General features: G+C 50.2%; 2 protein-coding genes across 2 annotated transcripts in view; both read right to left on the minus strand.

Moving 5' to 3' along the window:
- Positions 1-3,974: 3,974 nt before the first annotated feature.
- Positions 3,975-47,585, minus strand: CPSF1 (cleavage and polyadenylation specific factor 1). Its single transcript, XM_032223049.1, is given in 50 exon segments — positions 3,975-4,112; positions 4,272-4,363; positions 4,366-4,409; positions 4,521-4,530; positions 4,533-4,649; positions 5,993-6,142; positions 7,649-7,693; positions 8,469-8,817; positions 10,891-10,949; positions 10,952-11,017; positions 11,020-11,040; positions 11,735-11,876; positions 12,243-12,326; positions 13,045-13,065; positions 13,067-13,137; positions 13,465-13,512; positions 13,515-13,600; positions 13,827-13,851; positions 13,854-13,877; positions 13,880-13,933; positions 13,936-13,975; position 14,139; positions 14,198-14,225; positions 14,228-14,305; positions 14,308-14,333; positions 14,765-14,856; positions 16,979-17,185; positions 18,896-19,005; positions 19,008-19,069; positions 19,911-20,047; positions 21,841-22,019; positions 22,936-23,077; positions 23,769-23,879; positions 25,036-25,131; positions 25,594-25,674; positions 27,013-27,087; positions 27,460-27,554; positions 28,865-28,916; positions 29,667-29,789; positions 31,319-31,406; positions 32,401-32,494; positions 34,497-34,607; positions 35,572-35,711; positions 36,285-36,431; positions 37,289-37,440; positions 37,918-37,998; positions 39,293-39,426; positions 41,243-41,270; positions 43,186-43,342; positions 47,483-47,585. Coding segments are annotated over 49 exon segments (4,410 nt in total). The 5' UTR covers positions 43,330-43,342; positions 47,483-47,585; the 3' UTR covers positions 3,975-4,064.
- A 5,027-nt stretch (positions 47,586-52,612) lies between these two features.
- SLC39A4 (solute carrier family 39 member 4) overlaps positions 52,613-60,000 on the minus strand; it is a 23,019-nt gene continuing 15,631 nt past the window's right edge. Inside the window, exons 7-12 of the mRNA XM_032223496.1 lie at positions 58,332-58,496; positions 56,502-56,615; positions 55,822-55,879; positions 55,523-55,675; positions 54,332-54,519; positions 52,613-53,215 (exon numbers count right to left, since the gene is read on the minus strand). Coding sequence (XP_032079387.1) covers positions 53,087-53,215; positions 54,332-54,519; positions 55,523-55,675; positions 55,822-55,879; positions 56,502-56,615; positions 58,332-58,496 — 807 coding nt within the window. The 3' untranslated portion in view covers positions 52,613-53,086. The remainder of the gene's footprint in view (positions 53,216-54,331; positions 54,520-55,522; positions 55,676-55,821; positions 55,880-56,501; positions 56,616-58,331; positions 58,497-60,000) is intronic.

Below are 60,000 nucleotides of genomic sequence, written 5' to 3' on the forward strand. Positions count from 1 at the left end.
GACAGCCTCATGTTCGAGATGACTCTCAGGTAAGGGCAAAACTAAAGGTAACCCTGCCGACTTACCAGGTGTAACCATGGCTGTCCAGAGGAGGGGTTGTCCAAGCGTGGCCCCTTTAAGACAGGTGGACTTCAACTCCCAGAATTCCCATGTGATGGCTGGGGAATTTGGGAGTTGAAGTCCACCTGTCTAAAGGGCCACGTTTGGGCACCCCTCCTAGAATCACCCCAGACAGTGAGTTGGGTGGTATGTATGTTAAATAAATTAAAAATAAATTAAATAAAAATGAGGATGGTTGAAAGTCCCGTCGTGTTACCGTAGTGGGAGGAGGAAAATTGAGCCTTGCAGTACAGTTAGGCCTTAACTTACGACCACAATTGAGCCCAAGATTTCTGTGGCTAAGTGGAACATGGGCCAAGTGACTTTTGCCCCATGTTACGGCCTTTCTTGCCACTGTTGTTAAGTGAATCACGCATTAGTCACACTGTTGTTAAGTGAATCGGCTTCCGCCGTGGGCTTTGCTCGTCAAAGGTCGCAAAGGGGATCACATCGCACACACACACACACGGGACGCTGCAACCATCATAAATGAGTCAGTTCCCGATCGTCTCTGACTTCTGATCATGTGACGATGCAACGGTCGTAAGTGAACACGGTCGTAAGCTTTTCCAGTAACAACGTAACTTTGAACGGTCCCTATTCAAACTCTTGTAAGTCGAGGGCTACTTATCCTAGGTTGTAAGCAGTTTTCCGTTGAGTCATAACTTTGAAGTCAGTAAGTGAGTGGTCGTAAGTCAAGGACTATTCTGCATGTGCCTGTTCTGACCTAGGCTTCCGAGGCAGTAAAAAGCACACGCTTGGCCCCAAAACCCTCTTCTGATTTCAACGGCTTTGAATTGTGTTCACTCACAGCCCGTAATGAGTCCCAAATAGTTTGAAAGAGTCCTACAGTATTCTGCCAAAGTCTTTCGGGATAAGGCTGATAAGCACCCACCTTTACTCCCTTGAAACGCGGCCAAAGACCTAATTGCTCCCCTTTATGTCCTATGGGGGGGGCAAAGGGGGGGTGGTTCGCCTGCCCTTAACATCCCTCTTCCCTCCCAAAGCATAAGTGGCCTATACTGAAGCCCTCACACTCACCCGATGCTCTCGTTGTGTCGTCCCCCCCCCCCTCCAGGGTCCAGGTGGCCTCCGTGAGTGACCACGTCCTTGCTGAAAATTCTGCTTTACGTCGGCTTCCTGAAGCCCAGCGAAGATCAGGGGGGCATCTACGAGCTCCTGCACGCCTGAGCGAAGGGCCGGAAGACGGCCGGGTGCCCAGGCGGGCAAGCACAGAGGGGCCACTCTGCCCGAACGGTGGGGGCATCGCAAAGCGCAACGTTCGAGGAAAGCCCCCTCCTCTTTCTGGAGCGGAAGCCAGACCCGACGGGTGCTTTTTTAATTAGTTCAGAAAAACTGAATAAGTGGCAACTCGCCATATTTGACCTAAAATAACTCGAGCCAGAAATGCTGCTGCTCTTGAGCAGTTTTTGGGGGGGTCTTTTTCTTTCCTCGTCGCCCAATTTCTCTCGGGCCCACTCCCCATTTTCTTCTGCATTTAAAGGATGGCGGGAGGCAGTGGGTGGGCTAAGCGTGGATCCTTTGGGGGGGAGCACAGGGAAAAAGGCATCCAGCAAGGCCCTCGGGGGGGGGGGGATGTTGGGGGATAAAATGTTGCCCCATGGGTGTCGGAGGGGAAACGCCGGATCAACTCCGTACCTAGCTAGCTTTCCGGACTCCCGCCGGCCAGGAAAGTTTCCTCTGGAGCTGGGTTTAAAAAAAAGCTTGAAGCTCTTCCTTGCCTGCCGTTCTGCAGCGACCAATAAAGGAGAATATTATAGCTGGGGGTTGAACTGTGGGGTCCTTGGGGGTCTCCTTGCAGGCGTTTTCGTTCCCCAAGTAGGTAGAGCATCATCAATACTAGAAGGGAGGAGGAGGAGGAGGAGGAGGGAGGAGGGAAGAGAAGAAGGAAGAGGAGAAGAAGGAAGAGAAAGAAAGAGAGAGAAGGAAGAATGGGAGGAAGAGGAAAGGAAATGGGAAGGAGGAAGAAAGGAGAGGAAGAGGAGAAAGAGAAGGGAGTGGGAAAAAGTGAGAAGGAAACAGAAGGAAGAATGGGAGGAGGAGAAGAGGTGGAGAGGAGGAGTGGGAGAAGGAAGAAGAGAGAGAGGAGAGAAGAGAGAGAAGAAGACTGGGGAGGAGAAAAGGAAGAGTGGGAGAAGGAGAAGAAGAAGATGAGAAGAGAAGGAAGAGTGAGAAGAGAAGGAAGAGTGGGAAGAAGATGAGAAGGAAACAGAGAAGGAAGAATGGGAGGAGGAGGAGAACGAAGGGAGCAGAAGAAGAGGGGGAGGAGGAGGCCTGTGGGGTCCTTGGGCTCTCTGCTTGGGGGCCTCTTGCAAGCGTTTCATTACCCAACTAGGTAGCATCATCAGTGCTGGAGGGGGGCGTTTGCAGGGAGGAGGAGAATTGGGGGGTCCTGGTGCTCTCTAAGCTGGAATGTTTTCTTGCAGACGTTTCATCCCAACTAGGTAATGTCATCAGTGCTAGAAGGGAGAAGGGTTTGCAGGGAGGAGGACAGGTTCTTGCTGCTCTCTGAGCTTGGTGATCGCCTTACAGACGTTTCATTACCCACTAGGCAACGTCAGCAGGGCTACTAAGGAGCGTGGGTTGCACTTCTAGCCCGTGATGTTACCTAATTTGCTCGCTGCAAGAAAACCGCCAGGCTCAGAGAGAACCAAGGACCCCCGTCCTCCTCCTCCTCCTCTCCTCCTGCAAACGCCATTCCTTCTCACACTGATGATGTTACCTAGTTGGGTCATAAAATCTGCAAGGAAAACCAACCTGAGGCCTCTCACGCCCTCCAACCTTTTGCCATTGTACCCATCGGAACGGTTTTTTTGCACAAATGATGGGAGCCAAAGCACACACTGTCTCCCCCCCTGAGCCCCCCCCCCCGCACAGAGGAACCTGCAACATTGCCCCCTGGCCATTACCACCTCACCCCGGTGCATTGCACCAGCTTCAGCTCGCCCAAGGTCCCCGTCGCCGTTTCTGCAGGGGGCCAGATTCTTTTTTTGGGGGTGGTGGTAGGCTGGTGGGTCATGATGTAGCTGCCCCCAGCCCCCCCCCCTCCTTGTCCAAGACAAGCCCTCGAGAAATCTGCTCCATCACGACAGCCGCTTTTGGGGAAAAAAGAGATGGAAGCCCAGCGCCTGGTTAAAAAAAAGGCAGCGTGCCAGGCGCTGGCTGCATCCTTGCTCGCTTGCAGGCGTTCTCTTGGCACCTGGCAGAACTTTCTGGAACAAAAGGGGCAGCCTGTTCCTCATCCGGTCCCCTTCCGTGTGGTAAGGGTTTGGCCCCTTTAAGACCTGTAGACTTCAATTGCGGACTGGGAATTCTGGGAGTTGAAGTCCAGGTCTTAAAGGGGCCGAAGTTGGCTACCTCTCCTTTCGAGGTTATTGACTACACCCGCAGTCTTGGGGCACCCTGGGAAGCTTCGCCTACCCATCATCCCCTTGGGACGATCGGCTGCCTCCCAAAGCTGTTTTTTTTTTCCCCCCTTGAAGAGGTTTCGCTTCTTATCCCAGAAGCTTCTTCGATTCTGGTGAATAGAAAAGATAAATTCCTACTATTCAGTCAGAAGCAGGGAAGCTTCCCGGACAAGGATGAACTCTTCAAGGAAAAACAAAGCTTCTTTGGGAAAAAAAGCACTTTTGGGGGACAGAATTGAGATCGTTTCTCCCTCAGGGCAGATTTAGGTCTGGGGGCCCCACTTACTCCTCCCCACCCACCAGCCACAAACAGATATTATGTCCCCGCAGCATAAACCAGGATTCCTCCGCCACTTGGTTCACAGCACACAGTCAACCCACTTGGTCGTTTCTGTACAAATCCGGAACATTTTATACAAAGATTTCATTTATCGCTTTTTTTTTTAAACAAAACAAACACCACACAACAGGCAACTTGGGGAGGAGAGGGGGGGGGCACGTCCAACTGCTTCCATTGCAGCAAAGACCCCTCCCACCCTAGAAATGGGCAGTCACGCGATCGATCTCCAGGAGGTCCTCCAGGATCTGTGGGAAGGAGGGAGGAAGAAAAGAAGGAGAATTCTCCGTTCAAGAATCCTTATTGTGGTGGTGGTCTCTTGCGTTGATTTATCCTGCAGCGATTTGGCTGCATTCCTTCCCTCCCTCCCTCCCCTCCCTCCCTCCCCCCCCTCCCCGGCTGCTCACAATGTCCGGCGTGGTGCCGATTTTCTTGGCCAGCTCGCTGCGCTCCATGGTGCTCAGGTAGAGGTAGCGGTTGAGCAGCTCCCCGTCCAGATGTTACGGACGGCGTTCTGCAGGATGCGCCGGTCCACGTGCAGCATCCTAGCGGAGGAGGGAGAGCGCGGGAAGTGAGGTGGCCCGAGATCCGAGGGTGCCCCCCCCTCCCCGCTCCCTTCGGGGCCTGCGCCCGCCCCTCTGTGCCCCGGGCGGTACCTGAAGGCCCGGGGTTGAGGCCGGCGTGGTGGGGCAGCATGGAGGTCAGGGCGTTCTGCAGCATCAGGAGCCGCCGGTACGTCTTCTCCTGCATGGGCAGCAGCAGCCCCATCCCTCCGTCCAGCGTGGCTGCACGAGGAAGAGCACACGGCCTCTGGGTCACCCTTGATTGACGGCCTGTCGCTTAGCGACCGCTTGGAGTTTCAGGGATCCCAAAACTGGGGCTCTTGACCCTCCTCAACGCCCTCATCCATGGGGGCTCAGCACCCAGACGGCATTTCCCCATTTCCAGGTCCTTCAGTCAGGGACTCCCCCAACTCTCTCTCTTATTTCTATTGTGGCTCTTATTTCCTCTTTCTCTCTTCTCTTCTTATTCTTATTCCATTTCATCTCTCTATTCCATTCTATTCCATTTCATTCTTTCATATTCTTTTCTATTCTCTTCTTTCGTATTCTACTTATATAGAGCCGAGGTGGCGCAGTGGTTAGGGTGCAGCCTGCAGGCCACTTCAGCTGACTGTTCTCTGCAGTTCGGCGGTTCAAATCTCACCGGCTCAGGGTTGACTCAGCCTTCCATCCTTCCGAGGTGGGTGAAATGAGGACCCAGATTGTTGTTGGGGGGCATATGCTGACTCTGTAAACCGCTTAGAGAGGCTGAAAGCCCTATGAAGCGGTAGATAAGTCTAACTGCTATTGCTATTACTTTACCCTATTCCTGTTCTATTTATTTCCTATTCCTATCCTATTCATTATTATTTTTTATCTCAATGTTTTCCCTAGAACTGGCGTTTATTCCTGTTTCTGGCCCAACACCCACCCACACCCACCCATAATTAACAATGGGTCCGCCTTGGCTTTGCGACATTCACTTAACCACTGCACACAATGTTATAAAATCAGGTCCCTTGGTGACCCGTTTTACAATTGCCATGACTTAATACCAAAAGTGCAGCCTAAACCAGAGTCCTTAAGTAGAGGACTTAATCTGGGCCACAACATCTACCTACCTACCCTCTCTCTCTATCTACTGTATTTCTCTCTCTCTCTCCCTCTACCTACCTACCTACTCTCTCCCTACCTACTGTATTTCTCTATATTTCTCTCTCTCTATCCCTCTACCTACAAACCTACCTACTCTCTTTCCCTACCTCCCTACTGTATTTCTCTTTCTCTCCCTCTCTGTCCCTTTATCTACTACCTACTTTTTAAAATTTGCCTCTTCAAAACCTTGGTGCTCTTATACTCTGGTGCGTCTTATACTCTGAAAACACAGTACTTGGGTAATGAAACTCTGCAAGAAAACCCCATATTCTAATCTGGAAACCTCAACAGAACTAACAAAAGACAGCCAGCGCTCCCAAACATGCAAGATTTTCCCCGTGCTAACACAGGAAGGTTGTGTGAATGGACTAGAGCATCACCCAACCTGGTCTCCAGAATCCCCTGCCCCACCCCCCTCACCACTCGCTCACCAAACCAGGTGATGCTTGTTCTCCCAGGCTTGGTCTTCTTAGCCGGCCCTTCCAGGCTCCCCGCACGGCTCCTCCAGAAAGCGTTGACGTGGGCGCCCACGTGGAAGTCCGCTCGGCGGAGGAGCCGCATCCCGCCAAAGCTCTCCTTCGCTGCAGAGGAAGCAAAAGGCCCGGGGGGGCTGGGAGGGCGGGAACCAGAGGTGTCAAGAGTGAAACATGGGCACTACTTTCAACTTGCATTAAAGGTGTGTGTGTGTTAAATGTTGAGTACAAACCGGGTTTAATTTTGGAGAAATGAAACTTCTGCAGTTAAATGGGAACTTGGGAGACTCTGGAAACTGTCAAGGTCAGGTCAACAGGTGTGCAGGAGGAGGCAGATGGTTCCCATAGCAAAAAGAAATTGTTTATATGATCTATCGTATTTTTCGGAGTATAAGACGCACCTTCCCCCCCCCCAAAAAAAGAGGGTGAAAATCATTTTTGGCCACCTGAAACCACCCCCCCTTCAGAAAAATGGACGTGCAGAGGGTTTGGGAGGCCTGCAAAGTGCTCCTGGGGGTTGGGGAGGGCAAAAACGAGCAAAAAACAGGCTGCTTTTTGCTCGTTTTTTTGGGGCCCTCCCCCCCAGCCCCCAGGAGCCCTCTACAAACCTCCTAAAGACTATGCATGCCCCCTTTTTGGCAAACTCCGTTTTCCCCCCGAAAAATGGCTGTTTTTTGCTCCTTCCTCCCCCCCCCCCCAGCCCCCAGGAGCATTTTGCAGGCCTCTGCATGCCCTATTTTTCACAAGAACGAGGCGTGTTGAGGGTTTGGGAGCCTGCAGAGTGCAAAAACTTTTTTAAAAATTTACCTCTTCAAAATCTTGGTGCGTCTTATACTCTGAAAAATACAGTAGTAGAAGCCTGAGGGTCAGGCTGGAACTTCATCGTTTAATATTGTGACCTGGTGCCACGGGTTGGGCTCATCTCAGCCGAGGTGGCGCAGTGGTTGAGTGCAGCACTGCAGGCTACTTCACTAACTTCCGTTCTGCAGTTCGCGTTTCAAGTCTCACCGGCTCAGGGTTGACTCAGCCTTCCATCCTTCCGAGGGGTGAAATGAGGACCCGGATTGTTGGGGCGATATGCTGACTCTGTAAACCGCTTAGAGAGGGCTGAAAGCCCTATGAAGCGGTATAAGTCTAACTGCTAACTGCTATTGCTATCTCCTGTTCTTATTTAGGATTCCATTTATTGGCTGCCCATGTTACCATCAAGGGACCCAAAGGTGCTTTTTTCCAAAAACGTTTTCTTTGAAACGTTTCGCTTCTCCTCCAAGACTCTTCTTCAGTTCTGACTGGGCGGGAACGAAGAGGTTTACGTTCTTTCTTTGTTATATTCTCCTCAACCCAGAGGACTGTCAAGAATATAAATCCTTCCACTCTCCACTGGTCAGTTAGAACTGAGAAGCTTCTTGGGACGAAGAGCAAGAAGTTTTCAAGGGGAGAAAAAAATTATGAAGGAGCCCAGCTGTGCTTTTGCAAAAAGATCCTTTGGGACAGACAGAAGTGAAACTGGATCCGAATCTCCCAGAGAAAGAGATGGATCTCTCAGCCCGTCCCTCTTCCCCAGAGCCAAGAAGATACGTTTAATGAACCGTAAATTCCTCTGCTTCTTCTCACCTTCAGGCAGGTACATATACCCAGAGTTCCGGTCCCTGTCGGACACTGCAAAAGAAAGTCACTCTTTTTCAGCGGTCGTAACTCTAATGAACCGTTATAAGTCGAGGACACCATATTTTTTGGAGTATAATGCATTGCGCCCCCCCCTTAAAATGGGTGAAAATTTGGGTGCGTCTTATCACCAAATGCAGTCCCGCCCACCCCACCAGCCTCCACCCTTTTGTCTCTGTCTCTCTGCAATTTGCCTCCTTGCAGCAAACAGTAAACGGCCTGTTTCAGTACAGTTTGATTAGCACAAGCAACTGCCTCCTGACCACCAGCTGTTTCAGGCTGCAGGGACTGCCCGAAATGGGCACAAAACGGGGCACATGGAGACTGAAAACGGGGTGCCTGGAGGCGGCAATAGGCAATGCCAATTCCTGCAGCCTGAAGAGATGACTTAGGAGCCGATCCAACCGACTATCAGCTGCTGGTGCTAATCCGCTGTGCTGAAATTGAAACTGAAACTGGCTGTTCACTGTTTGTTGCAAGGAGGCAAAAAATTTTTTTCTTGTTTTCCTCCTTAAAAGCTAAGTGTGTCCTATACTTCGGAGCGTCTTACGCTCCTAAAAATACGAGTGCGCGTTATCTTCCTGGGATCACACAGTTCCCTGGTGAATCCAGTTATTCTTTACAGATCAATCCCTGCTCCAAAGCCCCTTCTTCATTCCCTGCCACCCCAATACGCATTGTGCAGCATTGGGGTGCACAGAGAACCCCGCCCCCTAGCCTCGGCCACCCCCATCCTTTCCCAAGTCCCCCCACCCCCCCCCAGACGCACCAAGGAACCCCAGCTGGGCGTTATCCACCATGAATCCACGCTGTAGACCTCCAGGGCTTGGCGTCCTGCGGGCGAGAGAGAGAGAGAAGCGGGAGGTCAGCAGAGGCCCAGGAGGTGGCCTGGAGGGGTGTGTGTGTGTCAGTGTATGGGCAGCCCTCCCCACCCTGCTTGGGGTCCCCACCCGGACGAGTGAGAGGGTCTTGCTCTCCTCCTGGTAGCGCACAGCGAGATGCTCTTCATGACATCCGGCCAGGATGAAGTTCTTGACGCTGATCATCTGGTGGATGTAGCTGGGTGTCGATGAAGGCCATGCCGTCAAGTCGTTGTCCTTCAGGCTCCAGAGGAAAATCTGCACCGGGGGACAAGCAGGAGGGTGGCAGGTTGCGTTGTGACCCGCCAGCAGCCAGTGAAGCTGGCAGCAGATTCGGACAGTGAGGAGGGTTGGGGAGGAAGATGGCCAGTCCTGGAGTCTGGGGAAGGCTCTGAGGAGGGCTCTGTGTCGGAGGCAGAGAGGGGCCAGGGCCGTCTGACAGTTATCAGCTGCCTTCGGAGTCGGACATCAGTGGGGCAGAAGAACAGCTGGAGCCTGTTCCCAGTGTGCGCATGCGCAGAGTTTGCCAACAGGAACAGCTAAAGAACAGGGGTCGACTTGGAGTAAGGCCACAGGTGGATGGTGAATGGCCCCTCCCAGAGAAAATAAAAGGGGAGCGAAAGGGGAGTGGATTTGCAGGAGGCACTTAGTTCATTCCACGTATTCCGGCGTCTGAGAGATCTCGGCATGGCCAGTCTCCATGCCTGATAAAAGGCCAGGAATTGTGAGCTATCTTGAAAGACTGTGGGAGAGTAAAGACTTTCCTGCAGAGGAATTCACTGTCAATTTAATAAAAGGGGTTTATTGGGACGAGGACTCAGCTTCGTGCTGCTGGGAAGCCTTGGTCAGAACACCCTGGCTCTCTAGAATTCACCCCCGCCTCCCCCAGCCCCCTGTTCCCTAAACCTTGGCCCCGGGAATCAACATCTGGAGCAAGAGCCGGCTCTTCTCTTATGGCCCCACACGGAAGGGCTCACCTCCTGTTCTTATTTAGGATTACGTTTATCGGCTTCCCATTTTACCATCAACTGACTCTGGATGGTTAACATACAGGGAATCCTTGACTTACAACGGTCTTTTAGTGTCCAATATTACAACAGCTGGAAAAAAAGGGACTTGTGACGGTTTTTTTCACACTTTATGACTGTTGCGAACGGTCGCATGATCAAAATTCAGCAACTGGTGTGCTCATGGCGGTTGCAGTGGCCGGGGGGGGGGGGGGGGAGACCGTGATCCCCTTTTGCAAACTTCTGGTACCCAAGTCAACGGGGAAGACAGAGTCCCACTTAACATTGTGTGACTAACTTAACACTGTGGTGATTCGCTTAACATCTTTGGCTAGAAAGGTCGTAAAATGAGGGAAAACCTCACTTAACAACTTCCTTGGTTATCCATGGAAACTTTGGGGCTCTATTGTGGCTGTGATTCAATTTTACCAAGCTTGGACACAATGGAAACTGGATACAAAAAAAAAAATACTCAATCCTAATCTCTCTGGTCTGCTTGCACCCCCCCCCCACCAACCTCCGTCACAGCCCCCCCCCACCACAATTCATTTGTCACCCCAATTCCCAAAGTCCCAGGGCTCCTTGGTGGGCCCAGAGCTTGGTGCTTTGATTGCAGACATTTCATGACCCAACTAGCGAACATCTGTGCTAGAGGGAGTGGGTGTGCAGAAAGGAAGAGGAAAGGAGAGAAGGAGGGAGAAGAGGAGGAGGAGTTTGTGGAGAGGAGGGGACTGTAGGGCCCTTGGTGTTCTCTGAGCTGGGTGGTTTCCTTGCAGACGTTTCGTGACCCAACTAGGGAACAGCATCAGTGCTAGAAGGAGGAGGGGTTTGTGGAGAGGAGGAGGAGGACGACGACGACGACGACGACAACGACTGTGGGTCCTTGGTGCTCTCTGAACTTGGTGCTTTCTTGCAGACATTTCATGACCCAAGTAGGGAACACATCAGTGCTGAAGGAAGGGGGGGTTGTAGAGAGGAGAGGAGGAGTATGAGAAGAGAGATAGGGACTGTGGGGTCCTTGGTGCTCTCTGAGCTTGGTGGTTTTCTTAACCCAATTGGTAAAGACCCCTTTCTTCCAGCCCTGATGAGGATACTTAGTCAAGTCATGAAACGTCTGCAAGGAAACCACCAGGCTCACAGTTCTCCTCCTCCGCCTCTTCTTTCCTCTTCCTCTCTTCCTCCTCCTCTCCACAATCCCCACTCCCTTCTAGCACTGTTGATGTTCCCTAGTTGGTAACGAAACCGCCATCAGGGAGGCACCAGCCGTAGCTGGAAGAGAAGGAGTGCCGCCTGGCCGCTGGCCCTTTCGGGGTCCCTGAGCGACTCCCTTCTGGCCGATGGCCGACACCAGGTAGCCGTTGCAGTGGCAGAGGGCAGTCACCGCCCCTTCTGCTCCTTCTCGTACAGCACCTTGAACTTGTTCTTGGTGAGGGGCTGGCCCTGCTCAGGACCACCTCGATGATGTCCATGATCGGATCTGCACCAAGAAGGACAACGGGGAGAATCAGAAGACAAGCTGGAAGGGACCTCCGAGGCCTTCTAGTCCAACCCTGTTCAAACAGGAGACCCTAAATCAACCTTTCAGTAGTGAAAACTGGAGTGCGTGCCAGCTTCCGAGTTCTGTCGTGCGCATGCGCACCGGCCAGCTGCTTTCTTGGGGTTCCCACGCGCATGTGTGCGCCGGAACCCGGAAGAGCAGCTGGCCGCCGCGAGAAAGCCTTTTATTTCAGAGCTGGTAGCATCGTCAGTTACAAGCTGATTAATACTGAAGTCTAAATTACATTCAGGCACTTCTTCTTGAGCACATAATGCTCTGAATGCCCTCCACATTATTGCCAGTGGAAGGAAATGAAAGGGGCCGATTATGGAAGGAGAAGTAGCGAGACCAGCTGTCCGGCACGCATGCAGGTGACGGAGCCCGGAAGAGCAGCTGGCGTCGGTGCCCGTACTCACTCACGAGAGGCTCTGTGTTCCACCTCTGGCACGCCTCCCCTAGATTCGCCATCCCGGCCCTTTATGGTGCCCTCTGCAAACTCCGTCATTCAGTGGCCGAACCTCTGGAATGTGTGGGACTGACACGCATTGGGAATTGGGAGTTGCAACAGGGGGAAAAGCTTCACCGGGGAGGGGGGAGGGGGTTGTGCTGTGTGTCTGTGTGTCTGTCTGTCTCACCCGTCCCCTGCAGGTGACTTCTTCTCCCTGCATCAGGCAAGTCCCGACGGCAATGTAGCCCTTGAGGCCGGAGACCGTTTCCTCGCTCTTCAGAGCGACCGTCTTCATGCAGGTCACGTGCCCCACTCCTCCTCGATCCTGCAGAGCAGAGGAGGGGGAAGAGGATGGGATGGGGGGGAGGGGGCTTTTAACCACCATAACAGAACCCCAAATGTCTGTTTTGCTGAGCGAGGCATTCGTTAAGCCCGTTTTGCTCCCTTTCTTGCCATAGTCGCTAAGCGAATCGCTGCAGCTGTTAGTCATTATTGTATTGAGGGCTTGCTTGCTATGGAGTTATTACTTGACCATGAGCATCTGATCTCCACGCCCCCCCCCCAAAAGGATGGGGGGGCATGGATCACAACGCCCGATCCTACCTTTGGGGCTCTGCATGAATGCACCCCTCCCCGTGAAAGCCTCCCACATTTTAACCCCCCCAAGGATCCCCGTCTCCCCTCTTCTCACCTGGTGTTTGGGGATGGTCTCCCAGCTGACCGGAGAGATCATCTGGATAGAAAAGGCTTTCCTGCAGGAAGCATGTAGCGTCATCTGCAGAAGAGAGAGGGCTCTCAGAGAGGCGAGGGGTCGGGGTGGGGGGGAGACTGAGCTCCAGAGTGAGTAACCAATAAAAGGAGGGGGAGGGAAACGTAGCTCAGGGTTGAAATGAGGCTCTCGCTGAGCTTGGAGGTTTTCTTGCAGGCCTTTCACTAACCACTAGGGAACATCAACAGCGGACGAAGGGAATGGTGTGTGTGTGGAGAGGAGAGGACTGTGGGTCCTTGAATGCTCTCAAAGCTTTGAGGTTTTCTTGCAGACGTTACATGACCCATCTAGGGAACCTCATCATTGCTAGAAGGGAGTGGGGGTGTGGGTGGGGAGCAGGAAGAGATGGGGGAGGAAGAAGAGGAGGAAGCAGGGCGGAAGAGGAGGAGAGAACTGTGGGGTCCTTGGTGTTCTCACAGCTTGGTGGCTTTCTGCAGACCAGTTCATTGCCCTACTAGGGAACACCATCAAGAGAAGAGGAGGAAGAGGTGCTGCTGTTATTCTGTTATTAATATACAAGCCCAGAAAGTCCCTGTATTGAAATCCAGCCATTCCTGCCTCATTTAAGGGCCCATCCCCCACTTCTCCTTCCCTGCCCCTGGCCCCAAAGACCCTCCCCCGGCAGGACCACGGGAGAAGGGCTTCAGGGGTCACCTTCTCTCGGGCGAGCTGTCCTCTCTGGACGCCCCTGGTGGAGTATCTCGCCCGTTCTCCCCCAGCGCACCACCCTCTCAATGGTCTCGAACCTCCTTCTCCTCTCCCGTCATGTGGGGGATTCGGGTGCAATGGTTGTTGATGCTGTGGACACGGCGTACACCTAGGGCTATGAGGAGTTTCGTTCCGGCCTCAGGGGAAGAGACCGGATATGTGGCGCGAAAGGAGGGAGGGATCCCTCTCAAAACCGTTGAACCGCGAAGCGCAGCCGTTATGCAAGCTGAGATCCGAAATCCACAACCTTAACACGCGGTCACTCAGAGCGACGAACTTCTTTTGATACCGAAGAAGCCTTTTAAGGGCGTAATCTGAAGCCGCGTGACGACAAATGCAGGAAGGAAGCAGAGGGAAGGGAACAAGGCTGTCTTGTGTTCCCGGTGCAATTCAATTTCCAAGCCGCTTTAGCATTCCCCCGAGCACCCAGCCCTACCTTGACTCCACTGATACGCTACGTAGTGGGCGGTGCAACGCAGCGGATCTTCCGGACAGGCCACGGCGTGTCGTAAGAAAGATAGGCGGGCAAGACGCTGATGGCCAGCTCCCCCTGCAAGGCAGGACACAGTCACCTCCCCTCTACCACCGGGGCTCCAAACTTGGCAACTTTTAGAGTGGTGGACTTCGGTTCCCAGAATTCCTCAGCCGCCGCGATGATGTTGACGCCCACAAGTCTTAAAGTCACCGGGTTTGGAGACCCCCTGCTCGACCAAGTTGTGGGTCAGCTCTAAGGATCGCAGCAGGGCAGTGTTCTAAGCGGGGGGGGGGCTTCCTCGCTCTGACCCTGGGCAGGCTTACCTGGCGTTGAAGTAGAGGAAGCCCTTGGGCAGTTGACGTTGTGGAAGGGGCAAAGGACTCATGGGGCCGTCTATTGGTCATGGGGTGCAAGCGCAGGGCTCCCCGGGAGTCACCAGCAGCCAATGGGGCGAGGGCCCACAGATGAACACCTGAGAAGGAACACAGCGGCTTCTGGTGCAAGGAATTGTGTTCTCCAGATGGGCCTTCCCGACTCCTTCGGAGGTAATAAGCCCCACCCCCCACCCCCAGATTTTGGGTCCTATTCATCAGATGCCCCAAAGCGGCTCTTCCCCGACCGTCCCACCAGGAGACCCTCCTGGCCTGTGCCTGTGTCCCCCCCCCCCCCGCCCTCCAGGAATTATTCTCCTAACCCCCGATAGCCGTAGATGTCTTCAAAGTACGGAAGCGAGCGCCGCGTCCTCGGGGGCTCCCGCTTCCTCGCCCCCCACGTCTCTCGGACTTCTTTTTGGACGGCCTGATTTCTTCTCCCGGAAGTTGATGTGTGGGGAACCTGGTTGGAGAGAAGCAGGTGAGAAAGAAAGAAAGAAAGAAGAAAAGAGAGAAGAGAGAGAGAGAGAGAAGAAAGAAAGAAAGAAAGAAAGAAAAGAGAGAAAGAAAGAAAAAAGAAAGAAAGAAAAGAGGAGGGAGGGAGGGGAGGTAAGGAGACAGAGAGAAAGAAAGGAAAGAAAGAAGAAAGAAAGAAAGAAAGAAGAAGAAAAAGAGGAGAGAGAAAGAGAAAGAAAGAAGAGAAGAGAAAGAAGAAGAGAAGAAGAAAGAGGGAGGGAGAGGAGGGGGAGGTAAAGAAAGAGAGAAGAAAGGAAAAGAAAGGAAAGAAAGAAAGAAGAAAGAAAGAAAGAAAGAAAGAAAGAAAGAAAGAAAGAAAGAGGACGGAAAGGAAAGGAAGGCTGAGGGGGAAGCTCACAGCCGCGAAGGGGGCTACCTTTTTGAAGCGCACTTTGAGGTTGGTCTGGGCCAGCGGGGAGTCGTGGTTGAAGGCCTCGTAGATGAGTAGCTCTTGCTCCACGTGAACCTGGCAGGAGAAATGGGGAGCCGGGTGAGGGATGCTCCATCCCGGGGGCTCCCAACGCGCAGGTTTAAAGACCTTAAATCAGTGTTTCTCAACCTTGCCCCCTTGAAGATGTCCGGACTTCAACTCCCAGAATTCCCCAGCCAGCGAATGCTGGCTGGGGAATTCTGGGAATTGAAGTCCAGACATCTTCAAGTTGACAAGGTTGAGAAACACTGTCCTAACCCACTGCGCCACCTCGGCTCTTGAAGCGCAGCATTCTGTCTCTATAGGACAGTGTTTCTCAACCTTGGCAACTTGAAAATGTGCGGACTTCAACTCCCAGAATCCCCCAGCCAGCATTCGCTGGCTGGGGAACTCTGGGAGTTGAAGTCCGGACATCTTCAAGTGGCCAAGGTTGAGAAACACTGCCTTAAATAAAGGGAACAGGTTCCCCAGTGAGCGATGTGTTGTTGGGAGAAGAAATCCGACCCAAAGGAAGAGATCTCCACAGATCCCGGATCCTTCTCCACTGGCTCTCTGCAGGAGGAGCCTTCCCAGTTTCCCTTTCTAAAAGCCTTCTTAGGTTTAAAAGAAAATAGAGCTTTAGGCAAGCTTTAAAGGCCAGTTGGTGCCATAACGGGATCCTTGAACAAAAACAAGTTTAATTTCTGTGCAATCAGAAGTCACGACTCTCTGATCTCCTGTCTTAAGATGTCCCAAAGATGCTTTTCCAAAGGCAATTACTGGACTTCCTTCGTTTCTTTTTCCTTGAAAAGGTTTCGCTTCTCACCCCAGAAGCTTCTTCTGTTCTCCAGAAGTACTTCTTCAGTCGCTCAGAACTGAAGAGCTTCTGGGGTGAGAAGCGGAAGGTCTTCAAGGGGGGGAAAACCCCAAGAAAGTCCAAGAATGACCTGGAGGAGGTGGACATCCTGTCTGAAATGTTTTGGTGACACACACACCCCAAGCTGCTGCAAAGTTTATCTCCTTATCTCCGCCAAGGTGCACATTCTTTCGCGATAACCACTCTGTCATGGAAGGGGTCTTTGGCACCTACCATATTTTTCAGAGTATAAGACGCTCCGAAGTATAAGACTCACTTAGCTTTTGGGAATGAAAACAAGGGGGGGGAAAAAATCTGCTTCTGCCTCCCAGCAATTTGCCTCCTTGCAACAAACAGCAAATAATACAGACAATATACGCTGTTTGTAGTGTTAACATTTCAAATTATCCTTGTACAGATGCTGTTAAAATTGATGTGGCTTTCTGGAAGTATACATTATTCTCTGCTATTTAAAAGGAGATACAATAGCACTGGGCATCTCTACAGATCAAGCATTTGTTTTAAAAAGCTTCTTCATTTTGTTAAGCTGTCTGAACAATAATAAAGCAGTCTTTAAAAAATAAGTCTAATCATTTGAGCATTCTACAGGCATTTACAGTTATTGACTTACCTCCTTGCAGCAAACAGCAAACAGCCTGATTAGCACAAGGAAAAAAAAATCTGCCTCTACCTCCCAACAATTTGTGGAGCAAACAGCAAGTTTCACTTTCAGTTTAAGCGCCTCCGATCATCAGCTGTTTCAGGCTGCCGGGATTGCTATAGCCTATTGCAGCCTCCACAAGTCCCATTTTCCCCGTTTGCTGCAAGGAGGCAAATTGCTGGGAGGCAGAGGCCAAAGGGTGGAGGATGGTGAGTGGGGCTATATTCAGTGTATAAGACGCACTCAAATTTTCACCCTCTTTTGGGGGGGAAAGGTGTGTCTTATACTCCGAAAAATATGGTATCTTTAATAATTTGGATTTCTGATTGTAAATATGTTTTTTTTTATTTTCCATTTTCATTTTCGTACAGTCACATATATACTGTGCATAACCGGGGTCATATAACGTTAAACAATAAACACAGCCATTCCTCTTGTCAACAAAACCCCCCAAAATAGAGACCCAATGTACCTCTTCGACCCTCCATACACCCTTTCTTTCGCCCCCTCCAACTTTCCATCTTCCCTCCATCATTCCCCTCTACCCTACTTCCCCTCCCCTCTACCACTCTGTAATTTGGATTTCTATAGGAGAACCGAAACCTCACTTGGTCCTGACCGCTGCCAGGATCCCTCGGTGCAGGTGACCCCTCAACACTCACCAAGAGGTACGGCCGGCTTTGCCGATTCCCCAGGGCCACCAGCAGGACTTCCTTGACCAGGGGCATCTCCGTCTGGCGCATGACCTCCTCCTTCTTGGTCTCCCCCTGGCTGGCGGGCTGCCCAAAGGAGCTGTCCACCAGCACCCGCTGACCCATGGGGAAATTCTTCACCAGGAAGACCAGGCGCCAGTCGGGCAGCTGGTAGATCTGTGGGAAAGATGAGGCGACACTGGGAGGAATCACAGATATGCCTGATGGGAGTTACCAAAAAAAGTCCACGCACTCCTGGGATGCATCAACAGAGGGACAGCATCAAAGTCACAAGAAGTGTTAATGCCACTTTATAAGGCCCTGGGAAGGCCACCCTTGGAATATCTGCATCCAGTTTTGGTCGCCACGATGTAGAAAAGATGTGGAGACTCTAGAAAGAGTGCAGAGAAGAGCAACAAAGAGGATGAGGGGACTGGAGGCTAAAACATATGAAGAATGTGTTTTTTCAAGAGGCAGCTGGAATTTGTGGTGCAGAAAGTCCAGTTACTTCTTGAAAAAGCATCTTTAGCACAACTATAACCTGGACGACTGAGAATCTCCATAGGCCTATGAAGAATGGTGGCAGGAACTGGGTATATCTAGTCAAGAGAAAAGAAGGGCTGGGGGTGGGGGGGACGACATGATAGCAATCTTCCAATATTTGGGGGCTGCCATAAAGACGAGGGAGTCAGCCTATTTTCCAACGCTCCTAAAGGCAGGAGAAGGAACAATGGGTGGAAACTAACCAAGGAGAGAAGCAACCTGGAATTAAGGAGAAAACTTCCTGACAGTGAGGACAATTAACCAGTGGAACAGCCTGCCACTTGGACTTGGACTTAATCTACGTAAATGTCAACGTCCATAAGGCAGTGACCGTTGCATTGTGAAGGCCAGGGGCAGGACGTCACGGATTACAGCACGCCATTGATCCCGATTTAGGGCGGCTTGTTGGGCATCGGTTATCGAAAAATGGAATTTTTCTGCCACCAGAAGTTGTGGGTGCTTTGGACTTTGAAAATGAAGGATAAAGGAGGAATCGGTGTACTTCAAGACATGGGGAGGGTTTTATGAATGGTTTCAGAAAGACGTGCAGAAAAGAAATTCAGGAGAAGATATGGAACCCAGACGATACACCATTAAGTAGAAAAGGGGGGGAAGAGGGGGGAAAATAGGGAAGAAAATAATAATATACAAGTATATATTCAAAAGAAAAATATAAAGGGGGGGAAACCTAATCAGGATAGATTTGAGAAGGAAAGGGAACAAGAAATGATATTCAACCATTTTTGGATTGGCGGAAACATCACCCCAAGAAAATAAAAAATAAGTGCTTGGAAGAGAATAGAGAAAGGAAGAGAGGAGGGGAGAGGAGGAGAGGAAGAGGAGGGAAGGAAGATAGAGGTGAGGAGAGGAGATGGAAGGGAGGATAGGAAGGGGAAGAGGAAGAGGAAGAGAGGAGTAGGGGAAGAAGGAAGGGAAAAGAGAGAGGAAGGAAGAAAGCAGAGAAGGGAGGAAGAAAAGAAAGGGAAAATAAAGTGGTGTCAAACAGGAGGAAGGGATGGTAAACAAAGCAACCCAAACGGCATGTTATAACCTATTAAATGGAACGACAAATGTATAAGACGAATGTAAAAAAGAATAATCACTATGTGACTGTATGCCTATAATTGTATATATCAAACAAAAATAAAACTTTTAAAAAGAGGAAGTTGTGGGTGCTTCCATCACTGGAGGTTTTCAAAGAAAAGAATGGGCTGAAATGAAATGGTACAGGGTCCTCTGTGGCTTGAGCAGGAGGGGGGATGGACTAGAAGACCCCCGAAGGTCCCTTTCCACCTCCGTTATGCTGCTGGAGCTGCTCGCTTCTGGCCCGAGGGGCAGCCTTACCTCCATGGTGCCGTTCTCCCGGACCAGCATACACCAGTGGGTTGGCTCGGCCTTGTACTGGTGGGAGTCCTTGTCGGCCGAGGGGAGGCTGCTGCGCCGTGGCTCCTCCTGGTGGGGCTGAAGAGGGCGCCGGATTCCCCGTACAGCATCTCCTCTTCATCGTCCACCGTGTTGCTGCAGGGGGTGGACAGGAGGTATTCATAACATTCAGAGGCATCAACTCTCCAGTGGACGAAGGAGGAGGAGGAGGAGGAGGAGGAGGAGAGGAGGAGGAAGCTCATTTGGGGAGGGAGGGGGGAGTTTGACCCTTGACACCCCCCCCCCACCCAAGATCCACTCTCTCTCCAAGTCTCAAGGCTGTTACGTTTCTCGACTCTATAAAACAGGGGTCTCCAACCTTGTCAACTTTAAGCCTGGAGGACTTCAACTCTCAGAATTCCCCAGCCAGCAAAGCTGGCTGGGGAATTCTGGGGAGTTGAAGTCCTCCAGGCTTAAAGTTGACAAGGTTGGAGACCCCTGCCATGGAAGATAAGGGAGGGCCCTGAATACAGATAGTCCTCAACTTACAACCACAATCGAGCCCAGCCATTTCAGTTGCCAAGCAAGACAGCCGCTTAAGCGAGCGGCTGAATCATGGAAATTATTAAATTTTGACTACTAACACAGTCGTAATAGGAATCGGGCTTCCCCTTCGACTTTGGCTTGTTGGACGGTCGTAAAAGTGGATCACATCACACACACACACACACACACACACACACACACACACACACACACACGGGACCCTGCAGCCGTCATAAATATGAGTTTGAATTTTGACTGTGGAGATCATGGTGGCAAGTGGGGAAAATGTTCCAAGGTCACTTTCTCAATGCCTTTGTAACTTTGGACGGACGTTAAGCGGGTCGTTGTAACTCAAGGACTACCTGGGAGGGACGCAAGCCCAAGAGGGGCTTTTAAGAGAGTGGGTGTCTCCTTGCCCCCCAACTCCCCCGTCCTGCCAAAGATTCCCCACCTGAGATCCTGGATGGGCACCTCCGATTCCGACTGGCTCCTGAGGGAGAGCTCATCGCGGGAGCTGGACGAATGGCTCTCGGTGGTGAACATCCCGCTAACGTCCCGGTAGACGCAGAGGGCGATGACCCGCGATTGCTGGGAAGGGAGACCAGAGGAGGGCAGGAGGGTCAGAGCCAGGAATGGCCAACCCCAAGCAGGAAGACGGGGTGAAGCTCCGTCTCCCTCCCTCTGTGAGGGAGGCCGGCAAACACAATCACTAAACTAAACTGGAAACCAAACTAAACAAAATAAAAATAATATTTTTTTTTAATTTCTTATTTTAGTTTGTTAGAGTTTAGTTTCCGGTTTAGATAAGTTTACTTTAGTGATTGTATTTGCCAGTCTCCCTTACAGAAGAAATACAATAAGAATAAATAAACTAAAATAAATAAAATTTAGAATAGAAATAGAAATAAAAATAGGATTAGAACGGAATGGAATAGAATTAGAATAAAATTACGAGCCAAGGTGGCGCAGTGGTTAGGGTGCAGCACTGCAGGCCACTTCAGCTGACTGTTATCTGCAGTTCAGCGGTTCTAATCTCACCGGCTCAGGGTTGACTCAGCCTTCCATCCATCCGAGGTGGGTGAAATGTGGACCTGGATTGTTGTTGGGGGCAATATGCTGACTCTGTAAACCACTTAGAGAGGGCTGAAAGCCCTATGAAGCGGTATATAAGTCTAACTGCTATTGCTATTGCTAAAATAACATAAAAGGGATAAAAGACAAAGAGGAATCACACTCAGTATGGGACTTATAAATACAATTGGCTAGAGGAAAGAGGGAAAAAAATAGGAAAGTAATAAAGGGAAGAAAAAAAGATAAAGAAATCACTAAATAAATACAAAACCGCAGGATTAACAAGAGGGGAAAATATGAGATTGATTGTAGATAAAAATAGTACAAAAAAAGAAATATAAGAGAATCAAATGTATATAAAAGATGTAATGTATGAATTAGAAAAAAGACGTGTAAAAATGTACAGAGAGATAAGAGAAACACAATGGATATGTAAAAGATGGAGAAGTGCTGCAAAGACGGTATAAATAAAATAAAATAATAATAAAAAAATAGAATGAAATAACATGATATGACATGAAATAAAAGACAAGAGCCTTCTCTTTCTTCCTCTGCTTCTTAAAACACCAGCCTCTTCCCAATTGGGAATCTGCACCTGCCTTGGCTACCTTAATCCAAACCACGCTAAGACCCCGCGGCCCACCTCCTAAGGTGAGTCACCTCAGAGCCAAACAAGCTGCCCGCCTTGTGTGCTTCAGCATCCACCCTGATGCCTAAATAAGGAAATTGTTGGGAAGGTGCCAGAGAGGCTGGAAGGAGGCGTCAAGTAGGGACTTAGCTTAGAATCTCTACGCAGCCGCTTAAAGAGGCTTAAACTTGATCTCCCGCTAGAGCAGGACTGTCCAAACTTAGTTACTTTAGGACTTCAACTCCCAGAATTCCCTGGGCAGCCAAGCATTCTGGGTCCACAAGTCTTAAAGTGGCCAAGTTTGAAGACCCCCTGCTCTAGACCCGTGAGGCCTTCTCTGCTCATTCCCAAGGGAAGGCAAGCAGATTCTTGCAACTTAGGCAGAAAACAATAAAGTTGCTTGCTCTGGCTATTTACAAGGGGCTCCGGTTGCTGGCACCCGATAGGAACCAAGCCAATGGGATTGAGCTGCACCCCAATTTATGTGGCTTCTGCCAGCCAAGGGGGACTCAAGAGGTCCCTCAAAACCCAGGTGCTCTTCAGCGTGTCCAAGCCAATCTGTCACTTGGCCGGAAGCGGCTGCTTTGGCGACTTCTTCCCAACCATTTTGGAATGACTGATTTCGTGGCCCGAGGCCGGACGGAAGAACGCTTCCCGGGAGGCCGATCCGGGTCCCACTCACGTGATGCAGCTGAGGTTTCTGTAAGGTCAGGCGGTGCGTCCGGCCTCCGTAGGTGTCGCTCTTTAGCACGAACATGGTCACCTGCCCTTCGGAACTCATGATCACCACGTAGGGATCAGCCACGGCGCAGTGCACGATGGGGGAGCCGAGGTCCACCGGGATGAAATGTAGCTGGTTCACTGGGGAAAAGAGGCACGGAGGAGGAGGAAGGAGTTTGTGGGCTGTGACGTTTCAGCCTGAGGGGAACATGTCACACTCCTAAGGGGCTCTGGATTGTCCCATGCCAACGTCATGCAAACTTTGTGGTGCTATCCAAAGCAGGGCATGGAACTCTCTACACCAGGGGTGTCAAACTCAATTGCATTGGGACCCATCAGGGCTCTAGTTGACCTTTGGGGACCCAGCCAGGCGAGTGTGGCCGACTGGGTGGGCGTGGTCAGCTTAATGCCACTCACTGGGCATGGCGACTGGGTGGCAGTGGTCAGCTTAATGCTACTCACTGGGCATGGCTGACTGGGTGGCCGTGGACAGCTTAATGCCACTCACTGGGCATGGCTGACTGGGTGGCCGTGGACAGCTTAATAATACTCACTGGGCATGGCTGACTGGGTGGGCGTGGCCAGCTTAATGCCACTCACTGGGCATGGCTAACTGAGTGGGTGTGGCCAGCTTAATGCCACTCACTGGGCATGGCTGACTGGGTGGGCATGATCAGCTTGATGCCACTCCCCAAACTGCTGGCATGTTTCCTCTTCGCATTGGGTAGACTGGGCCGAAGCAACATGCGTCTGCCCCTTACAATTTCCAGGAAGGCCACACGGACTGGATTCGATCAGATCGCGGGCCTTGTGTTTGTCACCTCAGGTCTACACCATGTTCTCAATTACAGCAACATTAAGATGCCTGGACTTCAACTCCCAGAATTCCCCAGCCAGCATGAATGGATGGGGAATTCTGGGAGTTGAAGTCCAGAGATCTTAATGTTGCTAAGATTGGGAACCCCGGGTGTAGACAATTCCTCCTCTACCACCGAATTACTGAATTTCCAAAGTGGGACACCTGGGAAGGTGAGCCAGGTAGCATTTCTGCACTCACCTCCTTCCAGCAGCCGGATACCCAGAGGGGACACTTGGACAATGTAGCGGTTCTCGCCAATGTTTCCGGAATATACGGTGGGGCCCTGAGTGGCAAAGCCACTGGTGTCCAGCTCCATGATCTCCTGGCCAGTCTGCAAGATCTGAGGGAGAGAAGAATCCCAGAGGGCAAATCCTCCTAGCTGAGAACCAGATGAGGAAGGCATTGGTTTTGCTGAGAAGGGACATGGTCAGTGGCAGGGATGGCTTCTCCACAAAAGGACCAAGAATCACCTCATGCGCTCCCAACTCAACTCTCTGATTGTTATTTCTGCTGACATCCTTAAGTCACCCACCACTTGCCCAAGGTGGATCTTTGGACTGCCAAGGACCTCTTGAGGAAGGGAAATGCTCAGTGTGTCAGTGACATCTGAGAGAGTTCATGTCCAAGGCAAGGCAAGCCATCCAAACTCAACCCAACCCAACCTATTCTAGGCCAAGCCAACTCAACTCAGCTCAAGTCAACCCAAGCCACTATAACCTAACTCAAGCCAAGCCAAGTCAACTCAACCCAATTCAAGTCAAACTAAGCCACTCCAACTCAACCCAAGCCATTCCAACCCAACTCAACCCCAACCCAACCCAACTCCAGCCAAGCCAAGCCATTCCAAGCCAAGTGAACATAGCTCAAGTCAAATGAAGTCATTCCAAACTCAACTCAACCCAACCTAACTCAAGTCAAGTCAAGTCAACTCAGCTCAAGTCAAACAAAGCCACTCCAACTCAACCCATCCAAACCCAATTTAATCTAATCTTATCCAATCCAACCCAAGCAAGCCACAGAGAAGCACCCACCATGGTGGAGTCTTCACGGCTCAGGATGAGGAACCCATGTCGCTTCCCATCATCCACTGGCTCAGGTGGAGAAGGCTCCTTCTCAGCACCTTCTTCCTGAGTATCTTCTTCCTGCTAGGAAAGACATGGAGGACTCTTTCAGGGTGCACACTCCACCCCTAAGATCAATAAGGAGCCCCATACTGTGAGGATCAGAGGGGACAACCCGCCCAGGTCACTGTATAACAAGACCCCACAAAAACCATCAGGGCCCCAATCTTTGTGCCTAACAGAGACCACTGAGGACAGGAGAGGCATGTGGGAATTCCAAACCACAGATCTCTGGAGGCCTCGTGGAGGTGAATGGACACTAGCTGGGCCCAACAGAGGTCTGGACTTATTCTGACCAACCAAGCAGTCAAAGAGAGCTAAAATGCCTCTCTGCCCAGCTTCTCCCATCCTTTAGACTTCAACAACACACAATAGGTGTAGGTATTAATATACAAATATACGTTTATAGGATGATGTATGTGTGACTATCAAAATAAATTAAGGAAGAGGGAATTTAAGATTGTTATGTAAATACAGAACTGGGTTTGCACAAACGCCATCCCGAAAACACACCAGATTGAAGAGGAAATATGTAAACACAACGGAAAGAGGGAATGGAGAGAGTAGTAGAGGGAAAGGTAGGAAGAGGAGAGAAGAAAGGAGGAAGGGAGAAGGAGAGGAAGAAATGGAGGGGAGTAAGAGTAGGAGAGAGGGTAGGAGAGGGAAGAAGGGAGAATGTGGGAGAGGAAGGGGAAGTAGAGGAGGAAAGAAGGAGAGGAGAGAAGAAGGAGGGAAGGAGAAAAGGGGAAGGAGGAAGAAGTAGGGTTGTTGTAAAACAAGAAGGGTGTATCTGGGATGGCAGGAAAGCAATCCTGATTATATTTTTAATTTTAGGAGGAGGAATGAATTGTTATAAATGGCAAAAGATATTATTGATAATAGCTATGAGATTGTATATTTGTGAATGTATTTATGAGAAATAAAAATCAAAAGCTTTTAAAAAACAACAACAACAGATAATAGGTGTGTTGGCTGTGAATATTCTCCGAGGCTTGAAGGATGAGCTGCCTACAGCCCAAAACTCCGGGACAGACCAAGGTTGGGCCAGCAAGTCACCACCCCGTCCCGGGAAGCCTGCATTTAGCCAGGGCCACCCTGTCCTCAGCTGGCAGCGGGAAGGAGAGCCAACCGACTTCATGCCCATCTCAAAGCCTCCAAAAGCAAAGGCTGGACCTACGGTGGCTTCCTCCGTCTTCTGGGGCGAGATCACGGTCCACATGTCGTAGCAGCCGGGCAGTTCAAAGGTCGTAACCACCTGAGGACGGATGCTTTTCTGCAAGGAAGGGAGAGGGAGACGTCGGCGTCCGGCATCTCCAGAATATAACATTCACAAAAGCTTCCCGCACAGGAGCGAGGCTTCTGAAATGTTTGTTTCAGGATTAAGCAATGAGGTTCACACCCCTTAGCCCTGATGATGTTGCCTAGCTGGGCAAGAAGACGTCTGCAAGAAAACCACAAAGCTCAGAGAGACCCTGTCTTGCTCCTCCTCCTCTGAAAACCCTGCTTCCTTCTAACACTGATGATGCTATGTAGTTGGGTAATGAGACTTCAGCAAGAAAACCACAGAGCACCAAGGACCCCACAGATCAACCCCCAAGCTCTAAATATTCCATCAGTGCCCCAATGGTCTCTGGGGCAACCCTAGATTGTGCCGCTAACGGGGCTCGACCCGTGACTCTCCTCCCTGGGACAGGGCTGCAAGGACTCCCCAGGTGTATCCCCCCCCGCCCCTCACCTGTAACACTGAGAGGGCACCGTTCTTGCCGTAGCCCGAGCACACCACAATTTCTAGATCAGGTTCAGGGCTATTCTGGAACTGGAAAAAGAAAGCTGTATTAAGCAGGCTGCTTCCCTTGTAGCTTTCGCACAGCAAACCCCTGTCAGGCCCGCAGCCCTCTTTTCTTGTGGGTCTTTGGCCAGCCACACTTTCTATTATTCTACTATGCATTTTCCATGGTGGGGAAATGGGAGGGGGGATTGTACAGAGTGAGATGCTATGTAGCCATAACAACATTCTTTCTAGAAAGCCAAGGTCGTCCTTTGTCTCTGCACCTGACCGGAACTGGATATGTGGAACTGCCAGCATGGCAGTGGGAGATTGGACCAAGGGATGGGCTTGTGGGTGGGTGTGGGGGCAAGATCTTGAACTTTCAACTGGGTGGGGAAAACCGGGAAGCTTTCAGATTTGGGTTTTCCCAAATATGCCAACATGGCTCTCTTCAACAATTGGAACTTTGAAGAATCCTTTGCCTCGGATTCTGATTTACTTTTGGATGCTATTTGGAACCCTGATCATCCCCTCATTTCTCCAAGAATCCCCCCGCAATTTTCTCAAGGACATTTTATCTTAAGGACATTTAATGTTCTGCAAATTTAATCTTTTTTTTTACATGTATCATTGTATTTATATCTATTTTTCAATGTAAGCCTCCCAGAATCTCCTTGAACCATGCGATGGGCAGCATATAAATGTAATAAATAAGAACACCATCGAATATCCAATTTGCTTATCCTGGGTCCTTGGAAGGGCTCAACAGGCAGACCAAAATGCCAAATCCAGACCGAACATCTGGCTGATTGTGCAAGGAACTTTTTTTTTTCATATTTCTTTTCTTTTTTCCAAAAGAATTTCTAAAGAATGCAGAGAAGAGCAACCAGCTGATTAGGGGACTGGAGACTGCAGGAACTGGCTGTGTCTAGTCTTATGAAAAGAAGGACCAGGGGAGACATGATAGCAGCCTTCCAATATTTGAGGGGCTGCCACAAAGAAGAGGGGGGGGGGTCAAGCTATTTTCCAAGGCACCTGAAGGGATGGAAACTGACCAAGGAGAGAAGCAACTTAGAACTAAGGAGAAACTTCCTGACAGTGAGAACAATTAACCAGTGGAACAGCTTGCCACCAGAAGTTGTGGGTGTTGCAATCACAGAAGGCTTTTAAGAAGAGACTGAACAGCTATTCTTCTGAAATGGTATATCTCCTGTTTCAGCAGGGGGTTGGACTAGAAGACCTCTAAGGTCCCTTCCAAATCTGTTTTCTTCTTTTTTTCTTCCCCAAACAACCTTTTCTTCTGAGGACAGATGGTGTCCCCCTCTCCCTCCCAAGGAAATTGCCGGCATCCATGTGAGGCTGGGGGCAGCAAACCGGAGCTCTCACCTCCTCTGAGAGAAAGGCCGGTTCCCCCATGGCTGCGTTGGCGCAGGGCCCAATATTCAGGATGCTGTCACAGACCTTAAGGAAGAGAAGAGAGATGCATCAGATCGTCTGGAAATGTCTGATTCACCAAGAAAAGCGGCATTTTTTTCTTACGAAGGAAAGCAGGATAAGACCCCCAATGCAGAGAAAATCTCCAGCACACGTCAGAGGAAAAGGACTTTTGGGAATCAAATTGCAAGATGCCGCGATGGACAGGAATTGGGGAGCGCTCAGGTTGTGACCAGATGGCGAGGCTGCGATGGCCGGAACTCAGAGGACTGGTTCGAAGCAATCCTTGGCGGCTTCAACAGGAAGCTCTGGGCTGAAACGCCAGCCTGGTTTTGGGAGGGTTGGGGGGGGGGGGCTTCGGGTACAAAAAGAGTCCTGGGGAAGCCGAGGCAGACCTACCTCAAAAGAGTAGGTGGTCAGCTGGGTGCCGGATTGGGCCTCGCTGCCGTACACCTCGATCTCATCCACTTCGTCCTGCGGAGCCGACTTCCCCCCTGCAGGCAACAGGTGGGGAAATAAGGGGCTGGTCCTCTTGTCATTGTCCCGTCAAGGCCCCGCCCCTCTTCTCCCCAAGCCCTCCTCCATTGTTCGACTTGCTTCCCACCCAAATAAGGATGGATTGGATGTTTACTGGGGCTTGGGGGTGTTTTGGTGGTTATTACTGTTTTTATGGTTTTAAAATGTTTTTAAGATTTCAATTGTAATATGTGTTTTGAATTGTGAGCTGCCCAGAGTCATTTGCTGAGATGGGTGGTTAAAGAAATCAGATAAATGGATAGATGGGTGGATGGATATGCATAGCTAGATAGATGGATAGATAGACAGATGATAGAGATGATAGAGATAGAGATGATAGGTAGGTGAGTAGATATAGATGATAGATAGATAGATAGAAAGAAAGAAAGAAAGATAGATAATGAATGTAGAGAAAGAGAGAGAGAGAGACAGACAGACAGACACATGATAGAGATGATAGAGATGGGTAGATAGATATGGATGTAGAGAGAGAAGTAGGTAGGTAGGTAGACAGACAGACAGACAGACAGACAGATAGACAGACAGATGATAGAAATGATAGATAGAGATAGGTAGATAGATATGAATGTAGAGAGGGAGGGAGCGGTAGGTAGATAGGTAAGTAGGTAGGTAGGTAGGTAGGTAGGTAGGTAGGTAGGTAGGTAGGTAGGTAGGTAGGTAGATAGATAGATAGATAGATAGATAGATAGATAGATAGATAGATAGATAGATAGATAGATAGATAGATAGATGATAGATAGATAGATGATAGATAATGATGGATAGATAGATAGATAGATAGATAGATAGATAGATAGATAGATAGATAGATGATAGATGATAGATAGATAGATAGATAGATAGATAGATAGATAGATAGATAGATAGATAGATAGATAGATAGATAGAGATAAATATGGAAGGAAGGACGGACGGACGGACGGAGGGACAATGCAGTGCAGATGGCCTTCAGGCTAGAGAACCAGAGGACAGGGAGTTCTTACGAAGCTCTCAGATTTAGGCACCGTGGGCTGATCAAGGACCCCCACCCCAAATCCACCTTATGTGTCAACAGGAGGACTCAGGAGACCCACTGGAGATGGGAAAGGGGAGAGGCTGCCCCCTCACACTAGAAAACTAGTTAAGGGAAACAAAAGAACTCTTATGCCGAGTGCATCGGCTCATTTGCAGCATACACACAAGGCAGGACTCTTCCCACCCCCACCCCCAGACCCTGCAGAGTGTGGGGGCCTGGCTCCGCCCCTTGGCTGCAAATCAGGACACCCACCGGACCAGTTGGCGGACTGCTCCACGCGCTTCTTCTTCAGGGGGGGCTCTTCCTGTGAACCAAACAGAGCAGTCCATTGGCAAGGAGACGCAGGAGACCCCCAAACTCCCCTTCTGTTGCTGCTGGTAGAAGCCCCCGTCTGTCTCAGCGGGAAAGGCCTCCACTCTGGAAAGTGGACTCCCCTCAACTTTGGCCACTTGAAGACCGGTGGACTTCAATTCCCAGAATTCCCCAGCTGGCATGTGGCTAAGGAATGGGGGGCAAGCAAGGACTGCGTGTGGAGGGGACCCTCGACTTTACGACCACGATTTGAGCCCCAAATTCATGTTGCTAACTAAGCGAGACGTTGGCTAAGCGAGTTTTGCCCCATTGCACCACCTTTCTTGCCACCATCGTTAAGCGACTCACTCCAGTTGTTCAGTCAGCAACATGGTCGTTGAGTGAATATGGCTCCCACACTGACTTTGCTGATCAGAAAAAGGCGCAAAAGGGGAATCGCGTGACTGTCATAAATATGAGCTAGTTAAAACGTGTTGGGCCTCATTTTACAACTCCCCCCCCCCCCGGTTACTAAGCGAACCACTGAAGCTGTTAAGGCAGTGTTTCTCAACCCTGGCAACTTGAAGATGTCCGGACTTCAACTCCCAGAGTTCCCCAGCCAGCATTCGCTGGCTGGGGAATTCTGGGAGTTGAAGTCCGGACATCTTCAAGTTGCCAAGGTTGAGAAACACTGTGTTAAGGGAATCGTGATGTTGTGAAGGGAACGTCGTGTGTGTGGAGGAGGATGGAGAGGCTTGCTCACCTTCTCGGCAGAGTCCTTGGCGATGCTCATCGGAGCGTCCTGGAGCTTTTCCGTGTATTTCAGTAGAAGGGAGTTCCCCAGACGAGAGCCCAGGAACAGGTAACCGGGCTCCAAGGTGATCATCTGAGATCCAAAGGGGAGGGAGGGGGAGAGAGAGAGAGAGGAGAAAAAGTCAGACCGGCCTAGAACGGGAGAGATGACCGACACGGGTCCAGGCTGCTGAATAGACTTAGAATAACTTTAGGGTCACTCGGAATGTACACGGATCGGCCTAAGTCAAAATGAAATTTCGCTGCATGCAGCTCTCAAAGGGTCACACCACCTCCTCTAGACCCTCCATAAACAGGACAGAATAAATAAATACAAAATTATGCATATACAATATAATACAATAGCAGAGTTGGAAGGGTCCTTGGAGGTCTTCTAGTCCAACCCCCTGCCTAGGCAGGAAACCCTACATCATTCCAGACAAATGGTTATCCAGCATCTTCTTAAAGGCTTCCAGTGTTGGGGCATTCACAACTTTTGGAGGCAACTTCTGTTCCACTGATTAATTGTTCTGACTGACAGGAAATTCCTCCTCAGTTCTAAGTTGCTTCTTTCCTAGATTAATTTCCACCCATTGCTTCTTGTTTTACCCTCAGGTGCCTTGGAGAATAGTTTGACTCCCTCTTCTTTGTGGCAGCCCGAGATATTGGAAGACTGCTATCATGTCTCCCCTGGTCCTTCTTTCTCTTAAACTAGACATACCCAGTTCTTCACATGGTTTAGTCTCCAGTCCCCTAATCCTCTTTGTTGCTCTTCTCTGCACTCTTCTAGAGTCTCCACATCCTTTCTACATCGTGGAGACCAAAACTGAATGCAGGATTCCAAGTGTGGCCTTACCAAGGCTTTGTAAAGTAGTATTAACCTTCACGTGACCTTGATTCTCTCCCTCTGTTGATGCAGCCTAGAACTGTGTTGGCTTTTTTGGCAGCTGCTGCACACGGCTGGCTCCTATTTAAATGGTTGTCCACTAGGACTCCAAGATCCCTCTCTCAGTTACTACTGTTGAGCAAGGTACCACCTATACTGTACCTGTGCATTTCGTTTTTCTTGCCTAAATGTAGAACCTGACTCTTTTCACCGTTGAATTTCATTTTATTATATAGTGCCCGATGTTCAAGTTTGTCAAGATCCTTCTGTATCTTGAGCCTGTCTTCTGGAGTGTTGGCTGTTCCTGCCAGCTTGGTGTCATCTGCAAATTTGATGAGTTCCCCATTTATTCCCTCATCCAAATCATTGATGAAGATGTTGAAGAGTCCTGGGCCCAAAACAGAGCCTTGGGGTCCCCCACTGCATACTTTCCTCCATGTAGATGCAGTTCCATTGAGAACTACACGTTGAGTGCGGTTGGTCAGCCAGTTACCAACATATATGACTGTGAACAAGTTGGGGAAGGAAGGAAAAAAGGAAGGAAGGAGAAGGGAGGGAGGAAAAAAGAGGAAGAGAAAAAGAAAAAAGAGAAAAAGAGGGAAAGGAAAGAAAAAGAAAGGGGGAAAAATCTAACTGACCTTCTGGCATCTCAGGAGAATGATCAACCCTATCAATCAATCAATCAATTAATCACCCTCCCAGCCTAAACAGCCACGGCTGGGCTGAATGGCACTTACACAAGTGGTGAGGACGCTGGCTGCCGCCTTGTCGAAATGGAAGGAGCGCACGCTGCGCATGCCATCCGTGATGAGGGTCAGCACGTAGCTGGGGGAACAAATGGGAAACGACGATGGGAGAGGCAGTGGTTAGGAGTGCAGTACTGCAGGCCACTTCAGCTGACTGTTATCTGCAGTTCAGCTGTTCAAATCTCACCGGCTCAAGGTTGACTCAGCCTTCCATCCTTCCGAGGTGGGTGAAATGAGGACCCGGATTGTTGCTGGGGGCGATATGCTGACTCTGTAAACCGCTTAGAGAGGGCTGAAAGCCCTATGAAGCAGTATATAAGTCTAACTGCTATTGCTATTGAACCACGAGCAGAATGCAAAACGGACCATTTCTGCTTCACCACTCCACAAGGACAGTGTGGCCAGCAGAAATACAGAGAGGACTGACGTTATTGGGGGTGGGGGGGGGCGAGGAGGCTGAGTTATGGGGTCCTTGGTGCTCTCTGAGCGAGGTAACTTCATCAATGGGGCAGTGGGGTTTGCAAGGAAGAGCGGGAGGAGGAGGAGGCTGTCCAAAGGGTCCTTGATGCTTTCTAAGCTTACTTGTTTCCTTCCAGACGTTTCGTTACCCAACTAGCCAACACTATCAGAGCTGGAAGGGGAGGGAGGGAGGGAGGGAGGGAGGGAGGGAGGGAGGGAGGGAGGGAGGGAGGAGGAGGAGGAGGAGGAGGAGGAGGAGGGGAAGGACATTGTCCTCCGGGATTGGGCGGCCTATAAATTTAATAAATAATAAAAATAAATAATAATAATAATTGTGGAGTCCTTGGGGCTCTCTATCCTTGGATGTTTTCTTGCAGACGTTTCATTACCCAACTAGGTAACATTATCAGAGTTAGAAGGGAAGTGGGGAGGAGGGCTGTGGGGGCCTTCGTGCTCTCTGAGCTGGGATGTTACTCAAACAGGCAACCCCATCACCATCAGTAGCACCAGCAGCCCTGATGATGTTACCTAGTCAGGTAAGGAAACGTCTGCAAAGAAACGGCCGTTGGCCGGACAGTGACCCGTGGGTGTCGGAGGGCAAACCCAGGCCTTACATCTCCCCTCCTTTCAGCGAGATCACCATCTTGTCGTAGGAGATGAAGGTCGCCTGGGCGCAGTCCAGAGTGATCTTGAGTCCTTCCTGGAACCCTGCAAGGAGAGGGGCGGTTAGGAGCAGGGCAGAAGGGTCTCCTCCCTTCGACCCTCTCTCCAAAGGGAGATTTGGCATTCAGAAACACCACATCGATATCCGTAAAACAGTTTGGTTTCCTGGCTCTGGCAGAAGCAAAGAAGCTTTTGTAATTTTTTTTACAAATGAAAAATAATAACATTCTGTCTGCAAGGATTGATACTCCTTGCGGACAGCTGATCATTGGCATCTGTTGTCACATAACACTTTGTGTAGGTGTGGCAGTCACCCATGGCCCAGTGCATAACAGGGCATGCGCAGCCACGCTGAACCACACAGGAAAAAACAAGTCCCAAAAGATATAACATCCTGACCAGGATATGACCATATATAGACAGAACTTCCCTGAGCAGTAGATTAGCAATTGTAGTTTGACAGGCTGTCTTAAATCACATGCTGATTGCTCCTCCTGCCTTTGTCCTATCTCAATAAAAGGGGCTACCAGACCCCATTCTGGGTTGCCTCATCCCGAGAAAGCTCGTGTCCGTGTCTTTTCTCAACATTGGCCTCATGAGGCGAACCACTGGTACTTCGCAGGCATCCTTTCAGAGGGTCGTTGAGGCCACTTGGAGGCATCACTCAGGTTACCCCGAGGACAGAGAGAAACCTCCTAGCAGCCTCAAGGGCTCTCTAAAACAGGGGAGCTAAACGAGGCCTGTGGGGTACTTAGATCCGGCCAGTGGGGTCGCGCTGGAAATAGCGAAGGACCGGCACACGGAGCTCCGTTCTCGCTGGCAGAGGGCTGCAGGAGGCCGCGGTGGCTGAAAACGGAGCTCAGGAGCCCCTTTTCGCTGGCAGAGCTCTAAGCCGCCACAGGCGGCCCCCAATACGAGTGACGTCGAGCTGGACACGCCCACCCTGGCCACGCCCACCCCAGCTGCCAAGGTCAAACATAATCCTGATGAAGCCCTCAATGAAATCGAGTTTGACACTCCTGCTCTCAAAGGATGCAAATGACCAGCTGCCTGCAAGGAGTATAAATCCTTCCGTTTCCCCACCATCCAGTCAGAGCTGAAGAAGCTTCTTGGAGGAGAAGGGAAATGTCTTCAAAAGAAAAAAAAACAAGTAGGTCCAGTTGCCTCCTGACCTGGATGACTGAGAATCTCTACAGACGTTTAGCTGTAGAATTTGGGATGAAGACCCTTGGAATGGTGTGGGGGTAGGAATGGATTTCCAGAGGGGAAAATTGCAGACTACAGGAACCATTTGCCGCACTCAGGTGACCCTGAGGACACAGAGAAACCTCCGTGGCCTCAATGACCCTCCAAAAGGATGCAAATGACCAGCTGTCTGCAAGGAGTACAAATCCTTCCGTTTCCCCACCATCCAGTCAAGAGCTGAAGAAGCTTCTTGGATGAGAAGCGAAACGTCTTCCAAAGAAAAAACAAGAAAGTCCAATTGCTTCCTGAAAAAAGCACCTTTGAGGCAACCAGGACCTGGATGGTTGAGGATTTCTACAGACTTTTAGGTACGCAATTTGGGATGGACACCTTTCAAATGGTGTGGGAGAAAGAATGGATTTCCAGAGGAAAATAATTGCAGACGAGAGGAACCATTTGCACCACTCAGGTGACCCTGAGGACCCAGGTAAAGCTCCAAGCGACCTCAACGACCCTCTCAAAGGATGCAAATGACCAGCTTTGTCTGCAAGGAATATAAAATCCTCCCCTTCCACTCCATCCAGTCGGAGCTGAAGAAGCTTCTTGGATGAGAAGCGAAACGTCTTCCAAAGAAAAACAAGAAAGTCCAGTTGCCTCTTGAAAAAAAAAAGCATCTTTGGGACAACCGTGACTTGGACTATTGAGGAGCTCCATGGGGTCCAGTCGCCAGGATGTAACCTTTTGAGATACTTTTCACAAAGGGTTCCACCTCCAGAGCTCCCCAGATGCATCTCTCCATGGTCGTTACAAGAGGAAAAGCAGAGAGAGAGAGAGAGAGAGAGAGAGAGAGAGAGAGACGTACTTAACGGGAAGACGGTGGTGCCGTTGGTGAGGCTGTTGAGCGACACGCCATACGGGGGCACGCTCTGGTTCAGGTAGAGCAAAGAGTTCACTGCGAAGATCACGACACCTCCTGGAGGGGGAAGGAGAAGAGAGGCAGAGGAGAGGGGGGGGGTGATGTCAGGCCTGCAGCCATTTTTCCCTTTGGATCTTTGGGCTGCCACACTTTCTATTGTTCTGCTATGCCTGTTCTATGGTGGGAAAATACGGAGTTAGATGCTATGTAGCCATAACAACATTCTTTCTAGAAAGCCAAGGCCATCATCCTTTGTCTCTGCACCTGACCGGAACTGAATGGGTGGAAGCTGCAAGCATGGCAGTGGGAGATTGGACCATGAGATGGACTTGTGGGTGGGTGGGGGCAAGATCTTGAAGAGCCGAGGTGGCACAGTGGTTAGAGTGCAGTACTGCAGGCCACTTCAGCTGACTGCTAGTCTGCAGTTCGGCGGTTCAAATCTCACCGGCTCAAGGTTGACTCAGCCTTCCATCCTTCCGAGGTGGGTGAAATGAGGACCCAGACTGTGGGGGCGATATGCTGACTCTGTAAACCGCTTAGAGAGGGCTGAAAGCCCTATGAAGCGGTATATAAGTCTAACTGCTATTGCTATTGTTATCTTGAACTTTCAACTGGGTGGGGAAAACCAAGAAGCTTTCAGATTCGGGTTTCCCCAGATGTGCCAACATGGCTCTCTTCATAAATTGGAACTTTTAGCAGTACTTTCCCTTGGACTCTGATTTAATTTTGGATGCTATTTGGAACCCGGACGTTAACCTGAATCTACAAAGGAAACAACTCAGTTCTTACACAACCCACAGCTACAACAATATTTGATTCCCCTTCAAAATTCCCCACCAAAAAGCGGCTTCTGTTTGCAATTTGCAGCAGCTGTTCAGTGCTCCACACCTGGAGTTTCTAAACCAGGAGGCTCTGCAGTCCCCGAACATCTGGAGGGAGGCTGTTTGGGATGCGTGCAGATGCCAACCTCCGCACCAGCCTTCCCCACCCCCGTGAAGCCAGGAAGGGCTGCTCCGCTTACCAATAGGTTTGGGCACTGCCAGGGCCTGCGTGCAGTCGAAGGGCAGGTTGCAGAGGGACCAGATGACGGGATGGACCTTCTGCATGATGTTGAGGGAGATGGCCACGATGCTGCAGGTGTCCTGGCGCACAGCCACCCGCCTGCGGAGAAGGAGAGAGGATGAAGCGCTTCCCACGTAAAGGAGCCATCTTTTCTTTTTGGATTTCAGGCCTGGCACACTTTCCACTGTGGGAAACTGGGAGGGGGGGAATTATACAGAGTTGGGTGATATGTAGCCATAACAACATCCCTTCTCCGAAAGTCAAGGTCCTTTTGTTCCCGCACCTGGGCGGATGTGGATGGGTGGATTCCGTCTTCGTGGTAGTGGGAGATTGGACCGTGGGATGGACTTGTTTTCTACATGTTAATGCTCTATAAGTTGAGGACTATCCCTGCACAACCGAATGAGTGATAGACACTCACGAAACGCACAAAAGGAGGAGAGATTGTTGTGTTTGTAGAAAAGGCAGAAACATAAACTCCTCCGGCGACTCTCCCCCGCAGTGTCAGCCGCCCTCCCTCCGCCCAAACAAACATGGGTGCGTCTTTCGTCCTGCAGCCTTCGACGGATCTCCACCCCCTCCCCTTGCTGCAAGGCACTCTGTCTACGCTCAGAGGCACAGCTCGGCCACGGCAGCGTGGAAGGGCAGGGGCAGAAGGCGGCGAGAACGTACCCCGGCCAGGTCTGGTTGGGCTCGTAGAGAATGAGCAGGGTGGGCTCGTAGTAACCGTAGAGGAACTGCATGTCGATGATGTTCAGCAGCTTCTCGTCCAGCTCCCTCACATCGATGATGTAGCTGGGGAGGAAGCTGGACTTCTGGCTGCAGAGAGGGAGAAAGAGGGAGCGCAGCCATCAACAGGGAGCCGGAGATACCTTCAAAGGAAGGGGAGCTCACCCCGTCGTGTGGCACTCGGGTCTCGAACACCGGGCTGGCAGCTTTCCAGCTGACCAGCTTAGCATCTTTAACCGCTGAGCCATCCCATCCCTGATGGAATTACCCCTTGCTATTTCTATCACTATCACAATACTATCATAATATTATAACGGTGGTGCAGTGGTTAGAGTGCAGTCCTGCAGGCTACTTCTGATGACCGCCGGACGCCTGCAATTTGGCAGTTCGAATCTCACCAGGCTCAAGATTGACTCAGCCTTCCGTCCTTCTGAGGTGGGTCAAATGAGGACCCAGATTGTTGGGGGGGCAAGAGGCTGGCTCTGTAAAGAGGGCTGTGAAAGCACTTGTGAAGCAGGATAGAAGTCTAAGGGCTATTGCTGTCATGATTTTCTCAAGAGGAGTATTACTTATTTATTTATTTATTAGACTTATATACCGCTTCATAGGGCTTTCAGCCCTCTCTAAGCGGTTTACAGAGTCAGCATATCGCCCCCAACAACAATACGGGTCCCCATTTTACCCACCTCGGAAGGATGGAAGGCTGAGTCAACCCTGAGCCGGTGAGATTTGAACCGCTGAACTGCAGATCACAGTCAGCTGAAGTGGCCTGCAGTACTGCACCCTAACCACTGCGCCACCTCGGCTCTGTAAACCTTAAGGAGGGGATTTCCTAGGAAAAAGCTTTTTTGGGGGGGAGGGGGTTTGGATTTCCTGTGATTTGATGTGGGAGGAACGCCATCTCTCCCAGGCTACTGGGAGGGCCGAGGAGGCCCGGCTCGCCTTACCCTTCGCCCACCACTCCTTCGTGCTCATCGGTCAGGGTGTCTCTGCGGAAGGGCAGGACCACCAGCCGCGTGCCGTAGATGAGCATCACGGCGCAGCGCCCGTCGGGATCCACACGCACTTTGGGGATGTGGACATTCTGCACGAAGCCGTCCTGGGGAAGGAAACAAGAAAAACACCCGTTTGTTTGTTTACTTATTAAGCATTTCAGACAGATGGTTGTCCAATTTCTTCTTGAAAACTTCCAGTGTTAGAACACCCACAACTTCTGGTGGCAAGCAGTTCCACTGGTTAATTGTTCTGACTGTCAGGAAATTTCTCCTTAGTTCTAGGTTGCTTCTCTCCTTGATTAGTTTCCGCCCATTGCTTCTTGTTCTGCCCTCAGGTGTTTTGGAGAATAGTTTGACTCCCTCTTCTTTGGGGCAGCTCCTGAGATATTGGAAGGCTATCATATCACCCCATGTCCTTCTTTTCTTCAGACTGGTCTGGAGAAAAGGGCTTATTTCTTGGGGAAAACCTGTCTGGTAGAGAGGTTCATTTTCTCCCTCCAAAGTCTCCGGAGGCCCAACGATTCTAAGCCGCGGAGCCTCTTCATCTGCTATCAAATGACAGACCTCCGGACTCCTCATACCTTCAGTTCCGGCTCCTCAAAGTAATGAAGGGAGAGGGTTTTCAGGTCGTGTGTGCCAGGATCGTACTCAACCACCGAGAGCTGGGAGACAGGAAACAGGGGATTAAAGACCAAGGCCACCCATCCTTCCTTCCATTCCCTTCAAGGTAAGACTTTCAAAAGTCATACAATTAATTCCTGCCAGGGAAAGAGACCCTCGGGAGCCCACGGGGGATGGAGACATTCTTAAAAAGGCTCTATGCGCCCCAGAGTGGCTGGATTAGTCAGGATGGGCAGCAGAGAAAATAGATAGAAGGATAGATAGATGGATGGATGGATGGATGGATGGATGGATGGATGGATGGATGGACGGACAGATAAGATAGACAGACAGATGATAGAGATGATAGATAGATCGATAGTTAGATAGAATGATAGATAGATAGATAGATAGATAGATAGATAGATAGATAGATAGATAGATAGATAGATGATTGATAGATGATAGATAGATGATAGATAGATAGATAGATAGATAGATAGATAGATAGATAGATAGATAGATAGATAGATAGATAGATAGATAGATAGATAGATAAATAGATAGATAGATAATCAGACAGAGACAGAGAAATGATGGATAGATAAGATGGAGATGATAATGATAGATGATAGATATGATAGAGAGATGATGGATAGATAGGTAGATGATAGAGATGATAGAATGAATGATGGATGGGTGTGTGGGTAGAGATATGAGCGAGAGAGATGACAATGAGAGAGAGAAAGAGAGAGAGAGATAATAGAGAGATGATAGATAGATAGATAGATAGATAGGTAGATAGATAGATAGATATAGATAGATAGACAGACAGACAGACAGATAGATGGAGATGATAATGATAGATAGAAAGAGAAATATATATATATATATGATAGAGATGATGGATAGGTAGATGATGGAGGATAGATAGATAGATAGATAGATAGATACATAGATAGATAGATATAGAGAGATATGAGAGAGACAGATGATAATGAGAGACAGAGAGAGAGAGACAGAGAAAGAGAGAGGGAGGGAGAGAGAGAGATAATAGAGAGGTGATGGATAGATGGGTAGATAATAAAAAGTCCCTGTGATTCAGCTTGGCTCAGCCTTCCGTCCTTCCCAGGTGGATAAAATGAGGACCCAGATTGTTGGGGGAAAAGAGGCCAACTCTGCAAACCACTTAGAGAGGGAAGCGGGATATAAGTCTAAGGGCTACTGCTATTCATTTCTGAGCAAGAGCTTGCCCCCCGGGACTGCCCCCTCCCTCTTCCAGAAGCAGAAGCCCCCTGGCAGCCTGTTTTTTCCTCTCCCCCCTCCCCTCCCTCCCCCCCCCCCGACGCAACTGACCTTGGCGTCCTTGAAGCTGAGCAGGAGAGCGTCCCTCTTGGCCCCCGCGAGCTGCACGCTGGCCATGGACATGACGTTCCCGAAGAAGGAGAAGGCGGCCACCAGCTCCAGCTTCTCCCGGTGGCCTCTGCCTTCTGTGCAAGGAAACGAATTAGAGACCAACACGGGACGACCAGAGGATTCGTATTGTAAGCCGCCCAGGGCCACCCTGGTAGGATGGGCGGCCACTAAACTGGATAAATCTCAAAGTCAGAGTCAGAATAGAGCCGGAAAGGACCTTGGAGGTCCTCTAGTCCAACCCCCCGTGCGAGCAGGAGAACTTATTCCAAAAACCTCCAGTGACGGAGCTCCCACAACTTCTGGTGGCCAGCTGTCCCGCTGGTTAATTGTCCTCACTGTCAGGAAGTTTCTCCTGAATTCCAGGTGGCTTCCCTCCTTGATTAGTTTCCCACCATTGCTTCTTTGGAGAAGAGTTTGAACCCCCTCCTCTTTGGGGGGATCCACTTATTGGCAGCCCCTCAAATACTGGAATGCTGCCATCACGTCCCTCCTAGTCCTTCTTTGCTCTGGAAGAGTATTGACTTATAACATTTCACTTAGTGACCACCCAAATTGACAGACGCAATGAAAAAAGGGGCTCATGAGCATTTTCCCCACTTAGGAATGCTGCACTCAGATGCTTGACAACAGATTCATCCTTATGACCACTGCAGTGTCAAGCAAACTCCACGGGGAAGCCGGGATTCACTTAACAACCCTTCTGACTGATTCAACAGCTGCAAGGATTCACTTAACAAATGAAGCAAGGAAAGTCGCAAAATGGAGCAAAATTCAAGGTAACAGATTTCTCCCTTGACAACGAAAACGTTGGGTTCCGTTGTGGCTGTTAAGTTGAGGACTGCCACATGCCCCCTGCCACTGAGTCCCCACTCAGCATCTGAAGACAAATCGGATTCAAGACGAAACGTGCCGCTGTTAATACAGGCAGTCCTCGACTTACAACAGCACGTTGAGTGGCCAAAGTGACGACGTCATTGAAAGAGAGAGGCTTATGGCCGTTTTTTCACACTTACGACCGTTGGGGCATCCCCGGGGTCACATGATCCGAAACTCAGGTGCTTGGCAACTGACTCCTCTTTATGACAGTTGCAGGGATCAGGTGATCCCCTTTTGCGACCTTCCGACGAGCAGAGTCGGGTGAGGAAGACGGATTCTCACTTAACAGCCGTGGGACTATCTGCGGGGATTCACTTAACTGGGGCAGGAAAGGTGGTAACGTGGGCAAGGCATACTTGACAATTGTCTCGCTTAACAACGGAAATATTGGGCTTCATTGTGGTCGTAAGTCAAGGACTGTGCCTGCACAGGGCAGGTCCTGGCTCAGGCCTGCTTTGACCGCTGGGGCTCTTCCCTAACTTCTATTTAACTGACAACTGAGCCCAGGTGGGGGTGGGGGTGTTAAGGGCACAGAGCTGAAGGCAAGAAAGGACCCCAGGAGAGGAGGGGTGATGAGGACCACCCTCTCTTCCCCTCTAGGCAGCTGTCCCGACTTGTCTGCTCTGAGGGACTCTGGCTCCCCGTGGCTTCAGTCCCCCTCCTCTTAACGGGTGATGCACACAGCTGCACCCGAGACCCCCCCCGAGGTGGGATGGAGTTTGCTTTGAAGGGTTCAGGGGCCAGAAATTACTGAGTGGATTGGCCCCCTCCCCACCGTTCCTCAATGGCTTCCACAGGAAGAAGAGCCTCAGTGCCCCCAGACCCACAATAACCCCCTCCCCACAGCTAAGGCCAAAGGGACGTTCCCAAAGGGCCAGGGGCTTTGGAAAGAGCACCCGCCAAGCTGTGTGGACCCCACCTGAGGATAACAAAGCTGAGCTTGGGCAGCCAACGTCCTTCAGAGCTGCTTCCTCCCCCCAGCCCCATTTCCCGTGTTCCCCCCTCCCCACTCACCTGTGTTCCTGTCACTCTTGGTGGTGCTCTGGAAGAGAAGAGATGCATCGTCAGTGCTGCAGACTCACAACCACAGCCACACCAGCCTCCTGCCTTCCCTCCCCCCCCACAGCCCAGCCCAGTCCCCTCCCCATTGGGACATGAACAGGTTAGGGAGAAAGCTGGAAAGCTCACTGGGTGGGTAGTCCTCAGCTACCAACCATCTGTTTAGAAACTGTTCCAACTTACGACAGTGCTGAAAAGAGAGATTTACAACTGGGCCTTGAATTTGTGGCTGTTGCGGTCTTCCCTACAGTCACAAGATTGTGACTTGGCAACTGGCCCACATTTAGGACAGTGTCCTGTGGTCCACCTGGCCGCCATCTGCAATCTTTACCAAGCAGGGTCACTGGGGAAGCCAGATGGAAGCTGCAAGTCATCTCAACCTTGTGTTTAAAGATCCCCACCGAATTGTTTTAACGACTGCAATCAGAACTGATCTCACTCAAGTGATGTCACACTTAGCAACTACCCTGCTTAGCAACAAGAGTTGCCGGTCCCCACATTGTGGTCCCCTACAGGTAGTCCTCGACTTACGACCACCATTGAGCCCAACATTTCTGTGGCTAGGCAAGACAGTGGTTAAGTGAGTTTGGCTGCATTTTACGTCCTTTTTTTTTGCCACTCTTGTTAAGTGAATTCACTGCAGGTGTTAAGTTAGTCACACATTTGTGAAGCGAATCTGGCTTCCCTGTTGACTCCGCTTTTTAGGAGGTCGTAAAAGAGGATCATGTGACACACACACACACACACACCCGGGGCCCTGCGACCGTCATAAATATGAGCCAGTTGCCAACATCCAGATTTTGAAGAGGCGACTGTGAAAAACGGTTATAAGTCACTTTTTTCAGTACTGTTGTAACTTTGAAAAGTCACAAAATGAATTGTCGTAGGTTGGGAGCTACCTGTGAGGACCCCCCCCCCCAGAGACCAAGGTTCCATAAGGCACACCCGCATCCTAGGTTAGAGCTCCCCCACCCGTCGTATCCCAACACTCAACAAGAGCCGAGGTGGCGCAGTGGTTAGAGTGCTGTACTGCAGGCCATTTCAGCTGACTGCTATCTGCAGTTCAGCGGTTCAAATCTCACCGGCTCAGGGTTGACTCAGCCTTCCATCCTTCCGAGGTGGGTGAAATGAGGACCCAGACTGTGGGGGCTGATATGCTGAGTCTGTAAACTGCTTAGAGAGGGCTGAAAGCCCTATGAAGCGGTATATAAGTCTAACTGCTATTGCTATCTATCTATCTATCTATCTATCTATCTATCTATCTATCTATCTATCTATCTATCTATCTATCTTCATCTATCTATCTAGAGCTGAGGTGGCGCAGTGGGTAGAGTGCAGTACTGCAGGCCACTTCAGCTGACTGTTATCTGCAGCTCGGTGGTTCTAATCTCACCGGCTGAAGGTTGATTCAGCCTTCCATCCTTCCGAGGTAGCAGTAGTAGCAGTTAGACTTATATACCGCTTCATAGGGCTTTCAGCCCTCTCTAAGCGGTTTACAGAGTCAGCATATCGCCCCCACAGTCTGGGTCCTCATTTCACCCACCTCGGAAGGATGGAAGGCTGAGTCAACCTTGAGCCGGTGAGATTTGAACCGCTGAACTGCAGATAACAGTCAGCTGAAGTGGCGGGTGAAATGAGGACCCGGATTGTTGTTGGGGGCAATATGCCGACTCTGTAAACCGCTTAGAGAGGGCCGAAAGCCCTATGAAGCGGTATATAAGTCTAACTGCTATTGCTATTGCTAACAACACCCAGCTTGGCCACTTCAGTACCAGGTTCCCTTGTGTCTGAGCTCTCCACAACACCCATTTCCCACGACGGGGATACACAGAGGCAATGGACCTTCCCTGATTCCTCAACCAACGAGTGAACGCCTAGAAGCATGGGGTTTGTAGTACCTCAGAGTCATGGTTGAGCCTGTAAACATACAGCTGCGAGGTTCCTGCCACCACCAAGTTGCGCTCGGAATTGGAGAAGAAGTTGCAGTACATGGAAAATTCCAGGCCGGTGGGAGGGTGGGCTTGCTTGTATACGGCGTACATCTTGGCCCCCTCTCTAAGAAGACAAAAAAACAGAAACAACTCAGGGGGAGGGAGCGACAGAGGGATGGAGTCTCCATGCCTCTGGAAGGTCTCAGTTGGGGGGGGATCTTGGTGACAGAGACGGTTGTTCTGATCACTACCAAGTGGGACTATGGCAATTCCCTCTTCATGGGACAGTGTAGCAGAAAATGAGACAAGACCAGCTCTTTGTCAGAGGGAGAGGTTTATTTGCGCAAAGGTTCAGTAGTGATTGGTCAAGCAAAATCTGAACCCCGAAGGGCAGTTGTTTACAGTCTTTTATACTCTTAGCCAACTTATGGATCATCCCCAAATACCTGGCCTTCCTGTGTCACGTAGACCTCACATACAATCTCCCAAAACAGAGACATGACATTCATTACTCATTTACCTGCCCACAGGGGGTATTGGTACCAACATCCTGTTTCATTTGCTTTAGTTAGGTGAAGCAAACAGAACAACTAATCTTAAGGATAATCATTCCTTTTTCCCGTTCCACATGGTAAATAATCTTGAGAGACCGCCTGCTGCCAATTACCTCCCACAGACCCATTAGATCTCACAGGGCTGGCCTCCTCCGGGTGCCATCTACCAGCCAATGCCACCTGGCTATTACCCGGGGGAGGGCCTTCTCTGTGGCAGCTCCGGCCCTCTGGAATGAACTCCCCGCAGGGATTCGGACCCTCACCTCTCTCCAGGCCTTCCGAAAAGCCGTTAAAACCTGGCTTTGCCGGCAGGCCTGGGGGTGATGAGTTCCCTCCCCTCTCGACATGTATGTTGTTTACTTTTATTATTTGTATTTTGTATTTTGTCTTTTATGTTCCCCCCTTTTTTCCCCCTTGAATTGTTCGCCGCCCTGAGTCCTCCCGGAGAAGGGCGGCATACAAATAATAAAATTCTATTCTATTCTGTCTAGTTATCAAATTCTCTTTTAGCAGCCTTTAAGGCCCTTTGGAAGTCCAAAATGTCTATGGAGATTCTCCATCATCCGAGGTCCTGCTTGTCCTTTCTTCTTCAAAATACATTTATTTCCATTTCCATTTCATTTCATACAATCACATGTATACTGTGCATGACCGGGGCATATAACATTGAATAATAAACACAGCCCTCGCTTTCATAGACCATACCCCCCAAAATACAAACCCAATATGCCACCTTGACCCACCATACACCCTCTTTCACCCCAACTTACATTCTTCCTTCCAACATTCCCCTCTACTACCTACTTCCCCTCCCCCTCTATCGCTCCTCTCTCCCAATACATTCCCTCCCTTCCTTCTCCTCCTGCCTCCAATCCTCTCTCCCACCCTCGCTACCCCTCTTTCTTCTTTCACTCTACTCCTCCCTTCGGTGTATTTCTATTGTCTATCGATATATTCAGCTTGTCCTATTTTTACACTACCATTAAAAAGCCACAGTATACAAGTGCAATCATGTGCTTTGAGATCTAAGACATATTTCCCCCCTCCCCCTAAAACCCCACCTCCCTTCCCTCCCCCCCCCCCGACTTCCCAGAGCCCGTACACGGTATAGCTTTTAACAAACACAGTCTAAGGTATCTTAAAAACAAAGCAGAAGAAAAGGATCGAAAGGTTGTCCTTTCAAAGGGGCTTTTCTCAAGAGGCAGCTGGACTTTCTTTCGTTTTTCTTGGAAGACGTTTCGCTTCTCATGCTAGAAGCTTCTTCAGCTCCGACTGGACGGTGGGGAAGGGAAGGACTGATACTCCTCAGAGAGTGAGTCATCGAGGCTACTTAGAGGTTTATCTGTGTCCTCCTCGAGGTCAACTGAGTAGTGCAAATAGTTCCTGTACTCTGCAATTTTTTCTTTGGAAATCCGTTCAAACTCCCACACCATTCAGAGGGTGTCCATCCCAAATTCTACAGCTAAACGTCTGTAGAGATTCTCAGTCATCCAGGTCAGGGTTGTCCTAAAGGTGCTTTTTTTCAAGAAGCAACTGGACTTTCTGGTTTTTCTTGGAAGACGTTTCGCTTCTCATCCAAGAAGCTTCTTCAGCTCTGACTGGATGGTGGGGAAGGGAAGGATTTATACTCCTTGCAGACAAAGCTGGTCATTAGCTTCCTTTCAGAGGGTCGTTGAGGCCACTTGGAGGTTTGCCTGTTTCATCAGAGATGAGAAGTGAAACGTCTTCAACGAAAAACCAGAAAGTCCAGTTGCCTTTTGAAAAGCACCCTTGGGGACATTAGACTGAATGTAGGAAAACTTCTTAATCCTGGAATTGATTAAATGGCTTCCACCATCCTTAAACTGAGAAAAGTTACAGAAGGATGGCAAGATCCTCTCTCCCAATCAGAAAAAGTCCCTTGGTGTCAACTGGCATTTGGTTATCTAACTTGAAACCACCTTTGGGGTTGACCGATTATGAGAAGGGGGGCTTCACTTCTATCTATAGCCCAACACCAACTTCCCTCTTTCATTTTTTTCTCTGTGAGGTTAACTATTAAAGGGAGATTTAAATGAAGGATCGGGGCTCCCTCTTTGAATATTTGAACATCCCTTTCCTCTGAATATTCTGATGCATTGTAATAAAATGATCCTTACTGTATAGGGTCTCCTGTTTGAGCAGAGGGTCGGACTAAAAGACCTCCAGGATCCCCTTCAGCTCTATTCTGATTGAAATGGCACAGTGTCTCCTGATTGAGCAGGGGGTTGGACTAGAAGACCTCCAGGGTCCCTTCCAGCTCTATTCTGATTGAAATGGCATAGGGTCTCCTGATTGAGCAGGGGGTTGGACTAGAAGACCTCCAAGGTCCCTTCCAGCTCCATTCTGATTGAAATGGCACAGGGTCTCCTGCTTGAGCAGGGGGCTGGACTAGAAGACCTCCAGGATCCCCTTCAGCTCCATTCTGATTGAAATGGCACAGGGTCTCCTGATTGAGCAGGGGGCTGGACTAGAAGACCTCCAGGATCCCCTCCAGCTCCATTCTGATTGAAATGGCATAGAGTCTCCTGATTGAGCAGGGGGTTGGACTAGAAGACCTCCGAGGTCCCTTTCAGCTCTATTCTGATTGAAATGGCATAGGGTCTCCTGATTGAGCAGGGGGCTGGACTAGAAGACCTCCAGGATCCCCTCCAGCTCCATTCTGATTGAAATGGCATAGGGTCTCCTGATTGAGCAGGGGGTTGGACTAGAAGACCTCCGAGGTCCCTTTCAGCTCTATTCTGATTGAAATGGCATAGGGTCTCCTGATTGAGCAGGGGGCTGGACTAGAAGACCTCCAGGATCCCCTTCAGCTCCATTCTGATTGAAATGGCACAGGGTCTCCTGATTGAGCAGGGGGCTGGACTAGAAGACCTCTGAGGTCCCTTCCAGCTCTATTCTGATTGAAATGGCACAGGGTCTCCTGATTGAGCAGGGGGTTGGACTAGAAGACCTCTGAGGTCCCTTCCAGCTCTATTCTGATTGAAATGGCACAGGGTCTCCTGATTGAGCAGGGGGTTGGACTAGAAGACCTCCGAGGTCCCTTTCAGCTCTATTCTGATTGAAATGGCATAGGGTCTCCTGATTGAGCAGGGGGCTGGACTAGAAGACCTCCAGGATCCCCTCCAGCTCCATTCTGATTGAAATGGCATAGGGTCTCCTGATTGAGCAGGAGGTTGGACTAGAAGACCTCCAAGGTCCCTTTCAGCTCTATTCTGATTGAAATGGCATAGGGTCTCCTGATTGAGCAGGGGGCTGGACTAGAAGACCTCCAAGGTCCCTTCCAGCTCCGTTCTGATTGAAATGGCATAGGGTCTCCTGATTGAGCAGGGGGCTGGACTAGAAGACCTCTGAGGTCCCTTCCAGCTCTGTCCCTATTCTATTCTCTCTCGGTTTGCACGCCGAGGCACCAGCCTAAAAAGAGCCATTTGCCCTTCACACGTGCCAATCGCGGGTATTTAAACCCGGGTTCATCAAGGAATTCATACCCGGGTCTGCCCAAGGAACCTTCTTGGCGGAACCCCCGCGGGGGCTCCCCAGAGCATGTACAGAGTGCCTTTTCTGGCCACCGAGCTCCAAGTCCCGGAGAAACAGCCCTCCGAGGGCGGGAATGTGACCGAAATGAGGGGGTTCTGTCAGGCCGGGCACGACGGAGCCCCCAGACCCCCGAAACCCCCACGCGCGGCGCTTACCTCCCAGCCCCTCACCGGCGGGAGCAGCGGGAAAAGCACTCCGGGCGGAAACCGCGTCCGCCGGAACCCTCGGCGCCCCTGGGGAAGCAAGGAAGAGGCATCGAGACGGGAGGCTAGAGCGGAGGGAGGGGAAGGGGCGTGGCCACGAGCCGGAGGGGAAGAACAGGCGGCAGGGACCAGAGAAGGGGGGAGTTGAGGCTCCCGCGGGTGCTTCGGTTCCTTCCGTCTGATTGGGCAGCGGGGAAGGGGAACGGTCCAATGGGGATGGCCGGTTGCCGCCATTGTGTAGGACTGTAACTCCCAGAAGGCCGTGCCGCGCATGTGCAGTGACGCAGAAGTCCAATAGGTTTTAGAATGGAGGTGTCCAAACTCGGCCGCTTGAAGACTGTGGTGGACTTCAACTCCCAGAATTCCCCAGCCAGCAACTTCCTTATATTTATAGTGCATGCTGGCTGGGGGATTCTGGGAGTTGAAGTCCATCCGTCTTCAAGGGGTCAAGTTTTGGACTCTGGTGTGAAGGCAGGAAGGCGCCAGGTTGGGAAGCGGGTTCGAGTCTCCTGCCTGAAAAGCAGCATTGGGGCTGCGGCGACTCTGCCCATGGAGTTAGTTCCACTCTGAGAAGGACACCCGTCTCCAGAAATGGCTTTCCTTTCATTTCCAAGCTTATTTCTATGAAATATTTGCCACCTCCTAAAGCACTTCTGAGCATGTGCAGAGTGCTTTTGCTTTGGCCCCTGCGAAATTGAGGGCCAGGAGGTTATAGGATGCAGGATGAGACCCTGGGATGTCCGTCCTGGTGTCCTCTTTCCCCCACAAGGCTATCTAGGACAGGGGTCTGCAAGCTTGGCGACTTTACGACTTGTGGGCTTCAACTCCCAGGGAGTTGAAGCCCACAAGGAATTCTGGGAGTTGAAGTCCACAAGTCGTCAAGTCGCCAAGCTTGCAGACCCCTGGCCTAGGGCATGGGGTGGGCGGCGGGGACACCAGCCCTCAAAGCCACCCTCAAAGGAAACAGCCACAATAGGGCAAGAGGGAGTAAAGCAGACGTAAAGTGAGATTTGGACATTAAGTGTGAAACCTACTGGGTCAGGCTGGACAGCCTCTTAGAGTCCCTTTTACTTCTATATTAAAAGCCACATAGGCAGAGTTGCAACTTGCAAAAGAAACAGGAAGCCAGTGCCTAACCACAAGATGTCAAAAGTCCAAGGTTCAATTCAAGTTCGCTAATGACACGTACCCCATAAACAAAAGGAGAAGACCCTCATCTCCTTATAAGGCTTTCTCCTCAAGGAAACCACTAAGAAATGTGTTGAGTATTTCCGTGTTGCAATGCTTTTGAGAATGTATAAGAACGTGTGCTTCGATGATTAAGGTGGTTCAGAACTTGCAATGCTAAGCCACAGGCTCACTTTCTGAACCTGGCTGCCAAATAAACTTTTCCTTTATCCTGAGAAGTCTAAAGCCTGTCATTTTCTGCAACAGGAGAAGGTACAGAAATGGCAACCCCACAGATTTACACAAGGGAAGCTGAAATGCTGCTATAGGGGGTCCCTGGTGCTCTCTGACCTTGCTTGTTTTCTTGCAGGTGTTTTATTACCCAACTAGGTAACATCACCAGTGCTAGGTGGCTGGTTAGGTCATGAAATATTTGCAAGAAAACAAACCGAGGAGGCAACAAAGCTTGTATCTGCCTAACTAGGCAACATAAACAGTGCTAGAGGAGTATGGAGTTTGTGGAAAGAAGGAAAACAATGGGGCCCTTGGTGCTCTCTGAGTTTGGTGCACCGTATCCCCAGAAGGCTTTATTATGAAACCACTGGGCAGCCGGGCCAGAAACAGCTGGTAGGAAGCAGGATTGTGCCCATTTCCTTGACGGGCACAGCACACACAGCGTTTTCTGCAATTTCTCAAAAAGATTTCTGAGAAATTAGGCAGGAAGTGGCAGGATGTGATTGGTGAAGAGCATAAGGGGTGCAGTTTCACCCCAAAGCAGTGGGACTTCTTTTAAAGCATCTGTGCATGAGCGGGGGGGGGGGGGGGGCAGACAGAAGCAGGCCATAAAGCTGGCTGAGGAACTCTGGGAGTTGAAGTCCACAGGTCTTAAAGTTGCCAAGGTTTAGATGACCTTCAAGACCCCTTCCAACTCTGTTAATCAGCATCTAATCTCTGGACGGGGTTTGTAATCCAGCCTCCCTCTTTAATCGCTGACCCTGGAGATGTTGGTGAGGAAACCTCATGAGATGGGCACAGCTGCCCATCCGTGCCAACTCTAGCTTGCTCCATCGATGCCAACGAGCTCGACATGGGCTACAACGCAACTGGCAGCTTTCACACCATCCCTAAGAGGTGGCCGTTGTAGCGTGCAATCTGCCCTTACTCCTGCTGGTGGCTGAGTCTTCTTGCACTTGAGAGGTGGAAGGCTGATTTTCTGTACCTGGAGCTCCTGCTTCCTCTGAGCTCTGTGTATGTGTGTGTGTGTGTGTGTGTGTTGTGTATAATTTACACAATTTGCCCTACTGCACAAAAGTGCCTCAGTCGTACCTTGGTCTTCACCAGCCAAATCTCCAGAGGGAATTTTTAAAAAAATAAGCATCTTCAATTGGTGTTGCGTAAAAGATGAACAAATCTAGTTATACTAGATGAAAAGTTTGAGATGGTAAATATTATTCGAGGATGCGGATGTTAAAACACTTGTAACCAAACGACATGCTGCATGGGATGATGTTTTTTTCCCCTTTTTGTCTTTTTTAAATTGTTTTATTTTATTGTTGTGTCTATTAAATATATAACAGAGAGATACGGGGTGTGTGTGGGGGGAGGGAAACGTAGTAGGGATGGATTGCCACAGGTAGGGGAATAAGAAACGATACTAAATTATAATCTATTAAATGAAACAATGAAGGTATAAGAATGATAAATGTTAAAACACCTGTAACCAAACGACATACTGTATGTGATGATGGGTTTTTTTTCCCTTTCTTTTTCTTTTTTGCTTTTCTTTTTCTATTGTGGTGTGTATATGTTGTCTATGTAACAAAAATAAAAATATAAATTATAAAAAAAAAGATGAACAAATCTACACAGAGTCATAAGGTGGGAAGGGACCTTGGAGGTCCAACCCGTTGCCAAGGCAGGAGTTCTTATACCATCCCAGAAAATGGTTGTCCAGCCTCTTCTTAAAAACCTCCGGTGTTGGAGCACCCACATCTTCCAATTTCTACCAAGCTATTAACTTTTAATTGATTTTTTCCCCCCTTCAAATCCATTCTGTAGACAGGCCTTTTGATCAGTGTGATAGGCTAGTGTTTAAGCCCCTTTTTCCTTTGTCTCTTAAAGAAAAATATATAATTTAAAATAGAAAACAATCCCATACTTGACATTTCAATTTATAATAAAACATTCTTTAACCGATGCCCTTCACTAATATGACCCAGCCAGCATAATTCTTAAATTCTGTATCATAAACTATAAACTTTACAATTTTACAAATGTAAAGTAGGAAATAGTTGTGTAAATGTGATTTTTAAAAAGTAGCATTTAAGTAATTGCGAACCATAAAAGCTTGTGTTACAATACATTTGCTAGGTTTTAGAGTGTCACTTAGTTGGTACTCCTGCAAGAGAGGGACGTAAAGTAATAATCTCACATTTTTAAAGGGCATTTCTATTAGGGTACTTGGCATCTCTTCAAAATTGTGCCTGCAATTGGCACTAATTGGCAGCTGAGATTATAAACCCCGCCCCACATCTTATCTGCAGATAATTAATTAATACAATAACAGAATGATGACAGAGTTGGAGGTCTTTTGGAGATCTCCCGAGTTGGAAGGGACCCTAGAGGTCTTCTAGTCCAACCCCCTGCCCAAGAAGGGGACCTTATACCTGTGATGGCGAACCTAGGGCACACGTGCCAAAGATGGATGCAGAGCCCTCTCTGTGGGCACTTCTGCTGTCGCCAGTTGCTCTTCTGGGTTGCGTCACGCATGTGTTGATGCATTGATCTGCTGGTTGCCATGTATACGCACCCCGGAACCCTGACTGCAGCCACTGGGTGGGGTGTGCGCGCGCAACAAAACCCAGAAGAGCTGGCCACTGCGCACATGTGCCTTGGCCAGCTGCTCTCTTTCTAGTTCTGGTGCTCCAGCATACATGTGCTCATTTTGGCACTCGGTGCCGAAAAGATTAACCATCACTGCCTTCCACCATTCTGGGCAAGTGGGTGCCCAGCCTCTTCTTGAACACCTCTAGTGTTCCATTGATTCATTGTTTTACTGATAGGAAATTGGCTGCTTCTCTCCTTGTTTAGTTTCCATCCGTTGCTCCTGGAGTTTTGGGGAACCTATCGACTCTTTCCACACACTGGAACCCTGCTGTCATGTCACCCCCTAGTCCGTCTCTTTATTTAGTTTGGACACACTTATTTCTCTAGGTACATTATGTTATACCTAGCACAGGTAAGCAGTTTTTTTTTAAATAGGAAAAGCGTTCCCTTGCATAACTCTCTTCGCAACGCCAAAAAAGTTCCATTGCAAATACGATGAATTCAAATTATCTGGCTGGTGTTTTTTCCACATCTGGTTTGATTTGAAAAGAAGGGGGTTGCTGTCGGTTGTCCCCCCCCCCCAATGACCCTTGGCGAAAAGATGCACCAGAATGAGGGGCCGGATTGGAAGGAGTGTAGTTTGACCCGAATTCCGGTGTCTTTTAAGTCTCATGGAAGGGATGTTTACGTGTCTGTCTGAAAAAAAACCGGACTCTGCACCTTCAGAGAAAATGATGTGGGGAGGAGGAGGAGGAAGAGGAGGAAGAGGAGAAAGAGGAGGAAGAGGAGGAGGACTTGGGGGGGATCTTTGGTGCTGCCTGAGCTGGGTGGTTTTCTTGCAGACATTTCATTACCCAACTAGGTAGCATCATCAGTATTAGAAGAGAGTGGGGTTTGTAGAGAGGAGGAGGAGGAGTATGAGAAGGAGAAGAGGAGGAAGAGGACTGTGGGGTCCTTGGTGCTCTCTGAGCTTGGTGGTTTTCTCGCAGACGTTTCATGACCCAACTAGGGAACAGCATCAGTGCTAGAAGGGGTTTGTGGAGAGGAGGAGGAAGAGGAGGAGGAGGAGGATAGGTGTATGTATGTCTCTGAACATGAATAAGAGTTTAATAAATACAATAAATAGAAGGTGAAGGCAGGATAAACATCCGTCCAAGGCTGGTGCCAACATTGAAACTGGTGAGGGGGAAACTGGGCATGGCCCAAGAGGATGACCCAGTGCCCGCTGATTCAGACAGCCAGGTGGAGGACATTTGAACCCTGGGCCAAGCTTCCATTTCAGGCTGCGGCTGCTGCAGGAGTTAACTGCTCTTCAGGTGGCCGCGTGGCTCCCTTCTTTCCGGCCAAGCCTGAGAGTCGACGGAGGGATTTTTGGCAACGGGGAGAAAAGGTGAGGTGGGCAGCCTGGCAGGAGTCCCTGGATGCCTCCCCCGACAGCTGAGCCCTGGGTCTGGACCTGCCCCCTCCCCACAAAAAAAATCCCCCTTTCATGTCCGTGACTCAGCTGTGCCTGCCGGGAGAGTGGCGAGGGGCGCCCGGTGCTGACCCGCAGGAGCTGTGCCGTTAAATGGTGATGTTGTCCTCGAAGAGGGAGAGCAGCAGGAGGATGGCCCAGCCGGCCAGAAGGCCCAGGTTCTGCAAGGCAAAGAGCAGCCAGGGACGCTTGTCCTTCACATTCATCAAGGCCGGAAGCTGGAGGGAGACCAGAGCAAGAAGCCGCCGTGGTCATACGTGGTTGGAGGTAGCAATAGCAATATAGCAATAGCAGTTAGACTTATATACCGCTTCATAGGGCTTTCAGCCCTCTCTAAGCGGTTTACAGAGTCAGCATGTCGCCCCCAACAACAATCCGGGTCCTCATTTCACCCACCTCGGAAGGATGGAAGGCTGAGTCAACCTTGAGCCGGTGAGATTAGAACCGCTGAACTGCAGATAACAGTCAGCTGAAGTGGCCTGCAGTGCTGCACCCTAACCACTGCGCCACCTCGGCTCTTCTCGCCACCTAGCCCTCGACATACAACAGTCCCTTTAGCGACGGTTTGAAGTTACAGCGGCACTGAAAAATATGGGCCTTGGGCCAATCACTAGGAGACGGGGAGCTCTAGTTCCATCTTAGCCATGAAAGGCGACTTTGGGCCAATCACCCGGAGACGGGGAGTTCTAGTCCCATGTGAGACATGAGAGGCGACTTGGTGGCTTTGAGCCAATCACCAGGAGACTGGGAGTTCTAGTCCTGCTTTTCCCATGAAAGCTGGCTGGGTGGCTTTGAGCCAATCACCAGGAGACTGGGAGTTCTAGTCCTGCTTTTCCCATGAAAGCTGGCTGGGTGGCTTTGAGCCAATCACCAGGAGACTGGGAGTTCTAGTACTGCCTTAGGGATAAAGGCTAGTTGGATGACTTTGGCCCAATCACCAGGAGACGGGGAGTTCTAGTCCCGCCTTATACATGGAAGCCGGCTGAGTGACTTTGGGGCCAATCTCTTTCAGCCTGGCCTACCTCAAAGGGTTGTTGTAAGGCGAAAGGAGGAGAAGGCTGGCTGAAGTAGGCATCTTCGCCTGCTCTTCCACTGTAGACTGGGAGACCCTTGTCTCTTTCGGGCATCCCCCCCCCCCATTGCTTTGGTATCTCACCACTATCCATTCCCCACCCCCAGGATTTGCCTTGTGGTCCTTCTGGTTGCAAGACACCTGTCCCTCCCTTTTGGATTCCAACCTCCATAACTCCCAGCCTCGGCCGTTATGGGGTTTGCAGCCCAGCTCCCCCCGCAGAGCCAGAGGTTGGGGAAGGCGGCTTAGAGGTGCCCCTTACCATATCGCACAGGGCCACGTAGAGGAAGAGGCCCGTGGCCACCGTGAAGATCCAGGCCTCGAATTCCTCCCCGGTGCTGACCGACAGGGCGATGTAGAGGCCGACGAAGGCCGTGAGGGCGCTCACGAAGTTGAGCAGCAGCGCCCGCTTGACGCTCAGGCCGGCGTGGAGCAGAGCTGCGAAGTCTCCTGGGGGTGGGGGGCAGAAGGGAGGGCAGTGAGAAGTGGGTGGGGGGTAAGGCTTGCCCAGGGCTGGCCAATGCCTTAGTCCTCGGGATTCCCACTTCCACACGCTAGCACTGATAATGTTACTTAGTTGGGTCGTGAAATGTCTGCAAGGGAACAGCCAGGCCCAGAGGGAAGGGTGGAGGAGATTTGGTCAAGAATGGAAGGGAGTGAAGGAGGGAAGGAAGAAATTGGGAATGAAGAAGGGAAGGGAAGTAGGGAGAAAGGCGGGGAAGCACAGCAGGAAGGACGGGAGGAAAGGAAAAATTGTGGCTGAAGAAGGAAAAGGGAGGGAAGGAGGGAGGGAGGAAGGAAAGAAATGTCGGTGAGGAAAGCAAGGAGAAGGAAGGAAATTATGGAGAACGTGGAGGGAGGGACAGAAGGAGGAAAAGAGGAAGGGAGGAAATTGTGGGTGAAGAAGGGAAGGGTGGAAGGAAAGAAAAAAAGGAAAAGTGGGTGGGAAAGAGAGGAGAGGGAAGGAAATTATGGAGAAAGTGGAGGGAGGGAGAGAGGAGCAGGAGGAGTAAGAAAGAAAAAAGGAGGAAGGGAGGAAATTGGGTGAAGAAGGGAAGGGAAGGAGGGAGAAAGTGGAGGGAGGCAGGGAGGGACAGGAGGAGGAAGGGAAAAAAGGAGGAAGGGAGGAAATTGTGGGTGAAGAAGGGAAGGGTGGAAGGGAGGGAGGAAGGAAAGAAGGAAGGAAAGAAATAAGGAAAAGTGGGTGGGGAAGAGAGGAGAGGAAAGGAAATTATGGAGAAAGTGGAGGGAGGCAGGGAGGGTCAGGAGGAAGAGAAAAAAGGAGGAAGGGAGGAAATTGTGGCTGAAGAAGGGAAGGAAGGAAGGAAATAAAGGGTGGGTGGAGAAGGGGAAGGAAAGGAGATTCTGATGAGCTTACAGGTGCCCTCCAGTCCCAGGGGAGCACCATTACCCCCCAACCCCCCCCCAACCCCTGACCCCTCCTGCAGCCCACCTAGCTCGTGGGGCAGTTCGTGGCAGAGGACGGCCAGGGAGGTGGCCAGGCCGGTCTTCCAGGAGGAGGAGAAGGCAGCGCCCATGGCCAGGCCGTCGGCGAAGTTGTGGATGGCGTCCCCAATGGTGATCATGTAGGGCAGCATGCGGAGTTCTGTGGGGCGAGAAGGGGAGGAGGGGGTTGCAATGGGGCTGGGGTGCGAAGGTGGGAGGGTGGCTCCCAGGGAGGGGTTTTTTTATTCTGGGGGTGCCCAGCATCTCAGGAGGGTTTGGGGTAGCAGCCCCGGGGCTTCTCCTCACCCCGGCTGAGCTCCGCCTTTGGCACCTGCCGGCCAAAATCCGTGTCTTCCACCGACATCTGAAGGAAAGAGGGCAGGAATTCCCTTCAGAAAAGGCGAGGCCAAATTCTGCCCCAGCCCCTGGCGCCCCCCCTTCCTCTTCCTGCTCTTCCTCCTCCTCCTCCTCCTCTCCACACACCCCCCCCCACTCCTTCTAGCACTGATGAGGATATCTAGTTAGGTAATGAAACATCTGCATGAAAACAGTCAAGCTCAGAGAGCAACCACAGTTCTCTTCCTCCTCCTCCTTCTCCTCCTCCTCTTCCTCCTCCTCCTCTTCCTGCTCTTCCTCCTCCTCCTCTTCCTGCTCTTCCTCCTCCTCCTCCTTCTCTTTCTTCTCCTCCTCCTCTTCCTCCTCCTCCTCTTCCTGTTCTTCCTGCTCTTCCTCCTGCTCTCCTTTCTCCTCCTGTATCTCCTCTTCCTCCTCTCCATGCACCCCACTCCTTCTAGCACTGATGATGTTATCTAGTTGGGTAATGAAACATCTGCATGAAAACAGTCAAGCTCAGAGAGCAACCACAGTTCTCTTCCTCCTCCTCCTCCTCCTCCTCCTTTTCCTCTTCCTCCTCTTCTTCTTCCTCCTGCTCCTCCTCTTCCTACCCCCCCCCTCAAAAGCCCTGGGGCTTGGAGAAGGAGCTTTACCAGGTCAGCATTGGAAGCCCCTTTCTCTTGCTTCCTCCTCTTCATCTCATCCTGGTAGAGCTGCAGGGAGAGTCCGTGGTCGCACTGGTGGCCCTGGCTGGGCTCCAAGGGCTCCTAGGAAGAAGAAAGCGTGCATTTGGCATCACCAAAGTGCCCATTTCATTCTGCAGGGAGTCCTCGACTTACGACCAGAAAAATTAGCAAATTTCTGTTGCTAAAGAACCGCAATTATTAAGTGATCATTTTACCACCTTATTCCCACAGTTGTTAAGCGAATCGCTGCGCTTGTCAAGTCAGTAACACCGTCACTAAGTGAATCTGCCTCCCGCATTGACGTTGTTCGTCGGAAGGTTGCAAAACGGGATGACGTGACCCCGGGACACAGCGACCGTCGTAAACTTGAATTTACTTTGCAACTTTAATAAGATTTGTATGCCGCCCACTCTCTAGGAACCAGTTGCCAAGCCTCTGGATTTTGATCACATGGCCCTGGGGAGGGTGCAGTGGTCATAAGTGTGAAACGTGGTCGTAAGTCATTTACCCCCCAGTGCCATTGTAACTTCCAACGGTCACTAAATGAATGATTCTACCGGTAAATCGAGGACTCCCTGCACGTAAAAATAGTGGCACCCTAATTTTGTATGCATTTCTTAAGTTAAAACATTTGGGGAGGGGGCTTGACTCATTTTTTTTTCTGCTGTGATGCACCGTTTAGGGGGGGGGAAATTGAAAGATGACAGAGTTTTAGTAACTTTTAATAACCAATTTTGTTGTATTTATTTTGTACAATAACAATAAATTCTATACTAATTGGATTATTAGACTCGAATTGCCAATATTTGGAGGACCACCAGGTGGCAGCAGAGGGGTTGAGGGAAATACAGGTAATCCTCAAATTTAGGTCCCCATTGAGGTTAGAGGACAGGTGTAAAGCTTAAGGAAAGATTAAAGGAAAATATTAGAATGTGCAGAAATGAACACATTAACGTTAGCAATGAAGGAGAAAGAGCAAACTGAATATTATATAATTTGGGAAGTATTTTATCAATGGTTGGAGGGGAAAAAAGGAGTTTGGAAATGAAGAAAGCTAAAAAAATAAGTAGATGATATACTTAGAGATATAAATAAGATGAAAACTGTTAGTATGTGTATGATGAGAATAATGATGCTTATTGTTGATATGATGTCCTTCTCTTCGTAGGCACCCACAACATCTGGAGGCAACTTCTGTTCCACAGATTAATTGTTCTCACTGTCAGGAAATTTCTCCTCAGCTCTAAGTTGCTTCTCTCCTTGATTAGTTTCCACCCATTGCTTCTTGTTCTACCGTCAGGGACTTTGGAATTATAGACTACCAGCCTTGGAAGGGACCTTGGAGGTCTTCTAGTCTAACCACCTGCCCAAGGAGGAGACGCTACATTTCTCCAGAATGGTAGAGGGCCTACAGCATTCTGGAGAAATGGTTGTCCAATCTCTTCTTGAAGACCTCCAGGAGTGGAGCAGCCACAACTTCTAGAGCAGTGTTTCTCAACCTTGGCGACTTTAAGTCCTGTGGACTTCAACTCCCAGAATTCCCCAGCCAGCGCAGCTGCGCTGGCTGGGGAATTCTGGGAGTTGAAGTCCACAGGACTTAAAGTCGCCAAGGTTGAGAAACACTGCTCTAGAGGAAAACCGTTCCACTGATAAATTGTCCTCTCTGTCAAGAAATTCCTCCTTAATTCTAGGCTGGACGTCCCGTTGAGACGTCTCCTCTTCACCTCTTCCTCCTTGTCCACCCCTCGCCCCCAATTCCGTTGCAGTGGGAAGCTCAGAACAAGCAGCCGGACTCACCTCCTCGTGCGAATGTCCCAGGAGGGTGAAGAATTTCTCCAAGAGGAAGAAGAGGTAGAGACCCCCCAGCACGGCCAGGAGCTTCCAGAGTTTGTCATTGGCCTCGGGCCCATGGTGGAGGTGCGCGTCGCCCTCGGTGTGGGCGTGGGAATGGAGGCCCAAGAACTGAAACGAGAGTGGTCATTGGTCAACCCAGAACAGAAGGAGAGTGGTCTTTCATAGCAATAATACATCACGAGAAGGTCAGGTTGGGTAGAGCTACTAATTACACTTCCATGACATTTCTGCAGTGCCCAAAGGCAGGTGGTCCTTGAGAAAGTACGGTAATGGGGCCTGCCCATTATGGGAGGTGGGATCTGGCCGAGCTACTAGTTACACTTCCATTGCCCTGTGTAGGACAAGGTAGCCCTACATTGTGGTCACAAGGCGCGACCTCCGCTGAGCAAGACACATCCAGAGATCTCCAAAAAGATAACTCTTCAGTGGATGATGGGCATGGGTGGAGTAGGGCCGAAGCTTATGGGGTCTCAGTGGGGTGCAGCGGGATGGAGGGGGAGGTAGGTAGCGGGCACTGCAGCCTCCCTGCGGTCAGTCATGAGGACGAATGACTGGGGGGGGGGCACCACAGAAGCCGTAACTTCAAAACAGGTTCATAAGTAGCTTTTGGTGGGGAGGGGGGCGATCGTAGCTTCAAACAGCGATCGGTCGTATCTCGAGGACTACCTCTCCTGGAATACTTTGGGGGGGGGGGTGAAGAAGGCTGTGTTAGACCCCTGCCCTTCTTCCTTCCCCTAGTAATTTTAGAGCCCCCATCAGAGAGCTTTGAGAAGGGGCTGGACTAGAAGACCTCCAAAGGTCCCTTCCAGCTCATTCATTCTATCCTAGACCCCTGAATGTAAAAAAGGGGGTTTCCCTCTTTTTCAGTTGTATCTGGGGCTGCCCCCCCCCCGCCCAGCCCAGAAACCCACCCTTTCTTCTCACACACGGGTAATCCTCAACCTACGACCGCCATGAAGCCCAATTGTTGCTAAGTGAGAAATTTATTCAGGGAGTTTTACCCCCGGTCACAAACTCTCTCGCGACCTTTGTTAAGTGAATTGTGGCCGTTGTTAACTGAGTCACGCGGTTGTTAAGTGAACCTGGCACCCCCGTGGACCTGTTGGATGGTCGCAAAAGGGGATGGCGTGACCCTGGGACTTTGTGGCCGTCATAAGTGTGAATCGGTTGTCCGGCATTCAGGTGTAAATCATGTGACCACTTACAGTCGTAAGTGTGGGAAAAGGGACATATTCACTTTTTTCCCCAGTTCCGTAGTAAATTTGAACGGCCAGTAAGCGAACTGTTGTAAGTCGAGGATTACCTGTGTCCCTTTTCCTTCTCACGCCCCGAGTTCTTTTTTCTTTTCATATAAATAGCCACAAAAATACCGTTACCTCTTAACAAACAGTATTATATATTATCCAATATTATATCAGTTCTACCAACAACAACTCTCGTTAGCTCTTCTGCTTTCCATACACTCTATTGCAGTGTTTCTCAACCTTGGCAACTTGAAGATGTCTGGACTTCAAGTCCCAGAATTCCCCAGCCAGCGAATGCTGGCTGGGGCATTCTGGGAGTTGAAGTCCGGACATCTTCAAGTTGCCAAGGTTGAGAAACACTGTCCTAT

This window comes from Thamnophis elegans, chromosome 8 (genome assembly GCF_009769535.1).
Source record: "Thamnophis elegans isolate rThaEle1 chromosome 8, rThaEle1.pri, whole genome shotgun sequence".
Lineage (NCBI taxonomy): Eukaryota > Metazoa > Chordata > Lepidosauria > Squamata > Colubridae > Thamnophis > Thamnophis elegans.